Source organism: Rhinolophus sinicus, chromosome X (assembly GCF_036562045.2).
Source record: "Rhinolophus sinicus isolate RSC01 chromosome X, ASM3656204v1, whole genome shotgun sequence".
NCBI lineage: Eukaryota > Metazoa > Chordata > Mammalia > Chiroptera > Rhinolophidae > Rhinolophus > Rhinolophus sinicus.
The window spans coordinates 99,906,525-99,978,613 of record NC_133768.1 but is presented as its reverse complement, the minus strand read 5'-3'; positions in this window follow the sequence as shown (position 1 = coordinate 99,978,613).

Here is a 72,089-nt window from a genome sequence, read left to right as displayed (position 1 = left end):
GGAAACCACAAGCAAAATGAAAAGACATACTACTGAATGGGAGAAGATATTCACCAATGATACATCTGATAAGGGGTTAATATCCAAAATTTATAAAGAGCTTATACAACTCAACACCAAAAAAACAAACAATCCAATTTAAAAATGGGCAGAGGACCTGGATAGACATTTCTCTAAAGAGGACATACAGATGGCCAATAGACATATGAAAAAAATGCTCAATGTCACTAATCATCAGAGAAATACAAATAAAAACCACAATGAGATATCACCTCACACCTGTCAGAATGGCCATTATCAATAAATCAACAAACAAGAGTCGGTGAGGATGCAGAGAAATGGAACCCTCGTGCACTGTTGGTGAGATTTCAAATTGGTGCAGCCACTATGTAAAACAGTCTGAAGTTTCCTCAAAATATTAAAAAATAGAACTACCTTATGACCCAGGAATTCCACTTTTGGGTATTTATCTGAGGAAATCCAAAACACTAATTCAAAAAGATATATGCACCCCTATATCTGCTGCAGTGTTGTGTATAATAGCCAAGATATGGAAGGACCTAAGTGTCCATCAATAGACGATTAGATAAAGAAGATGTAGTACATATATGTGATGGAATATTACTCAGTTATAAAAAAGAATGAAATCTTACCATTTGTGACAACATGGATGGACCTAGAGGGTATTATACTAAGTGAAACAAGTCAGACTGAGAAAGACAAATACCATGTGATCTCACATGTGAAATCTAAAGAATAAAATAAAGAAACAAAACAGAAACAGACTCAGAGATACAAAGAACTGATGGTTGCCAAATGGGAAGGGGTTTGGAGGACTGGGTGAAAAAAGAGAAGGGATTAAGACGTACAAATTGGTAGTTACAAAATAATCATGGGGATGTAAAGTAAAGCATAGGGAATATAGTCAATGATATTGTAATAATTATGCATAGTGTTAGGTGGGTAGCAGACTAGTCAGGGAGATCACTTCTTAAATTATATAAATGTCTAACCACTATGCTGTACACCTAAAACTAATATAAAATAATATAGAATGTCAACTGTAATTGAAAATTTTTAATAAGGGGGAGTAAAGGTAAAGGGGAATAAGAACTTCAAGTTTCCAGCTATAAAATAAATAACTCATGGGGATGTAATGTACAGCATAGAGAATATAGTCAATAATATTGTGACAGCGTGGTACAGTGTCAGGTGGTTACCAAACTTATCATGGCGATCACTTCTTTAAGTGTATAAATATTGAAGAACTATGGTATACACCTGAAACTAATATAATAGTCTACGTTAGCTATATTTTAATTAAAAAAATTTTAAACAAAAGAACTTTGTTAGGTGGGGTATAGAATGGTTTTAATTCTAGGACTATTTTAGTCCTGCTAATAAGGTGTGATATTTTTGGAGGTGATTCACTTGCCTAAGAGTATGCAGGGCTAATACTGAAGTCCAACTATGTCTTCACAAGGACCTGTGCTCCTACCTAATGTGATCTCCAGAGATAAGGCTACTGAAGGTCTTGGTCAATGACATGAGCTATGGTTCCTATTGGAGTTCAGAAGGGCCATCAATTTGATCTCGGATGGTCAGAGAAGACCTTGCTGGAAAGGAGGTACGATCAGGCCCTTGAGCATGGCTAGAATTCAAACAGGCAGATGAGACAGTAGAGTGTTTCCTAGTCAGGGAAGATTCCAGAATCACAGCTGTAGAAATGGCAATGATCAAGGCAGGACTGTTTCTGTGACAGTGAGTTGTTCAGCTGCACCAGGCTGTGTAGAGTAGAAATAAAATAAAAAGGCAGGAATGAGGGCCAATTGTGTCACTCCTCAGTAATGAAAGGTGGGACACGTCCATTTTTGGGAAGCTTTATGCTACTTCACAATCTACCTAGATCCATATTGTACCTCCGCTGGGCAAACTTGAACAATGCAGAGCCACCCAGCCTATTTTCTGAACTGGAGTCACATTGAAGGGGTAATGGGAAACACATAATGTGCCATTTCTAGTCCAGCTTTTTGTAAAGCAATAAATTGCTTTGAAAATACAGTACTTATGCAAATGTGGTATTACTATCAGTTACCACATTTGCATAGCCATCTGGTACATTTTCAGAACTAACCTCAGAAATCTTTCCACTCTAAGACTAGACAAGGCCTTGCTATACCTATTAGGTTATGTACCTTCAACAGGCTTTTAGGATGGCTAGGAATCTATCCTATGACCATTGAATCAAAAACCATCTGAACATAATGATTATTAATAGATTTTTAATGTAGTCTTGAGCCTAGACTTTGCACACCAATTCTACCCAGATGTATGTTGAATATACAGTGTCATAGACTGAGAAGTTCCTCTGGCGCTTCCCATACACTCAGAGCCTAGCAAGGTGGAAAGAGTGATTCACTCATTCATTCATTCGGTCAGTCAACAAACACCAAATATTTACTGAGCATCTATTATATGCCAGACACAGCTCTATTTACTAGAGATATAGATATGAACAAGACAGACAAAAATCACTGTCTTCAAAGATCTTTTTTTCCTGGGGGAAATATAAACAAATTGATCCGAAATATAATGTCAGGTAGAAAAGAAAAATAGGACAGAGGGACAGAGTGTGACTGGAGTGGTACTCCAGATAGACTAGGTGTGGAAGGCCTTTCTGATGAAACGACATTTAAGCAGAGACCTGAAAGAAGTGAGGGAGTGAACCATGCATGTGTCTGGGGGAGAGTGCTCCAGGCAGAAGGAACACTAAGTGAAAACTATCTGAAAAAGAAGATTGCCCAGCATGTTAGAAAAAAAAAAGCAAAGAGGACAGTGTGCCTGAAACATCGTGAGCAAAGAGGAAAGTGATAGGTAAAGTCAAAACAACAGACAACCACCTAGTCATATGGACTGTGGTAAGAAGCTATCTTTTACTCTGAGTGAGAGAAGAAGACACTGGAGTGCTTGAACAATGCAACAAAATGCTACACCAGAGGTTCTGATTAAACTTTTTGGAATAGGGTAGTTTTAAAAGTTCCTCAAGTGATTCTAATATGCATTAATGGGCTGGGTATAATTGCTTAGCGGTATGGTTATATCGGCATTTTGAGAATGGATTTTGGGCAGAGAGAGAGAGCAAGAGTGAAAGCAGGAACACCAGTTAGGAAGCTATTGCAATAATCCAGGCAAAAGTTGATGATGGCTTGGATTAGGGTGGTTTGAAAATGAGAGGAACATGAGTGGATGTGAGTGTCCCTGCCAACACCTTGGCTGCTGCAAGAAAGATGGTGAAGTATCTAGTGCTCTGTCCCTTCAGCCTTTATCTCTCTATATTTCGACCAACTGTCCCCCTTAACCCCTCTTGCAGGCCCAGGGGATCATTCCCAACCAATAAGGGGGACCTTGGGAGTCTTGGTTAAACATTTCAGAGACCTCAGTATGAAATCCTTCTTTAATGCAATGACAAAATTCTAGAAACTGAGCTTCTTTTTCCCTATCACCTTGCCTCCCAACCCAGCTTAAACTAAAGCTCTGTGATCCAACACTGGTCTGCCTAGTATCTAGCTTTTACCCAGTTTCTCCAGCCCTAGGCTCATCCTTACCTGTCCTTCCTACAATGTCTGATTTAACTAATGGGCACTATTTATTGAGCACTGACTCTGGGCTATGCACTGTTCTAAGCACCTTATCTTAACAAATTCAATCCTCACCACAACCCTAGGAGGTGACCGTTGTAATTGTACCTGTTTAACAGATGCTGTAACTAAGAAAGAGTTAAATAATTTGCTCAAAGCCACACTCTTAAGTGTCAGGGCCAGGATTTAAAGCTAGGTCTGTATGACTCCAAAGATTGTACACTTTTAATCACTTAAACATCTCCCATTCTAGAACCCAGCCTTTAGGCAAAACCTGGAACCTGCTGATCAATACCTTGACCTTACTGCCTCCCTGGATCTCTGCCTCATGTCTGTCCTTCCACATGGCACTTTTCCTCAGCTTCGATTGTCCTGAATTCCAAGCCCTGATGTGTTTAGGCTATATTGCTCTAGGCTTCAAAGAAGTGGCTGTATCTATTTCTGGATTTCTGCTTTTTTGAGTGCGATGAATCTGACTACGTCTCCAAGAAGTTTGCCTTCTTCCAGAACAGTGAAGTCTGAGTTTATATCAGGTGGGCATCCTCATTCCTTGTAGTGGCATCTCCTCTTACCCCTCTGGGGAGTTCGGTATGCTCTTACTCGTACGTCTGGGAAGTTGGCAGACCCACCTGGCAGGGACAGTGCCTCTTCCTCTTACTAGCAGTCTAATTTGTACCCCGGAGAATGTGAACTTCTAAAGGCTTTGGTAAAGCCAAAAGTCCATCAGCACCTTCAATCTTTCAGCATCTCTGAAAAATGGAAACAATGTTTTCCCCAAGGTTTAGTCTTTGCCTTTACCTCCCACAGTTTTTAAAATATATATTTATATATCACATATTATATAGCATATATATTCTTGCACCGGACTGTGCACATACATTTTACATACTAACAGTGCATTAAATGGTCGCTTATCAATTTGCAGATGGTAAAATGCATTTGAAAAGGAAGCTTCTTGAAGTTTTCCAAGTGATTAGGTGTAAACAACGATCTTGGGTGGCTCCAGAATTGGCTGAGTGTGTGAGCACAGAGAATGCTGAAGTATGCAAGCTGAGCACCACCAAAGGATTTATTATAAACCACCCTAGAGACAAATTAAAAATTGTCAATATAAAATATGAGCCAAGAAAAGTGATTGGAATATAAACTATTAAGAAAACTGGGAGAGGACCTAATTTGTATCTGATATACAGCATTAAAAATGTGATTTATAAATGAATTTTGTAAAGCCCATAGTTTACTATAACTGGCTGTCAATATCTAGAGAAATAATTCACCTTCTTGTGTTAAAAAAATGAGTACTCAGATAGAAGGGTAACAGTGATGTTTGCTGAAAAAGCTGTTTTTTACTTTTTGTTAACAAGTAATAGTGGGTTTATTTTCTAATATTTTCTGTATTTTCAGTCAAAAATTCATCTATGTGTCATGGGCCTGATAAAAGCCTTTAAGTGTCAAATGGAGTCTGTCAAAGGGCAGTGAGGTGACACTGAAGGAGCCAATACTGGCTTCAGCTGGCTCTTATTACAAGTAACAGGACGTGTGGGGGTGGGTTCAAGGAACAGGGCACCTCTGACGTTCCCTTTGTAGTCAAGGAAACTGAATATATTGGTTAAAGTATTTTCGCTCTTCTGCTCTTCCCTGAAAACATTCCCTAAGTGATCACTTGGCAAGCCTAAGCCTGTAGCTAGGCCAAGTGTAATCATTTTGTCTTTGGCTATTTTCTTTCTATATCATACTTCAAGATTATTTTTCATCATACCTCAATGACACTGGGGATCCTAAAAAAGCATCTACCCTGGCTTGTTAAGCCTCAGGTTTTGCTTTCTTCCTACTTTTCTCCACTTCCTTTCTTCTACATCCAAATTAGCAGTTGCTTTGGGCTTAGCAAATGCAAATTCACTTCAGTATTGACCTGAACTAAACAAAGCTAAAAAGAGCTAGCTAGCTTCTAACTAAAACTATATTTATAGGAGCTATAGAAAGATGACAGTGCGTTACTGGCTATGCTGAGAGGGGGATCATCATGGTATTTTAACAGGTTTGACAATCAGGCAGACCTGGGTTCTCATCGGAACTGTATAACTTTTTTTGCAGTTCTTCTAAGAGGAAAAAAAAAGGAGAGGAGAGAAGAGTAAAGGCAGTGAGTACCACTCACCAGAGAAAATTTCATGGAAGAGGTGGTCATGGACCTGAGCCTTGAAGAATGGTCTCAGGTACTTTGTGGAAGATCGAGGGATAGGTGTTATGAATACAGAGTAAGTAGGATGACTCTAGACTATATCATTATATCATTGTTATTTCCCTATAGTGTCTGGCACATACTAGTTGTATAATCAGTAGTTTTGAATGAATGAAAATAAGTTGTAGGGTTTTGTGAATGGAGGGAAGGGAATTGCAGGATGTGAATGGTTACTTTGGATAGGTACAGTGGTGAGAGGAAGGTATTTCCTCCCGGTTTGACTTTGCATTCCCATGCATACAACTTCATCTCCTCTGCCAAGGCACTCGGGCCCTCTGGGCCTCCCCAACCAGGGCATTCCAAGATATAGCCACTTCTCATGGACTTTCATTCACTTTGACACAGCTCAGGACTCTGACTTCTAGAAATATAGTGGCCTGGATAGTGGTCATCAATGGTTTAAATATCAAAGGTCCTGGGCTTTTCCCTGGCAATATTTTGTAAGGCTCCATCACATGTTCTGAGGGCAAGACTATATCCTTATGCTTAAGCATTTTCTGTTTATGAACAAACAGTGTCATGGACTTCAAATAACCAGGTTTCTTTTCTCTACTAACTGCCAAATCATGACATTTGTCGGCATTGTTGGTTGCTTCTCTTGTGAGAATTGTAGGCCTTCGAAAATGTCCTAGAGATCATTCAGCATTCAACCATATATTCTTCATTTTACAAAGAAAGAAGCTGAGGCTTAAAGAAGTAAAAGGCTTTTTGCCCAAAGTTATATATCAAGTTATGGCAAGACTGGAACTAATACCCATATATTTCCAACCCAATTCTCACCTCCACCATGGGAACATATGCAGGGAATTTCATCCATACTAATATTACTGCAGACTCAAAGGGGTCTGCTTGCCTGAGTGCATTCAAGCCAAAAAAAAACCAAAAAAAACAAACAAACAAAAAAACACACACAAAAACACAAGCAGGAAATTGCAGCAAAGAAAGGTTTATTTAAGGTGTTGGCATCAAGTCTGGAGACACAGGTGAGCTAGTTCTCTAAAAAACCTGGCTCCTCGATGGACTCTAAGGCTACATTATATAAGGGAAAAATCATGAATCATGGTTACTATGGGAGCTGGGGCTGGGGGCTCTTCTGATTGGTTGGGGCTAAGGCAGGGAGGGATTGATCATGGCTTCAGGTTCTGGTGTCAGTCATGGCATTGTTTGGTCCGGTTCCCAGGGGATGTGGTCCACGGGACGGTTTCACTCTCATGAATCTGGAGCTAAAATGTAACTGATGGTAAGGTGTTAGCTTTGTTTTATTAAACCCTTACTCATTGTTTGAGGTTTAGTTGTTATATCCTAGTCATTGTTGACAGACCTGAAGCTTTATTCTTAAATGAATTTGGTGTTGACCAGAACCTAGTGACCTAAGAGCTTAATGATTAGAAGGAGTGGACATATGTATATGTATAGGTAGGAGGATTTAGGGAAAGGATGCAAGCAAGTTATAGTTCTATCTGGATAAACTAAGCTAGCTTGGATTCAAGCAAAATGCATGCTAAAGAAATAAACTTCGTGTACGGTTATAATTCCTCCCTTTCTTTTGATCATTCCTCAATCCTGAAAGAACAGGGCAGTGACGGCTCTGGCTGTTTCCTGCAGGAAAGGGGTGAAGTACGGGATGAGAGAAATGAAACTTTTGACCTGAAGTTGGAAATTATCTTGGGTTCCAGATCAAGGATCTTTGGCTTCTATTAGTATCATGTTGCGGACTTCCGGAAAAATGGCGGAGTGAGGTGAGCCTCTGTAAAGCTCCCCTGGAATTTACAAAGAATCGAACAACAAAAACTCCACAAAGGACTCCCTGCACAGCAGAAAAGCAACACGAAGAGGCCCACTACCGACTGAAATCACCTACAGGTGGGAGATTCACGCGAGTGGAGGGAGGAGGAAAGGGAGAAGCGCGCGGAGACGGAACCACGCGGGCGCAGGACGCAGACCTAGCTCAGTGCGCCGAGCTCGCTGCTTCCCGGAACTACCGCAGCTGCGGGAGATCGGACTGCTAGGGCTCCGCCAGGGCTCCACAGGGCTGAGGGGACAGCATATAACACGGCTGAACCCAACGCTCACGGCAGAGACCTCGGAGAAAAGACTGAGGGAAAAAGGCTGAAAACGGTGGTTTAAGCCCGCACTGCCGAGCAGAGAACGGAGCCTTAGGCACTGAGACTAGCCGCCCCCTCCCTCCCCTCCCAGAGCTCGCCCCGCCCCCACCTGCCCGGTGCTAGAAGCGAAACAGTAGCAGTGTCAGATCAAAACAACAGAAAATTTGCTGTTTTGAGAACTGTGGACCGCAAACACAAATTCACAGCCCAACTAGTTCCAGCAAAGGGGAGAGAGCTGTGGAAGCAGGACCGGCTGTGGTGGTGGTCGCCGCCATTGCTCTGGGCCACCTCTCACAACTCACCCCGCCCCTGACCCCACCTATCTGGGCGGATCCCTGCAGGAGTAAACAGAACTGCTGAAATATACGGGCTCTGAATCAGCAGCTGGAAGAGCTTTCGAACATCAAAAGCTCTCCGCATACCCACCGGGACACTGCGCCCTGTGACCTAAAGAACTATTAACAGAGGAGAAGCCCGTCTCCCAGGGAATCCCCCCATTGCGTGAGAAGTTGGAATAGTGCAGAGAAAACATAGCACTACTGTGTGGGAGAAGAAAAATAAGTTGCAGTTGGAGAAATAATAAAACATTCTACCAACAAGTACTGGCAAACAAAAGAAAGACCGCTTTCTATCAACCTGTTGCAGAAGTCACTCCTGTAGATGTCTAGGAAGAGAAATAGTAAACCAGTAATCGCCATGAATAACCAAGGCAACAAGATAGCTCAGAAAGAAAGTGAAAAATCTCCAGAGAAGGCACTTAAAGATACAGAAATATGTGACTTAAATGACAGAGAATTCAAGATTGCAGTTCTGAAAAACTCAACGAGATACAAGAAAACACAGATAGGCAGTTAAAGGAACTCAGAAACTCAATCAAAGAACAGCATGAGCATTTTACGAAAGAGATTGAAATCTTAAAAAGAACCAAATAGAATTTCTGGAGATTAAGAACTCAATAGAAGAAATTAAGAATGAAATAACCAGCTTAGGTAGTAGAGTTGACCAGATGGAGCAAAGAATCAGTGACATCGAAGATAGAAACCTGGAAATGACACAAATTGAAGAAGAAAGAGACTTGAGACTTAAAAGAAATGAAAGAACTCTACAAGAACTTTCTGACTCCATCAGAAAGAGCAATATAAGAATAATGGGCATACCAGAAGGAGAAGAAAGAGAGAAGGAACAGAGAATATATTCAAACAAATTGTCGATGAGAACTTCCCAAATTTGTGGACAGAACTGGACCCTCGAATCCAAGAAGCAAATAGAACACCTAGTTACCTCAATCCCAACAGACCTTCTCCAAGGCACATTGTATTGAAGCTGTCTAAAATCAACGACAAAGAAAGAATCCTCAAGGCAGCCAGGGAAAAGAAGACGGTAACTTACAAAGGAAAGCCCATTAGATTATCATCAGATTTTTCAGCAGAAACTCTACAAGCCAGGGGGGAGTGGAACCAAATATTCAAACTATTGAAAGAGAGAAACCATGAGCCAAGAATAATATATCCAGCAAAGATATCCTTTAGATATGAAGGAGGAATAAAGACCTTTCCAGACATACAGAAGCTGAGGGAATTTTCTAATACACGACCTGCACTACAAGAAATACTAAAGGAGGCTATTCGACCACCATCAACAGGGACAATTTGTGGCAACCAAAACTCAAAAAGGGGAGAGTAAAGGCCTGAACCGGAATATGGGAATGGAGAAAGTAAGCGTGCTGAAGAAAATGGAATACTCTAAATATCAAACTTTCTTTTACATAAACTTAAGGGTAACCACTCAAAATAAATCCAGAATTGAAATATATACTGAAATAAAAGAAGAAACAGAGGGAAACATCATAGAATACCACCACACAGAAATAATAGACAACAACAAAAAGGCAAAGAAACAATGGAGACACAACCTTACCAGAAAACTAAGGATAGAATGACAGGAAATCCTCACATATCAATAATCACCCTAAATGTAAATGGACTGAACTCACCAATAAAAAGGCACAGAGTAGCAGATTGGATCAAAAAACTAAACCCAACCATATGCTGTCTCCAAGAGACACATCTCAGCTACAAGGACAAGCATAGACTCAAAGTGAAAGGGTGGAAATTGACACTCCAAGCAAATGGTACCCAGAGAAAATCAGGTGTAGCCATAATGATATCAGATGAAACAGACTTCAAGGTGAAAAAGATAACAAGAGACAAAGATGGACATTTCATAATGGTGAAGGGACTGTACAACAAGAAGACATAACAGTCATCAATATTTATGCCCCCAATCAGGGAGCACCGAAATACACCAAGCAACTACTAACAGAACTAAAGGGAGAAATTGACCAAAACACAATTATACTAGGGGACTTAAATACATCATTGACAGCTATGGATAGATCATCCAAACAGAAAATAAATAACGAAATAGTAGCCCTAAATGACACATTAGATGAAATGGACATAATTGACATTTATAGAGCACTTCATCCTAAAACATCAGACTATACATTCTTTTCTAGTGTACATGGAACATTCTCAAGGATAGACCATATATTGGGACATAAAATCAGTCTCAACAAATTTAAGAAGATTGAAATCATACCATGCATATTCTCTGATCACAAGGCTTTGAAATTGGATATCAACTGTAAAAAGAAAGCGGAAAAACACAAATACATGGAGATTAAACAACATACTTTTAAAGAAGGACTGGGTCAAAGAAGAAATTAGAGGAGAGATCAAAAGATACATAGAAACAAATGACAATGAAAATACATCCTACCAAAATTTTTGGGATGCAGCGAAAGCAGTTTTAAGAGGGAAATTTATCTCATTACAGGCCTATCTCAAGAAACAAGAAAACTCCCAAATAAATAACCTCATGTTACACCTTAAAGAACTAGAAAAAGAAGAACAAGTAAAACCCAAGGTCAGCAGAAGAAAGGAAATAACAAAAATTAGAGCAGAACTAAATGAAATAGAGAACAAAAAGACAATAGAAAAAATTAATATGACAAAGAGCTGGTTCTTTGAAAAGATTAACAAAATTGACAAACCCTTGGCTAGACTTACTAAGATAAAAGAGAGAAGACACTGATTAACAAAATCAGAAACGTAAAAGGGAAGTTATCACGGACACCACAGAAATACAAAGGATCATCCAAGAATACTATGAAGGACTATATGCCACCAAATTCAACAACCTAGAAGAAATGGACAAGTTCTTAGAAACATATAGCCTTCCAAGGCTGAACCATGAAGAACTGGAAAATCTAAACAGACCGATCACCAGTAACGAAATTGAATCAGTCATCCAAAACCTTCCCAAAAGCAAAAGTCCAGGACCAGATGGCTTCACTAGTGAATTCTACCAAATCTTCAAAGAGGATCTAATACCAATTCTGCACAAACTCTTCCAAAAAATTGAAGAAGAGACAGTAATCCCTAACTCATTTTATGAGGCCAACATTACCCTGATACCAAAACCTGGTAAGGACAGCACAAAAAAGAAAACTACAGACCAATATCTCTAATGAATACCGATGCAAAAATCCTAAATAAAATTCTAGCAAATCGAATACAACAATGCATTAAAAAGATTATTCATCACGACCAAGTGGGGTTCATCCCCGGGGCACAAGGATGGTCCAACATACCGACATCCATCAATGTGATACATCACATAAACAAAATAAAGGACAAAAATCATATGATTATATCAATTGATGCAGAAAAAGCATTTGACAAGATACAACATCCATTTATGATTAAAACACTTAATAAAATGGGTATAGAAGGAAAATACCTTAACATAATAAAGGCCATATATGACAAGCCCTCTGCTAATCTCATAATTAATGGAGAAAAACTGAAGCCCTTTGCTCTACGTTCAGGAACACGACAGGGATGTCCCCTATCACCTCTGCTTTTCAACATAGTGTTGGAAGTCCTTGCCAGAGCAATCAGGCAAGAGAAAGAAATAAAAGGCATCCAAATTGGGAATGAAGAAGTTAAATTATCACTCTTTGCAGATGACATGATGCTATATATAGAAAACCCTAAAGACTCCACCAAAAAGCTATTAGAAACAATCAACGAATACAGTAAAGTTGCCGGCTACAAAATCAACGCACAAAAGTCCATTGCCTTCCTATATACTAACAATGAAATCTCAGAAAAGAAATAAAAACAATTCCTTTTGCAATTGCAGACAAAACCATAAAATACCTAGGAATAAACTTAACCAAGGATGTGAAAGACCTATATGCTGAAAACTATAAGACATTTTTGAAAGAAATTGAAGAAGACACAAAGAAATGGAAAGACATTCCGTGCTCATGGATTGGAAGAATCAACATAGTTAAAATGGCCATATTACCCAAAGCAATATACAGATTCAATGCAATCCCCATCAAAATCCCAATGGCATATTTTAAAGAAATAGAACAAAAAATCATCAGATTTGTTTGGAACCACAAAAGACCCCGAATAGCCAAAGCAATCTTAAGAAAAAGAACAATAATGGAGGTATCACACTTCCTGACTTTGGCTTGTACTACAGGGCTACAATAATCAAAACAGCATGGTATTGGCAGAAAAACAGACACATAGACCAATGGAATAGAATTGAGAACCCAGAAATAAAACCACATAAATATGGACAGATAATTTTTGACAAAGAAGCTAAAACATACAATGGAGCAAAGACAGCCTCTTCAATAAATGGTGCTGGGAGAATTGGATAGCCACGTGCAAAAGAATGAAACTGGACTGCTATTTGTCACCATGTACCAAAGTTAATTCAAAATGGATCAAAGACTTAAGCATAAGACCTGACACAATAAACTGCATAGAAGAAAACATAGGTACTAAACTTATGGACCTTGGGTTCAAAGAGCATTTTATGAACTTGACTCCAAAGGCAATGGAAGTAAAAGCTAAAATAAACGAATGGGACTATATGAAACTTAAAAGCTTCTGCACAGCAAAAGAAACCATTGACAAAATAAAGAGGCCACCAACTGAATGGGAGAAGATTTTTGCAAACAGTGCCTCCGATAAAGGGCTAGTATCCAGAATATACAAGGAACTCATGCAACTCAACAACAAAAAAACAAACAACCCAATTGAAAAATGGGCAGAGGACTTGAAGAGACATTTCTCCAAAGAGGACATACAAATGGCAAATAGACATATGAAAAAATGCTCAACATCACTAATCATCAGAGAAATGCAAATCAAAACCACAATGAGATATCACCTCACCCCAGTCAGAATGGCTATCATCAACAAGACAAATAATAACAAATGTTGGAGAGGCTGTGGAGAAAAAGGAACCCTCATACACTGTTGGTGGGAATGCAGACTGGTGCAGCCGTTATGGAAGGCAGTGTGGAGGTTCCTCAAAGAATTACGAATAGAATTGCCATATGACCCAGCAATCCCTCTCCTGGGTATCTACCCATAAAATCTGAAAACATTTAGAGATAAAGACACGTGTGCTCCAATGTTCATTGCAGCTTTGTTTACGGTGGCCAAGACATGGAAACAACCAAAATGTCCTTCGATAGATGAATGGATAAAGAAGTTGTGGTATATATACACAATGGAATACTATTCGGCAGTAAGAAAAGATGATATAGGAACATTTGTGACAACATGGATGGATCTTGAGAGTAATGCTGAGCGAAACAAGTCAGACAGAAAAAGCAGAGAACCATGTGATTTCACTGATATGTGGTATATAAACCAAGAACAACAAAAGAACAAGACAAACAAATGAGAAACAGAAACTCATAGACACAGACAATAGTTTAGTGGTTGCCAGTGGGTAACGGGGGCGAGGGGTGGGGGGTCGGAGATGAGGGTAAGGGGGATCGAATATATGGTGATGGAAAGAGAACTGACTCTGGGTGGTGAACACACAATGGGATTTATAGATGATGTAATACAGAATTGTACACCTGAAAGCTATGTAATTTTACTAACAATTGTCACCCCAATAAATTTAATTAAAAAAAAATATATATATCATGTTGCTAGTCTTAGCTGCCCTGAGACAGCAATTAAAGAGACAACAACCTCCAACAAGAATTGCTGTTGCATGTAGTTGCTCCCCAGTGACCAGGAAGTGAAGAGAACCATTGGGTAAAAGCATCCATGTAAGAAATGTCACTTACCTCGTCTATGGCAGTGCTCATATTATCTAATAAATCTGAGATATTAGCATCGTTTTCTGGGATATAGTTACAGCATTCCTGTCTTATTAGTGTACATGTTCCCCCCTGGATGACCGTTAAGATATCAAGGGCGATACAATTTTGGAGAACTACTTTCCGCATTTGTGCTGTTTCCTGATTTCAGAAAAACATACTTTGCCTTGAGTCATTGAGTGCAGTTGCAACAAATTTAGCCAGTGCCCAGATTTCTAGCTTGGCAGAAATCCCAATGTATTGGGGAGAAAGAATAGAGACTGGCCATTCCCACCATGCCATGCTCCTTGACTATCTAGATCTGAAAGCCAGAAAATTATGGGGTCAGTCAGGGAGCATCTTCCAAGGTCTGACAATTAAATTTGCAAACTTGCCACTGTGTGCTTACATTGGCAGCACTGTACAAACAGCTCAGTAAGGTTTCATAACCTTGGTATATCAGTGTCTCACAATTGTGTTTGTCTTGACGTGTGCTGGTGTCTTTGCTGAGTGGCATTCATTATTGTTGTTGCACGTTTTTGTGTGCCATCGGGAGAATGTCTGAGCTTGAGTTAGAGCAACAAACAAACATTCAATTTCTTGTTAAACTTGGCAAGACTGGAAGTGAAATCAGGGACATGTTAGTTCAAGTTTATGGGGATAATGCCAGGAAGAAAACAGCAGTGTACGAATGGATTAAATGTTTTTCTGTGGGGACAGAATGCATCACTGGTGAAAACAGGTCAGGGCAGCCAGTAACGAGCAGAACTGATGAAAACATTGCAAAAGTTCATTGAATTGTGTGTCAAAATCGTTGGCTGACTGTGAGAAACATAGCAATCCAAGTAAACATTGATAGAGAAACAGTTAGGAAAATCTTAACTGAAAATCTTGGCATGAGAAAGGTGTGTGCAAAAAATGGTCCTGAAGGAGCTCACCAATGAACAAAAGTAAAGGAGAGTTGAAGTTTGCCAAGACCTTTTGGAGAGGTAAGACAATTTTTTGGGCCATGTTATCACTTGTGATGAAACATGGTGTACAAAGATGACCCTGAAACAAAGCATCAAACTGCACAATTTCTCCATGACCAAAAAAAGTTCCGTCAGTCCAAATCAAGAGTCAAAATGATGTTGTTTATCTTTTTTATATCAGAGGGAATATTCATTATGAATTTGTACCAACTGGACAAACAGTTAACAAAGTTTACTATTTGGAAGTGCTGAAAAGCCTGCATGAAAAAGTTAGACGAAAACGACCTGAACTTTCTGCCAATAATTCATGGCTCTTGCATCATGACAATGAACCAGCTAACATGGCACTGTCTGTGAGGGAGTTTTTATCCGGTAAACAAATAACTGTATTGAAACACCCTCCATACTCACCTGATCTGGCCCCCAATGACTTCTTTCTTTACCCAAAGATAAAGGAAATATTGAAAGGAAGACATTTTGGTGACATTCAGGACATCAAGGGTAATATGACGACAGCTCTAATGGCCATTCCAGAAAAAGAGTTCCATAATTGCTGTGAAGGGTAAACTAGGCGCTTCCCAAGGGGAGTGCATAGCTTCCCAAGGGGAGTACTTCGAAGGTGACCATAGTGATATTCAGTAATGAGATATGTAGCACTTTTTCTAGGATGAGTTTGTGAATGTAACTTTCTGACCTTGTATAGATTCTTCCAGGTAAGGGTGGAAAATCCTAATGTACAATGACCTACCCACCTGTAAGGGAGATAAGGCCATAGGTTGGACCAACAAATCCACATGCCCTCTTTTGGTGTCGGGTATACTTCGAAAGAGAAGGATGTATTTTCTCTGCCAGTCCATTCAGTGTTCTGGACCTTATGTGTGTAATGACATGCATTTGGAAAGATCCAAGGCCAGATTGATTGGTCTGTTCTATGCAAAAAGGGGCTATGGTATTGAAAAACTCATGTTCTTCAAAAAGCCATCCTAATTCATCCCAGATATGGTCACTAAAAGGGACAATAGAGATATTAGTCTGTTTCTGAATTAGGTCAAAAATATGTTTCTTTGTTTCATCATAGTCAAATGAGGGTTCTCCAGGATGGGAGGCTGGGGAAAGAGGTCCCAACTTAGCTGTGGTTACTTGGTTGAGCCAACATCCCAAATCTGAAAAGCTGAAGGGGTAAATGATGCCTGGAATTCCCTCTGCACTGGACAGAGGGAACAGCCCACAGACAAAGCAGTCTGGTTGTGTACTTCAGCATAGGTAGCAGCCCAGGAAGGGAAGGTGTTGTCTGCAACAAACAGGGCTTGGAAGAAGAGACAGTTAAAGATAGAAGGTGAGTATTCATTATGAGCCCTAATTAGTTGGGCCCTTCATCTGGATGAAGCCTTCCTCTTCTGAAGAGTAGTTTGCAATCCGAGATGGGCTCACAGGAGTACCCCGGTGATTGGGGAGTAGTTCTCAATGATGTTGTAGAAGGAAATTCCGGAGCAGGCTTTCAGAATGATGGATCCATGGCTTAACTGCTAATTTGACAGAATGAGTGGTCAGCAAAACCTGATAGGGCCCTCCCCAACTAGGTTCAAGGTGATTGTCAGGATGTTTATTTTTCCAAAATTTAAAGAGCACCAAATCTCCAGGATTAAAAGGGTGTAGGAGAACATCCGTGGGGTATTTCATCCTGTTGGAGGCAAACTTATGAATAGCAGTTAAGGTCAAACCTAAAGATTTTACATACCTTATAGTTTTTAATTCTTTAATCTTTAAGTCATGAACACCTTTAAGATTTTCTTTAAGAAATAGGAAGGGCCGTCCATATAACATTTCATAAGCACTCAATTGGATCCTGCTTCTAGGGGCTACTCTGATCCTAAGCAAAGCAATAGGCAATAACTTATCCCATTTTAAGTTAGTCTCTTGGCAGATCTTGGCAATTGTTTTCTTTAAAGTATGATTCATTTTCTCCCTTTTCCCAGTAGATTAGGGTCTCCAGGAGGTGTGAAGTTTCCATTATATTCCTAGGAGCTGAGAAACTTCTTGAGTTACTCTGCCGACAAAGGCAATTCCATTATCACTTTGAATGGAAAACGGCAATCCAAACCTAGGGACAATCTTATTTAGTAGGACTTTAACAACTTCTGAGATTTCATACCTACAGGGAAATGCTTCCACCCAGCCTGTGAAAGTGTCCACAAAAGCTAGTAAATATCAGTAATTTCCGGTGGTTTTAGGCAGTACCGTGAAATTGACCTGACAGTCTTCCCTGGGGGTTATTCCCCAGCTTTGGATTTCTTTTGTCTCTGGGGAAGTTCCCGTTTTAGGGTTATTTTGGGCACAAAATTTTGGATTATTCTCTGGACAGTCTTTTGCATATCTGGTCCAATAATGTTATGTTATATCCATTGGAGAGTGGCATCTCGTCCGTAATGTGTACTCTGATGAGTGGAAGTGATTATTTCTTCCATTAAGTGTTTTGGAATTAAAACGATTCCTCTATCATTTCTTATCCATTCATCCAGTTGATGGATAGAATGTCCCCAATCCTTAGCTCTTTTTAGGTCCTCTGGGGAATAATTGAGCTAGACCAGTTTCAAGTTAATTTCAGGAATGAGTGTAGCCACCAGAGGAGTTGAGACTTTAGTCTTTGCTACAAGTTTTGCTGCCTGATCAGCTTTATTGTTTTCCTGAGAAACCAGATTATTCTGTTTCTGGTGACTGAGGCAGTGAACCTACTTCCTTAGGTCCCATAATTGCCTCTAGTAGTCTTAATATCTCAGGGGCATGTTTCTCCCTGAGGTTAACAGTCCTCTTTCTTTCCAAATGGCTCCCTGTACATGTACTACCATAAATGCATATTTTGAATCCACGTAAATGTTGACTCTTTTACCTTTTCCTAGATGTCGGACTTGGGTCAAGCCTATCAGTTTGGCCTTTTGGGCTGAGGTGCCTGATGGTAAGGCTTCCACCTCTACAGTCTCATGGAGAGTCACCACAGCATATCCTGCTTTCCTCTTCCCCATGTGCATGAAGCTACTGCCATCAGTGAACATCTTGAGGTTGGAGTCCCTCAATGGCAAGTCAGTCAAATCTGGGTAGCTGGAATAAACTTGTTCAATTATCTGTAAACAGTCATGATTTGGTGGCGGGGTTTAGAGAGGAAACAGCTTTTAGTGTAACATTAAGATTGTCTAAGAGGATGGCCTGTTATTTTCCTAATTTTCCAGAGGTGAGCCAGTATCCCCCTTTCTGTTCTAGAAGGGGGAGTATACAATGTGAAGTGCATACTATATAGTAGGCTGGTCTAAAGTAAATTTCTCAGCTTCCTAAAGAATATCACATGTAGCCGCTGTGGTTCGCAAGCAAGCTGGCCATCCTCATGCCACTGTATCTAGCCTTTTTGAAAAATAAGCTACTGGACTTTTTATGTTTCTGAGATCTTTAGTTAAAACTCCAGTCCTAATCCTTGTCTTTCATGGACAAACAAGTCAAATGGTTTCCTTAGATCAGGGAGCCCCAAAGCAAGGGCAGTCATTAGTTTCTCTTTGATAGTTAAGAAGACCTTTTGGCAGTCTCCATTCCAGTCCAGGGGCTCTAGGTCTGTCCCCTTTAAGGCTTCATAAAATGATTTTGCAATGAGTCCAAAGTTGGGGATCCATATTCTACAAAAACCAGTCATCCCTAGGAATCTCCTCTTCATTGACAACGGGTTGTAGGTATAACTTCCTGAATGATAGCTTCTTTTCTGTCAGGTAGGAGGTTTATTTGTCCCTGTGAGATTTAAAATCCCAGATATCTTACTTTAGGCCAAAATATCTGGGCCTTTTACATCTCCTTTTGGGAGACTTTATATCCCCTTTCTGCCAGAAAGTTTAGAGTCAAAATGGTTTTCGTTAGAGACCTCCTTGTTAAGACTGGCAATAAGGATGTCATCAACATACTGGAGTAATGTTCCTTCAGTCAATTGAAGTTCCCTCAAATCTTTGGCTAACACTCCACCAAATAATGTGGGGGAGTTTTTAAATCCTTGAGGAAGCACCATCCAACAAAACTGCTGCTTGATATTAGAGGTCAGGTCTTCCCATTCAAAGGCAAAGAGTTCCTATGACTCAGGACTTGGGGGTATACAAAAGAAGGCATCTTTTCAGTCCAACACCGTAAACCAGCAAAACTCACCAGATAAAGTAGTTAGCAAAGTGTAAGTGTTGTAGACCACTGGGTGTATGTCTTCTTGTTGGGTTTATGACCCATGAGCCCTGAACAAACCAGTATTTGTTAGTACCTGGTTTTTATACTGGAAGAATGGGAGTGTTGTATGGAGAGTTTCTGGCTAGCCTTGAAGAAGCAAGCTGGAAATGAATTCTGCCAACAACCACATATAAACTTGTAAGAAGATTCCAAGCCTCAGTGGAGACCACAGCCCAGCCCTGGTGACACCGTGACTATAGCGTGTGAGACTCTGAGCAAAGGATAAAGTTAAGCCATTCCTAGACTCAACCCATAGAACCGTGAGATAATAAATGAGTATTGTTTTTAAACTACTAAGTTTGTGGTCATTTGTTATATATCTTAGGTACTTAGTAAATGACAGTTTCCTTCTACCACTTATTTGGATATCTGATTGCTTGACACTTATTAGGTCTGGATTCCATGTCATGGGTTTCTTGCTCTTACCTCCCATGCTTCCCATCAGATCTAATCTCCCATGACTTAAATGTCCCTGGTGTCCAGGATCCCAACCTTGCCCTGTCTGAACTCTACCTGGAAGTCATAGCATTCCCCCAGCATCTCTGTCCCTGTAGCCACAGCCACTCAAGGAGCTAGTGCTACTTATCCTTGGAAGACTCTTCTCCATATTTCCTGGTTCTTACTTTGGTTGGCAACCTTTGCTGAGACCTCTGAGTCCCTCTGGCTTTCCTAAGCACTAAGCAGCTCCAACTGAATGCCTTGGGGACAAGACGTCCTCCTCTACTCAGTGATTTTCAGCTGCCATTGTTGACAGTTTCATAATGAGCCGCTCATGGAGGAGTGAAAGCTCCTGAGGGTGTTGTCCTATTACTTTAGTGCCTACTCCCTGGTGCCTCACAGGATGTAATTAGTTAATCTTCCAAATGCTCCTCATGTTTGTCTCTATGCCAGGCAGGCATGGGAGCACTCTGCCTGATCTCAGAGCTATAGGCAAAATCTACGGCACATCTGTGGGTGTGCTGGGTCATGGCCTCCCTTGGTGTCTTCAGGGGCTTGAGTGGCCTTGGACCTAAGCTGGCAGTTGGATCTTTTTCATCCAACGCAGGAGGCACCACAGCCTATGGAGAGTACTGTCTCCTCGCCTGACCTCAGAGCTCCCCAAGCAGGCTTATTATTGCAAATGAAGAAACTGAGGCTCTCTGGGATTAATAAACTTGCTCAAGTGATAGAGCCAAGTCAGTCAGACTCCAAACCCCATGTGCTTAACTGTTTAACCATTATAGTGTATAACCTGCTCTCTTGGGTTATGGAAAACTTTGGCTCAGGAATTTGGAGACTGGGTCTCTTGTCCTGACTATGCCATTCATTTAATGTGTGTACGTTTGGCAAGTCCTACTTGTGAATCTTAATTTTTTAATCAACGAAATGGGGGGAAGAGAGGGAACTGTTATATGACATGACTTTCAAGGGCAATTCCAGCTCTGCCCTTCAAAGACTTTATGAAATATACATTAGGACCTCGAGTTTAACTAACTATATTGGAATATCATGCATTGTCACTGTAACTGCTTGGGGACCCAAGGCCACTACTAATTTTAATTGATAGAATATATTAATGAGACAATGAATATTGATAGTTTATGTCAAGTTGTGATGTATCATTTCTTGTTCAATCAATATATATTTGCCTGTTCTGTCCAAAGCAATGGATTATGTGCTGTGGGGAATTCAGAGAAGTAGAAGAAATATCACCTGCTCTTCTGGAATTCAGTATCATTCAAGGATGTGGGAACCAACTGCATATCTGTATTCTAAGACAGAAATATATAAGAATCAGGAGATAAATAATAAAGCAATTAACTGGGGCAGTTGTCAATATCATGGCTTGAGATACCAGAGATCTGGATTCTAGATTCACCTCTGAGTCATCAAATCACTGTGTCACCATTGCAGGACCCTTTTCCTCACTGGGCCCCATTTTTCCTGAAGAGTGAGAAGGTTGAGTTAGAGGATATTTGAGGGAATTTTCAGTGTTGGCATTATGGGATTCTATAAAATGAGAGATTGTTTTAGGTGGAGATGAATGAAAAAGTTTATTGATTTCAGTATTGTATGTCCAGTGTCATTCCTGGGAAGAAGGGTGGATGGAGGGAGTGGGAGTCAAATCAGGCCTCAACAGATGGAAAGAATATTAATAAATGGTAAGAATAAGTGAAGTAATTATATTTCAGTTCAGATAAAGAATATGAGTGGAAGGATGGCAAATAAGCCAGCTGGTTGGAATCAAAGGGTCCTTTGGAGAGAAACAATACAAGGTTTTAAAGGAAGGCCAGGACAACATTGTGGAGAATTTTGACTGGCAGGATAAGTAATTGACTTTTTACTTGTACTGAAGGTTTTGGAAACCACAGAAGGTGTTTGTAGGTACATCGGTAGGTGGTTTGGTTGGTTGGTTAGTTGGTTGGTTTTTAAATAAGGCAGTGGCATGATAAGAGTGGTATTTAGGTAAGAAGCCACTCATGGTTGTACGGAGGGTAGAATTAAGGAGGATGAGATTAGAGGCACAGCAACAGTGATCCATATGAGAGATTATGAGAAGCTGTTCAAGGGCAGGGGCAGTGGGGATAAAGATAAAAGAATGGGATATTTTCAAGAATCTCTGTGAAGGAAGACTTAGCATGGTCTGGTGTATGACTGGATATGGAAAATGAGGAAAAGGAATGAGGCAACAATGATGCCAGAATTCCTATAAGGGGCACCAGGAAAATGAATATTTCACAAAAAGAAAAAAAGAAGTCAGGAGAAAAGACAGACTTGGAGGCATGGGAGAATGTACTTTGAGACTGAGTTTGAGGGCTAGCGAGACATCCACATCCAACATGCAATCCAAAGTGTTCACGTAAACTTTATGAGTGAGGTATGAGCTGGAGCTGAAGATGTGGTGTTTGTTAATAGAGAGCTAGGGATTCAAACTGTGAGGATGGCGAAATAATTGAGTGTGTATAGGTACCAAAAAGAAGATTGAAGACAGAAATGTGGGGAGACTATCAAACTTAAGAGCAGAAAGCGACTGTTTTGCTCCCGCCCAATCTTTAAATTATTCTTCCACATATACCCTATTGTTTTCTCTACTGGCTTTTTATCCTCTGCTGACAAATGTGCTCCAATCATCCCCATTTTTGTGGTAATCTTCTTGAACCCTCCTCCCACTTCCTTTCTCTTTTACCTAGATACCTCTCCTCAGTCTCTTTGTGTGTCATTTACTGCTCGGTCTCCTGCACTATGGACTTCTGATCTAAGCAACTTCTAGAAACAAAATCACTGAGATCCCCTAATGATCGCATGTCACCAAATTTGATACTATTTTTCTCAGTTCCATCTTCCTCAACCTCTGAATAGTTTGATACTATTGATCCTTTACTCTTATTTTAAGTAACTTATTCCCTTGTATCTTTATTTTTTCCCTATTTTTCTTAAGACTAATTCAAAGAATGTGTAAATATTGAGAGAGAAAGAAAGTTGGTAATGAGATATAACCATGTGAGGAAATTGCAGATCTAAGAGAGAACATCAAAACTGGGATATAAAAATGATCCTTATTTTTAATAGTAGCCTTGGAAAATGTGGCAGTAAACTTTGTACTTGACTGCACCTAGTAACATATGGACACATCGTTCACGAACACAATCAATTCCTTTCTGTGTTTTTCCCTAGTAAACCAGAAGCAACTCCTTACCATTTTTTCTTGTCTTTCAACCTGGCAGGCAGAAAGACTTGAAGTCACAGGCAAAAGACAGGAAATCTCTCAAGGGAGAGCAGGTTCCCTCAGAAATGCTTACATTGATTTGTCAGAAGTTTGTGTCCTTTAGTGAGTGTGCCATTTTCTTCCACAGCTTATTTTTATGTTTTCTGAGAAGACATCTAAAGAAAAGCATCATCAAGTACCGTTTTTCTCATAACCAAAAGAAAAAGCGTTAGTTGTCAGTGGGCTGGGCTGTTATTGGGAAGCTCTAGGAGTAATCGCTTATCAAGCTCATTCAGATTATCGACAGCATCCAGCCCTTGATGTTGTAGGGCTGAAGTCCCCATTTTCTTGTTAGCTGTCAGCCTGAGATCATTTTCACCTTCTAGAGGCTGTCTGCATCCCTTGGCTCATAGTTCCCTCCATCTTCAAAGACAGCAAAGGCACATCAGGTCCTTCTCATGCTGCTTCAACTCCTTCTGAATCCCCTGCTCTGCCACATCATCCTGACCACCTCTTATGCTTTCAAGAGTTCATGTGATTACATTGAGCCCAACAGATAATACAGAATATTCTTTATATCTTAAGTTCAGGTGATTAGTAATACATCTTCAAAGATCCTTTTGTCAAGTAACATAACATAGCCACAGGTGTGACACCAGAGTGCAAAGGTCAGGGGCTCCACAGCATATACTCTGAACTGTTAAACTCTGATATAAAAACCAACCCAGATAAGTAAATGATGGTATATCCATACAGTAGAATACTACTCAGCAATCATGATGAACTATTGATAAGTGCAACAACATGGATGAATCTGAGAAAACATTAGGTTGAGAAAAAAAGTACATAAGGGTCAGATACACATTGTATCATCATATTTATATGATGTTCTAGAACAGGACAAAGTAATCTACAGTGCCAGAAAGCAGATCGTTTGTTGACTGCAGCTGGAGGTGGGGGGAATGAAAGCATGAAAAAAATTTGTGATGATGAAATTATGCCATAACTTAAGATTGGTGGTGCTTACATGGATATAGTATGTACACTTAAATTAAGTGCATATTACCTATGATTTATTCTATGTATTTTATTGTTTCACATCTTATATTTATGTCTTTGATCCATTTTGAGTTAATTTTTCTGCATGGTGACAAATAGCAGTCCAGTTTCATTCTTTTGCATGTGGCTTTCCAATTTTCTCAGCACCATTTATTGAAGTGGCTTTCTTTTCTCCATTGTATATTTTTGGCTCCTTTGTCAAAAATTATTTGCCCATATGTATGTAGGTTTATTTCTGGGCTCTCAATTCTGTTCCATTGGTCTGTGTGTCTGTTTTCCTGACTAAAGTTGTGGACCTTGGTAATAGAGAGGATTTTATGAATTTGAACTCAAAGGCAAGGGAAGTAAAAGCAAAAATAAATGAATGGGATGATATGAAACTAAAAAGTTTCTGCACTAAGTGAAATAAGTCAAACTGAGAAAGACAAGTACCATATGATCTCACTTATATGTGGAATCTGAAGAACAAAATACACGCACAAAAAAAAACCCAGAAACAGTCTCATAAATACAGAAAGTAATGGTTGTCAAATGGGAGGGGGTTTTGGGGGGTACGTGAAAGAGGTAAAGGGATTAAGAAATATAAAATGGTAGTTACAAAATAGTCACAGGGATGTAGAGTACAGCATAGGGAATATAGTCAGTAATGTTGCAACAACTATGTATAGTGCCAGGTGGGTACTAGACTAATTGGAGGGATCAGTGCATAAATTATATAAATGTCTAACCACTATGCTATACACCTGAAACTAATATAAAGTAGTATTGAATGTCAACTGCAACTGAAAAAAAATAATAAAAAGTTTCTGCACAGCAAAAGGAACCATCAACAAAATAAAAAGGCCATAAATTGAATGAGAGAATATATTTGCAAAGACCTCCTCTGATAAGGCATTAATATCCAAAATATATAAAGAACTCATACAACTCAACAACAAAAAAACAAACAAACAATCCCATTAAAATATGGGCATAAGACCTTAACAGACACTTCTCCCAAGAAGTCATACAAACAGCCAACAGATATATGAAACTTCACTGGCTATTAGGGAAATGCAAATGAAAACAACAATGAGATACCACCTCACACCTGTTAGAATGGCTATTATCAACAAGACAAGTAATAACAAGTATTGGAGAGGCTGTGGAGGAAAAGGAACCCTCATACACTGTTGGTGGGTATGTAAATTGGTACAGCCACTGTGGAAAACAGTACGGAGGCTCCTCAAAAATTAAGAATAGAATTACCATAGAACCCAGCAATCCCTCTTCTGGGTATCTACCAGAAAAAGTCTGAAAACATTATCTGTAAAGATTTGTGTACCCCTACGTTCACTGTAGCATTATTCACAGTAGCCAAGACATGGAAACAACTGAATTATTCTGCAATAGATGATTGGATAAAAAAAGATGTGGTACATATACCCAATGGAATATTACTTGGCCATAAGAAAAGATGAAATACTGTCCCTTGTGACAACATGGATGGATCTTGAGACTATCATGGTAAGCAAAATATATCAGATGGGAAAAGTCAAGAACCATATGATCTCACTCATATGTGGGATATAAAACTGAAAGCAACAAAAGAACTAACAAGACAAACAAACAAACAAAAATCATAGATGCAGACAACACTATGGTGGTTACCAGAGGGTAAGGGGGGAGGGAAGGTGGTATAAAATGGTAAGGGGGTCAAATATATGGTGATAGAAGGAGATTTTACTTTGGGTGGTGAACACACAATGCAATATACTGATGATGTATTATAGAATTGTACACTTAAAAACTATATAATTTTATTAACCAATATCACCCCAATAAACTTAATAAAATTAAAACAAAACAAGTGCATATTACGGTACCTAAACAATAGTTCAATAAAGTTAATTTTTTAAAAACTCACACCAGGAGGTCCAATAACTGACCAATAAGAATTCCATAATAAGAGAACAGAAAAAATGGAAGGAAATAAATTGTTCCTTAAAATAATAAATGATAATTTCCCAGAGTGGAAGGACATAAGTCTTCAAATGAAAAGAGTCCATCTAGTGCTCAAGAATATAATGGAAAATGACTTGCATTCTCTCTCTCACACTTGAACGAGGTGTGATCAAACAATACAGTGAATGTTTAAGTAAAAAATTATTACAGTAAAAGACACATTGCCATTAATCCCCCTCAAAATACTCCCCCTCACTTTGAACACATCCCATCATTCTTGCCACTTTCAGAAGCAGTTTTGGAAGTCCTCTTTTGTGAGTGTCTTTAGTTGTGCTGTTGTGGCTGCCTTGATGTCTTGAATTGATTCAAAATGTTTTTCTGCCATGGTCGTTTTGACTTTGGAGAAGAGCCAGAAGTGACATGGTGCCAGATCCAGTAAATGAGGTGGATGAGGACACACCAAAATGTTTTTATTTGACAGAAATTGTCATACCAGAAGTGATGTGTGACATGGAACATTGTCATGATGGAGGAAGAAGTAAAGACACTCACGAAAGAGGACTTCCAGAACTGCTTCAGAAAGTGGCAAGAATGATGGGATAAGTATGTTCGAAGCAAGGGGGAGTATTTTGAGGGGGATTAATGGCAATGTGTCTTTTACTGTAACAATTTTTTTATTTAAACATTCGCCATATCTTTTTATCATACCTCGTGTGCATTACTGAAAAATTTCAGAACAACAAGAATAAAGAGAAAATCCTAAAAATTTTCCAGAGATTAAAAAAAAATTAGTCACCTATAAAGGAAAAAGTATCAGATTGCCATCTGACTTCCTGTAAACAACATTGGAAACTAGAATACAATGAAGAAATATATACAAAGTTATAAGAAAAACTAGACTTTTATCTTACTGACACTATTACATAGTCAAACCTCATAGGAGAACAGACTTTTTCCGACATGTAAGGCCTCAGAAAGTTCATCTTCCTAACTCCCTTTCTTAAGGCATTTCCTGCAGACATAATTCAGCAAAATAAAAAACTACATCATAAAAGAAGATGTTGGATCCACCCTAGAAGAGTACTGAAGGACATGGCCTGAAACAGTTTAAAGTATGAGTTAGAGTGGGTAGGTAGAGTGTCCTCAAGAGACCAAAAAATAAACAAGAAACAAAACAAAACAAACAGAAACAATGGCCTCCATAGATGAAATCGTGTAACTGAAAAAGTAGAAAGGACTGTTAAAAGGAATGAGGCAGTGCATTCCCTATGGACTCTTAAAATTGATTGGCCATAGTTTCCATTGAGCCTCACATTGAGGAGAAGTTAATGGCAATGAGCTTAAAATTGAGCAGGAAAGGGACCAGAGACAAAGCAAAGTTCTAGAACAAAGTAGGGGAGAAGAGAAGGTCAGGGAATCTCAGAAATATGGCCACCGAATTTGTGAACACTACACCAAACAACATAAAATCATTTTCCCTTAAAAATGGACAACCAAAGTTTATCAAGGCCAAATCTCATACAAACTTATTATAAGAAGAAAGAGAATAAGAGGCATAACATCCAACAGAAGATGAAAGCATGCCAGAAAGATCTGGCCACAAAACAGACAAATATCAAATTTTTTACTTTAAACAAGCTACAAGATATTAAGAAAATGATACAGTACATGAAAGAACAACATATATCAAAATTTAAAACACTCAGAAGGAAAGTGACAGTACTCAGGACAGAATTATTAATAAAAAAGAATCATTTGAAAAACAAAAGACTAACTAGAAGGAATAAAGGTGTGAAAAATACAACAGTATCTTTTAAAATAGAAGATAAAAATATTTTTAATAACTTGGAAAGAAATGGAGATAAAATGGGTTGAAGAGGAATAATCATAAATATTGACTATAGGCGAAGGATATTAAAAAGTATAGATAACAAAATTTCCTGAAGAAGAAGCCCAAAGGAACAGAAATCTGAAAACTACAATTGAAAAAAACTTCCTTGAATAAAAATCGGTAATCATAAGATTGCCGTGGGGACACGAAAGTCAATTTGGGGAATGTAATCAATAATGTTGTAAAGATTTTGTAGGGTATCCTATGGACACTTGTCTCATTAGGGAGACCACCTCAGGGATGATGTAGTTGCCTGATCACTGCACTGTACATCTGAAGCTGAAGCTGAACAATAATGAATGTCAACTACAAGTTTGTATGTATATAATTAAATATATATATATATATATATATATATATATATATATATATATATATATTTATATATATATATAATTAAATATATATATATATATATATATATATATATATATATATATATATATACACACACACACACACACACACAAGAAGCAGAGTACAGCATTAGGAATAGAGACAGTGGGTAGGACTTCGGGAAAAATGGCAGCGTGAGGTGAGCCTCTGTAAAACTCCCCTGGAATTTACAACGAATCGAACAACAAAAACTCCACAAAGGACTCCCTGCACAGCAGACAGGCAAGACGAAGAGGCCCACTATGGACAGAAATCACCTACAGGTGGGAGATTCGCGCAGGTGGAGGGAGGAGGAAAGGGAGAAGTGTGGAGACGGAGCCGCGCGGGCGCAGGACGCAGACCTAGCTCAGCGCGCCGAGCTCGCTCCTTCCTGGAACCACCGCAGCTGCGGGAGAGGGAAGAACTCGGACTGCTAGGGCTCCGCCAGGGCTCCACAGGGCTGAGGGGACAGCATATAACACGGCTGAACCCAACGCTCACTGCAGAGACCTCGGAGAAAAGACTGAGGGAAAAAGTCTGAAAACGGTGGTTTAAGCCTCACTGCCGAGCAGAGAACGGAGCCTTAGGCACTGAGACTAGCCGCCCCCTCCCTACCCTCCCAGAGCTCGCCCCGCCCCCATCTGCCCGGTGCTAGAAGCGAAACAGTAGCAGTGTCAGATCAAAACAAAAGAAAATTTGCTGTTTTGAGAACTGTGGAGCGCAAACACAAATTCACAGCCCAACTAGTTCCAGCAAAGGGGAGAGAGCTGTGGAAGCAGGACCGGCTGTGGTAGTGGTCGCCGCCATTGCTCTGGGCCACCTCTCACAACTCACCCCGCCCCTGACCCCACCTATCTGGGCAGATCCCTGCAGGAGTAAACAGAACTGCTGAAATATACGGGCTCTGAATCAGGAGCTGGAAGAGCTTTGGAACATCAAAAGCTCTCCGCATACCCACCGGGACACTGCGCCCTGTGACCTAGACGAACTATTAACAGAGGAGAAGCCCGTCTCCCAGGGAATCCCCCCATTGTGTGAGAAGTTGGAATAGTGCAGAAAAAACATAGCACTACCGTGTGGGAGAAGAAAAATAAGTTGCAGTTGGAGAAATAATAAAACATTCTACCAACAAGTACTGGCAAACAAAAGAAAGACCGCTTTCTATCAACCTGTTGCAGAAGTCACTCCTGTAGATGTCTAGGAAGAGAAATAGTAAACCAGTAATCGCCATGAATAACCAAGGCAACAAGATAGCTCAGAAAGAAAGTGAAAAATCTCCAGAGAAGGCACTTAAAGATACAGAAATATGTGACTTAAATGACAGAGAATTCAAGATTGCAGTTCTGAAAAACTCAACGAGATACAAGAAAACACAGATAGGCAGTTAAAGGAACTCAGAAACTCAATCAAAGAACAGCATGAGCATTTTACGAAAGAGATTGAAATCTTAAAAAAGAACCAAATAGAATTTCTGGAGATTAAGAACTCAATAGAAGAAATTAAGAATGAAATAACCAGCTTAGGTAGTAGAGTTGACCAGATGGAGCAAAGAATCAGTGACATCGAAGATAGAAACCTGGAAATGACACAGATAGAAGAAGAAAGAGACTTGAGACTTAAAAGAAATGAAAGAACTCTACAAGAACTTTCTGACTCCATCAGAAAGAGCAATATAAGAATAATGGGCATACCAGAAGGAGAAGAAAGAGAGAAGGGACAGAGAATATATTCAAACAAATCGTCGATGAGAACTTCCCAAATTTGTGGACAGAACTGGACCCTCGAATCCAAGAAGCAAATAGAACACCTAGTTACCTCAATCCCAACAGGCCTTCTCCAAGGCACATTGTATTGAAGCTGTCTAAAATCAACGACAAAGAAAGAATCCTCAAGGCAGCCAGGGAAAAGAAGACGGTAACTTACAAAGGAAAGCCCATTAGAATATCATCAGATTTTTCAGCAGAAACTCTACAAGCCAGGAGGGAGTGGAACCAAATATTCAAACTATTGAAAGAGAGAAACCATGAGCCAAGAATAATATATCCAGCAAAGATATCCTTTAGATATGAAGGAGGAATAAAGACCTTTCCAGACATACAGAAGCTGAGGGAATTTTCTAATACACGACCTGCACTACAAGAAATACTAAAGGAGGCTATTCGACCACCATCAACAGGGACAATTTGTGGCAACCACAACTCAAAAAGGGGGAGAGTAAAGGCCTGAACCGGAATATGGGAATGGAGAAAGTAAGCGTGCTGAAGAAAATGGAATACTCTAAATATCAAACTTTCTTTTACATAAACTTAAGGGTAACCACTCAAAATAAATCCAGAATTGAAATATATACTGAAATAAAAGAAGAAACAGAGGGAAACATCATAGAATACCACCACACAGAAATAATAGACAACAAAAAGGCAAAGAAACAATGGAGACACAGCCTTACCAGAAAACTAAAGATAGAATGACAGGAAATCCTCACATATCAATAATCACCCTAAATGTAAATGGACTGAACTCACCAATAAAAAGGCACAGAGTAGCAGATTGGATCAAAAAACTAAACCCAACCATATGCTGTCTCCAAGAGACACATCTCAGCTACAAGGACAAGCATAGACTCAAAGTGAAAGGGTGGAAATTGACACTCCAAGCAAATGGTACCCAGAGAAAATCAGGTGTAGCCATAATGATATCAGATGAAACAGACTTCAAGGTGAAAAAGATAACAAGAGACAAAGATGGACATTTCATAATGGTGAAGGGACTGTACAACAAGAAGACATAACAGTCATCAATATTTATGCCCCCAATCAGGGAGCACCAAATACACCAAGCAACTACTAACAGAACTAAAGGGAGAAATTGACCAAAACACAATTATACTAGGGGACTTAAATACATCATTGACAGCTATGGATAGATCATCCAAACAGAAAATAAATAACGAAATAGTAGCCCTAAATGACACATTAGATGAAATGGACATAATTGACATTTATAGAGCACTTCATCCTAAAACATCAGACTATACATTCTTTTCTAGTGTACATGGAACATTCTCAAGGATAGACCATATATTGGGACATAAAATCAGTCTCAACAAATTTAAGAAGATTGAAATCATACCATGCATATTCTCTGATCACAAGGCTTTGAAATTGATATCAACTGTAAAAAGAAAGCGGGAAAAACACAAATACATGGAGATTAAACAACATACTTTTAAAGAAGGACTGGGTCAAAGAAGAAATTAGAGGAGAGATCAAAAGATACATAGAAACAAATGACAATGAAAATACATCCTACCAAAATTTTTGGGATGCAGCGAAAGCAGTTTTAAGAGGGAAATTTATCTCATTACAGGCCTATCTCAAGAAACAAGAAAACTCCCAAATAAATAACCTCATGTTACACCTTAAAGAACTAGAAAAGAAGAACAAGTAAAACCCAAGGTCAGCAGAAGAAAGGAAATAACAAAAATTAGAGCAGAACTAAATGAAATAGAGAACAAAAAGACAATAGAAAAATTAATGTGACAAAGAGCTGGTTCTTTGAAAAGATTAACAAAATTGACAAACCCTTGGCTAGACTTACTAAGATAAAAGAGAGAAGACACTGATTAACAAAATCAGAAACGTAAAAGGGAAGTTATCACGACACCACAGAAATACAAAGGATCATCCAAGAATACTATGAAGGACTATATGCCACCAAATTCAACAACCTAGAAGAAATGGACAAGTTCTTAGAAACATATAGCCTTCCAAGGCTGAACCATGAAGAACTGGAAAATCTAAACAGACCGATCACCAGTAACGAAATTGAATCAGTCATCCAAAACCTTCCCAAAAGCAAAAGTCCGGGACCAGATGGCTTCACTAGTGAATTCTACCAAACCTTCAAAGAGGATCTAATACCAATTCTGCACAAACTCTTCCAAAAAATTGAAGAAGAGACAGTACTCCCTAACTCATTTTATGAGGCCAACATTACCCTGATACCAAAACCTGGTAAGGACAGCACAAAAAAAGAAAACAACAGACCAATATCTCTGATGCATACCGATGCAAAAGTCCTAAATAAAATTCTAGCAAATCGAATACAACAATGCATTAAAAAGATTATTCATCACGACCAAGTGGGGTTCATCCCCGGGGCACAAGGATGGTTCAACATCTGCAAATCCATCAATGTGATACATCACATAAACAAAATAAAGGACAAAAATCATATGATTATATCAATTGATGCAAAAAAGCATTTGACAAGATACAACATCCATTTATGATTAAAACACTTAATAAAATGGGTATAGAAGGAAAATACCTTAACATAATAAAGGCCATATATGACAAGCCCTCTGCTAATCTCATAATTAATGGAGAAAAACTGAAGCCCTTTGCTCTACGTTCAGGAACACGACAGGGCTGTCCCCTATCACCTCTGCTTTTCAACATAGTGTTGGAAGTCCTTGCCAGAGCAATCAGGCAAGAGAAAGAAATAAAAGGCATCCAAATTGGGAATGAAGAAGTTAAATTATCACTCTTTGCAGATGACATGATGCTATATATAGAAAACCCTAAAGACTCCACCAAAAAGCTATTAGAAACAATCAACGAATACAGTAAAGTTGCCGGCTACAAAATCAACGCACAAAAGTCCATTGCCTTCCTATATACTAACAATGAAATCTCAGAAAAAGAAATACAAAAACAATTCCTTTTGCAATTGCAGCAAAAAGAATAAAATACCTAGGAATAAACTTAACCAAGGATGTGAAAGACCTATATGCTGAAAACTATAAGACATTTTTGAAAGAAATTGAAGAAGACACAAAGAAATGGAAAGACATTCCGTGCTCATGGATTGGAAGAATCAACATAGTTAAAATGGCCATATTACCCAAAGCAATATACAGATTCAATGCAATCCCCATCAAAATCCCAATGGCATATTTTAAAGAAATAGAACAAAAATCATCAGATTTGTTTGGAACCACAAAAGACCCCGAATAGCCAAAGCAATCTTAAGGAAAAAGAACAATAATGGAGGTATCACACTTCCTGACTTTGGCTTGTACTACAGGGCTACAATAATCAAAACAGCATGGTATTGGCAGAAAAACAGACACATGGACCAATGGAATAGAATTGAGAACCCAGAAATAAAACCACATAAATATGGACAGATAATTTTTGACAAAGAAGCTAAAAACATATAATGGAGCAAAGACAGCCTCTTCAATAAATGGTGCTGGGAGAATTGGATAGCCACGGAGAAAAGAATGAAACTGGACTGCTATTTGTCACCATGTACCAAAGTTAATTCAAAATGGATCAAAGACTTAAGCATAAGACCTGACACAATAAACTGCATAGAAGAAAACATAGGTACTAAACTTATGGACCTTGGGTTCAAAGAGCATTTTATGAACTTGACTCCAAAGGCAATGGAAGTAAAAGCTAAAATAAACGAATGGGACTATATGAAACTTAAAAGCTTCTGCACAGCAAAAGAAACCATTGACAAAATAAAGAGGCCACCAACTGAATGGGAGAAGATTTTTGCAAACAGTGCCTCCGATAAGGGGCTAGTATCCAGAATATACAAGGAACTCATGCAACTCAACAACAAAAAACAAACAACCCAATTGAAAATGGGCAGAGGACTTGAAGAGACATTTCTCCAAAGAGGACATACAAATGGCAAATAGACATATGAAAAAATGCTCAACATCACTAATCATCAGAGAAATGCAAATCAAAACCACAATGAGATATCACCTCACCCCAGTCAGAATGGCTATCATCAACAAGACAAATAATAACAAATGTTGGAGAGGCTGTGGAGAAAAGGGAACCCTCATACACTGTTGGTGGGAATGCAGACTGGTGCAGCCGTTATGGAAGGCAGTGTGGAGGTTCCTCAAAGAATTACGAATAGAATTGCCATATGACCCAGCAATCCTCTCCTGGGTATCTACCCAAAAATCTGAAAACATTTAGAGATAAAGACACGTGTGCTCCAATGTTCATTGCAGCTTTGTTTACGGTGGCCAAGACATGGAAACAACCAAAATGTCCTTCGATAGATGAATGGATAAAGAAGTTGTGGTATATATACACAATGGAATACTATTCGCAGTAAGAAAAGATGATATAGGAACATTTGTGACAACATGGATGGATCTTGAGAGAGTAATGCTGAGCGAAACAAGTCAGACAGAAAAAGCAGAGAACCATGTGATTTCACTGATATGTGGTATATAAACCAAAAACAACAAAAGAACAAGACAAACAAATGAGAAACAGAAACTCATAGACACAGACAATAATTTAGTGGTTGCCAGAGGGTAAGGGGGGCGGGGGGTGGGGGGTGGGAGATGAGGGTAAGGGGGATCGAATATATGGTGATGGAAGGAGAACTGACTCTGGGTGATGAACGCACAATGGGATTTATAGATGATGTAATACAGAATTGTACACCTGAAATCTATGTAATTTTACGAACAATTGTCACCCCAATAAATTTAATCAAATTAAAAAAAAAAAAAATAGAGACAGTGGAAATGTAATGGCTCTGTGCGATGTCAGAGGGGTAGTAGATGGGGGGAGGGGGGTTATCACTGTGTGAGGGATATAAACGATAAATGTCTATTACATTGTTTTGTACATCTGAAACTAATAAAAAAATTTTTTTGAAACTATGCATTGAAAGTGCACACTGCATATCTTAAAATATTGACCCAAACTAACAAAACCAAGGCAAATTCTAGTAAAACTAATAGACGTCAACAAAAAAGAAAGATCCTTTGGACATCTAGAAAAAAAGAGCATTTTATTGATAAAGGAAAGAAAATTAGATTATCATCAGACTTCATGCCAAAAGAAAGTGGAATAATATATTTAAGACATCTAGGAAAGACAAGTGGGAGTTTACAACTCTATATCCAACAAAATTAGTTTTCAAGTATAAAGGGCCACAAATTGTTATCAACATGCAAAAAATCATGAGCCCTTCCTGAGGAATCCGCTAGAGAATAAGTTTTAGACAACCAAGATAACTAGAGAAACATCAACTAGACTGGTTTGTAAACAAAATAATTAACAAATGTTAAACCTTATTTTGAAATTAAAAAATAAATAAAATAAATCAATCTATAGAAAATCATAGAAAACTTAAGTATGGTTATATAGTAGAACAAAGCATACCTCTTGTCAACCTTGACAGCAGAAAAAGTAAAGGAACAAGGTGATAAAAGCTGGAGAATGGTGGTGAGGCAGTATAAAGGGAAAGGTGCAACTCCATCTCTCTAGTTACTAAGTAGGAAGTGAAGAGATTTGTTTGTTGTTAATGGGTCAGTAAATGGCATAGTTTTATCATACTATTTAAAGTTGCAGAGGTGATCAGGTGACTTCCCACTATGGAAGTCAAAAGGGTTCCTGGAGGCTTCTTCTGCCTAACCCTTGTTTCAAATTCAAGAGGACAGTGGGTGACCTAAATAGAGACAACTGGGCTCTAAACCCAGTACTTTCAATCTTAAGTAGATTGATGCAAGGACAAAATATACATGATCTGGGTCCATCCATGCAAGCAGCAGCACTGTAAATGCAAATTGTTTCTGTCCTTGTTCCTTTCTCTTTCTTAGCCTTGTGCTTAGCCTCCCATTGCATCTACAAGCTTTCCAATATCCTGTCAATAAAGCCCTTTGTTGCTGTTGTTTAAATTACTGCAATATTGTGATTTGTAAGAGATATATATTGGGTCACTTAGATGACCAAAATATGTTTCTCATGTATATTTTGGTCTTTGTCCATGGTTCCTGGCTTATAGTTCCCCAAACCTGTGGAATTCCAAACCTGTGGAATTTCCTGAGCAATAAAAGCAATCAGTGACTTAGTAAGTAACATGTTTCTCTGAGTTCTGTGAGCCACTCTAGCAAATTAATCAAACCCAAAGAGGATGTCATTGGCACCTCCAATCTGTAGCCAGTTGGTCAGAAGCACAGGTGATAACTTGGAACAGACCTTTGAAGGGTGGAGGGTAGTCTTGTAGTACTGAACGCTTAACCTGTGGAATATGACCATATTTGTGGGTAGATAATGTCAAAATTGAGTTGAACTGTAGCTGGTGTTTGAGAATTGCTTGGTGGTGTGGGTAACCCACACCTCCAACACACACACACACACACACACACACACACACGCACACACACACACACTTTACAATATATGGTTACCAAATTCCAATAAAATTTACCAACCAATTTTATGTTGAAACCATGCTTTGATTAGGGAAGAAACACAGGTGCAGTGTCTAGCCCTCTCTCCTTCCTCGATCCCCACATTGGAATTGGGCATAGAACCTCTTAATTACCTAAAGAGTTTTTTGGTGTTGGCTGTAGTTGTGGGGGTGGGGATGAAGACAATAAAAAAATACAAATCCAGTGGTTTCCACAGTTTCTCCTTTAGATTACTCAATTAACAGAGAAGATTGAGACAAAGAGGAGGAAGGAGACTTTCCCAAGTCATGCTTTGAATTTGCAGTGGACATGTCAGCTTAATAAATGAACCAAAGAAGGTTGAATGGGAAGAGATAATGACAGGAAAATGTTTTGGGGCTTTCTGCATAGAGGGTGCTGAGTGTTAGACCACTCCTATTGTATGAAATTCAACATGCTGGGAGTTCTCTCTGTTTCCTAAGTTATTTCCTTTCAGCCTACTGAGGGGCCTGAACTCCCAACAGACCAAGGCTTTGGAGTGCTGCCAATCCCTGGCCCAGGACACTCAACCCACCTGCTGGAACACACTGATGAAAAGAAGATGCTAATTACTGGAGATTTGTTTTCATATGGAACATGAAACTTTCTCATTATCAGAGGATTTGCATCAGTTCAATTATACAGATTCTCAATGATGACAGAACATGCTCATTTGATTGGGTTGTACAAATACTGCATGGATGCCTTACCTCCTAATTGGCAGCAAAACAAAGACTAGAGTGAAGCAGTAAAAACCTGAAGGGAGGTCAGGAGGAATTCTGGAATTTCCTGGTTACATGAAGACAATAAAGAAATAGAAACCAAAGCTAGGCAAAAACAGGAGTATAAGTCCTAAGAAGGGTACTGCTTTCAGGCTGTCCTTAGGACCAGACGAGGGACTGTCGTGCGGGAGACCCTGCTCGCTCCGCCATTTGTTGTGCGGGGTGGCCTGCGGGGTCTCTGGCCCGCTCCCCACATAAGAACGCAGGACATGATGAGGCCATAAAGGAACACCCACAGAGCCATAGATAGGGGAGTCATACCACTATATTCTCGCTGGCAGCTGGGTTGGAGACACAGGTGGCAGGAGCCACACTATCTGCAACCTGCCGTCCGCTTCTCTGCCAACCAACCTCACGTGCTAACTGCAATCCGCGCTTGCTAGCTTAGCCACCATCTACTTGCTAGCCCCCATTTTTGCTGTTAGCGTAGCCACAGCAGTTATATTAGTGGCCAATAGCTCACTGGTTACAGCTGACGGCCAAGTAGTCACAGCTGATGGCCATCCAATTGAGCTGATGGCCATTTACTACCTGAGCCAACACCTTTCCATGTGAGGCCGAGAGCCTGGAAACTGCACTCCTGGTTCTGTGCCCACACTCCACCCCTACAAGGTCTCGCCTCACAATCTACGCGACAAGTGTATTCCGCGAGGGGCCCTGTGCGAGGAGCCTGGAGGTGAATACAATATCTTGGACACAGCCAGTCTCTCTGGGCACAGCCCGGGTTTCTCAGGGCACCACCAGTCCTTCTGGGCACAGCCAGACTTCCTGGACTTCTTAGGGTACCACCAGTCTCCTCCTGTCCTCCTGGCAGGTGGTACTGTCGCACTGTAACCATGTGCCAGGGCTGTGGCAACACTTGAGGAGGGTGGTGAGCATGCCCGCGTGTCACCGCTTTCACCACCCGGATCTGGATTTCACCACCCGGATCTGGAGACGGAACTCTCCTACCGATGTCTGTAAGCTGAGGCCATGTAACACATCCACCCCTAGAATATACTCCGGAACGAGGGAGACATAAACCTTGTAGATATGAGGGGGAAGCCTTCCTATACCCAGTAGTAAGGAAACAGCTTTTACAGTCACAGTCTTTCCCCCATCAATGCAGACTGCTGGTCCGGGGAACAGTTCTGGGTTCCCATAAACAAGACTGCAGTCAGCACCAGTGTCAACTAAGGATAACACCCTCTGCACATTAGAAGGGGACCAATATATGGACAGTTCTATGTGGGGCCTCCAGTCCCTGCTCGTCCCCTCTGACCGGGTACCTTGGCCCCACCCCTAATCAAGCTGAAAGGAGTCGGCCTCAAGTGGCTGCATGAAGTCCTGGAGGGACACGGGTCGCGCTTTCCCAGACTTCTCTTTTAGGCTTTGCCGGAATTGCTGTTCCGGACGCAACTGTTTCCAAAGTTCCAACAAGAGTGCATTGGGTGTTCATCACCCAGAGTCACAATGGGATTTATAGATGATGTAATACAGAATTGTACACCTGAAATCTATGTAATTTTACTAACAATTGTCACCCCAATAAATTTAATAAAATAAAATTAAAAAAAAAAAGAGTGCATTGGGTTGTTGGTCTATTTTTTCCCAATCGACCCCTCCTGCCACGAGATTACGCCACATCTGTGCATGTCTTGCTCTCTGAGGCCCGCGACCTCGCCCCTTTACTTTTGATTTGGGCTTCCAGGTCTCAACTGCATGGATCTCCTGTCTTAACTTCCTTGGCTTTCAACATCCCCTAGGGTGGCCATGGCAACGTAACTTCATGGATCCGCCGCCCCACATAGGGTGTAAGAATAGCAACCAAGGATCCAAAAGCACTCGCAGGTGCAGTATCCAAAACCAGATCTCTCATGCTGGCTGTAAAAAGCTCGTCATCTGGCCCCTGCATATTAGGGTTAAAAATAGCATGTCTCATACCCATTTCACGGATTATTTGCGTAAGTTCTGTATATGACTGCCATTGACTTACAGTGTCTGGCAGCTCGCCAGCCTGTCCCCATACTGTGTGTAACGCAGCAGTGAGCCACTCCATTAGAGAATGGTTGCCCTGGTCGTGGGCCAACCTATGGCAGTTCTGTAACCTTTGTCACAGGGACGGATGCACTGTCACGAAGGCTAACTTTTCAATCTCGCCTGGGTAGCAGAGAATGCTGTCTGCTCCCTCATCCCATAAACGTAATAGCCAAGCTGAGACTGGCTCTCCAGGGCGCTGTCGGCACCACCTCCCCAGTTCCTGCAACTCAGTGGGAGTGTAAGGGGTGTAGGTCCTGAACTCAGTCATAGCTGGTTGCCGGCAGCAATGCCCCCGGGGCCCAAAGGTTGCTCAGGTTTTACCCTTTGCTTCAAGATTGGCCGGGCTTGGGGGTTGGGAGCTACATTGTCTCCACTTGCTTCCTCCCCCTCTGCCTCAGAGTCTCCACTATGGGGCCCCTCTTCCAACAGGCGGACCCGAGCTTCCAGCGCTTCCAACTGGGACACCTGGTCTGGCACCTGGGCTATTTCATTAAGCGCATTTTCCGTGTTGAGACTCAAGGCTGTGAGGAACATCCAGCCCACGCAGCTGGCTGTAGCCTTCTGCTCCTCTGGCAACCACTCAGCCAGAGCCCTCTCCACGCTGGCCGGAGAGCCGTCCATGTCCTCCCACCCCTCCTTGGGGGTGCAACTCCTGAGAACAGTGGCCACCGGACACCACACACTGTGTGGGGGCCACCTGTCCTGCCCAGAGTCAGACGCCATTCCTACCTGGCCAGAATCCTGCTCGCCGTGCCAGGTGTCTGAGTGGGTGGAGGCCTCCGTGTAAGATGTCCACAACCCTCGAAGCCGAAGGCCGCAGCAGATTAACAAAAGGAAGGCAATGTCTTTCATGGCCAAGAAGGTGGTGTGCCATTGGAGGCTTGAGTCTCCCAGGCAGACCGTGCCTCCCGCTCCTGGTGTCGCTCCTCACGGGCCTCCAGAAGCTGAACTTTTACATGCAGAAACTGTTCCACCATCCTTCGGTAGGTTTTGGCCGGCACCATACCCTGCTCGCTGCGCCATTTGTCATGCGGGGTGACAGGCGGGGTCTCTTCTGGTCCCGCTCCCCACGTAAGAATGCAGGACACGGTGAGGCCAAAAAGGAACACCCACGGAGCCATAGATAGGGGAGTCATACCACTATAGTCTCGCTGGCAGCTGGGTTGGAGATACAGGAAGCAGGAGCCACACTATCTGCAACCTGCCATCCACTTCTCTGCCAGCCACGTCGCGTGCTAACTGCAATCCGCACTTGCTAGCTCAGCCACCATCTTCTTGCTAGCCCCCATTAGCTGCTAGCGTAGCCACGGCAGTTATATTAGTGGCCCATGGCTCACTGGTTACAGCTGACGGCCAACTAGCCACAGCTGATGGCCATCTAATCACAGCTGATGACCATCTACTACCTGAGCCAGCACCTTTCCACGTGAGGCCGAGAGCCTGGAAACTGCACTCCTGGCTCTGTCCCCATAGGGACATAAAGGAGATGGACAACTATTAATTGAATGCCTATTATGTGTCAGATCCCTCATATGCATATACGTGGTCTCATTTGAGTCTCACCATAACACTATGGGGAGGGGGATAAGTCTCAAAATGAATAAATTGAGATTCATATAGTTGAAGTGACTTCTTAAGGTCAACAGCAGGTTAGTGCCATGCCCAACTCCAAAGCCAACATTATTTCTAATATACTATTTCTGAACATAGTAGATGCATAATACAAGGAATGTGTATGTATGTGGGGTATCCCACTATGGACTTTAAAGCCCAAGGCTAATTTTCATCCCAGTCTCTGCCTGGTCTGCAGAGCAAAGGAAGTGCAGAATAAGGCCATGCTTTTCATACTCGTTTTAATCTAAAATGTTTGACAGGCATTAGATTCTGTGGAGGATAAAAAGCCACGGCAGGCTCTTTGAAAAATGTGTCTGTATTATCTACTTAGTTGGAGACTCTCTGAACATCAGAATTGTATTTCATTGAATATGGTAGGGGAGAAAAAGGAAGTGCAGACTTTCTGTCTAAATTGTTCCTAGGCCTTTAATATTCAGAGAAGATTGTTTGTTCTTGTGTTGGGCTAGGGAAGACGGATGGCCATCACTGCTCTCTCTGGCTGCCTTGTTTCCTGGCTGAGGAGATTGCATGTCTGAATAGAGTGTCTATCTTATTTTTTCCTCAAAACATTAGGCTTTGTATAATTTAAAATACAGTAATGTGTCCCCAGTCACAGGGTTACGTTCCTGAGAGAGGAGTGAATTCAGAATAGACAAAGAAAGACAGTACATTGTTGCAAAAGAGACCAACTCAAGGAGATTTGGGGTGGGGGGCTACAGGGTTCTTTCCCCACTCTGGTGATTTTGAGGGCAGGTGTAATGCTCTGGTAGATTGTGAGCCCCATCAGGGCTGGGAATCTGTAACACATTCATTTGCTCACCACTCTATGCCCAGCACTTAGCAGGTGGGCCTGGCACCTAGTTGGCAGTTGATATGTATTTGTTCCACAGATGAAAAGAATTCCCTGTCATCTTGTGAGATATACTAGATTATTAGCTCTTTGAAGGCAGAGACAGTGTCATATTTGTCTTTGGATTTCCCATATCTGGCACAGCATTGGTTCTTAATAAATGTTGGGCGACAAAACCTTTTGCCAGAAAATCCAAGGCCAGCCCACACTTCAGCTAAATCTATCCTTGTCTACCATCTGATTCTCTCTCCCTGATCTTCCAGACTTCACTTTGCTGTCCAGTGTCCTGTGATGCCCCTTTTCCTTAGTAGTTTCATAAGGGGACAAACTTTATCCAGGACATTCAGCCCCTTCATAAAAAATGAGAGTTTTCCAACTTGGGACAAAAATTGAATTTGTTGGAGGTCTGTCTTTGTTATCCAGAGCAGGCTTTCAGATTGGAGAAATGCATACTGGATAAGTAAGCAGCTTTGTGAACACCGAAGAACACCCCCAACTTGATAGCTCTATTTGCATTTGATAGGCTGATTTGTATGTCTGTGTGTGCTGTGCAATGTCCTTCAAAGGGTGTTAGAGATTAAGGCTAGATGTGGCTACAGCCATTTGTAACAGTCGTATCACTGGTAACATTTGTAAGCCACTGGTAACATTTAGCTCTGTGCAAATGGGGAGTTAAAACAGGGATCTTGAATCAGCCTGGGGAAAGGGAAATGCATGAATTAACTCTGCAGTCTTAGGCACGTTACTTAGCCTCTCTGTGCCTTGATGTTTTGTCTGTTATCTGCATAATAATATTTAATTCTCACAGCTCTTTTTAAAGAATTAAATGAAATAAACCACGTGACTATATTACTCAGGGGTCTGCAGAGAAACAGAACCAACAGATGTGTGTGTGTGTGTGTGTGTGTGTAGTTTGTGCATGTGTGTGAGTTTAATTACCAGCTTTCTCTAAGGTGCAGGTGTACTAGCTAGCTTTAGTAAAACAAAGCAGCAGATATCAATAGCAGTTGTGGGACTGGTTTTCCAGAGTTGGCGGAGCAAATTCAGTGCAAGACTTCCAGAAAAATCATTCCCTTTTTGTCTCCTTATGGGAATAGGATGTCAGAAACTCTAGAACTTTTGCATTAGAACAATACCTCCCTGCTGTCTATAGCACCCACTGCTTTAAAAAGAGGGAAATAAATAAATATATGCTCTTTTATTTTCCAAACACTTGGATGACAGCACAGTTTCTGTCATCCAAGTGTTTGGAAAAGAAGAGAGTATCTATATATATTTTTAAATGACCAATCCATGCATTGGTCATTTAATCACCATGCCTAAGAGGTAGGTTATAAAATTGTTCCCATTTTACAGATGAGATTTTTAAAAACATTTTTTTATAGATGGGGCTCATAGAAATTTGTGACTTGCTCAAAGTCACAAACAACTAGGAAGTGGTAGAACCTGAAAATGAAGTCAGATCCATCTAACTCCATAGTTCCCCTACTCTGCGCTCCCACAACACCCCTGTGCCTCTTTCCATCACAATACTTGTTGCATGCTACTGTAATTTTCCATCTCTATCTCTATCTTACTCTGCTGTAAACCCTTTGAGGGTAAGGACACTGCTCTGTTCACCAATGACTGTCCAGAATTCTTTATATATGCTTGTTGAATAAATAAATGGATCCGGGCAATCTATAAGCTGAAGTTGAATGTTTCCAACCTGAAAGATTCTGGGCTTGTGTTAGGGCTTCTGGACTATAGCTGTGTATGATTCTGATTGATAGTTCATACTTTTAGCCCCCAATTGCATACTAGCTGTAAAAAGCTCCTACTGAATACCTGCTCATTCCTTGCCTGCTTTTCATTGCTCTCTGCCATAACAACCATAACAAATCCCTATCAAATTCCAAGGATCCTTTTTATTAGAGAAGTTTCCTTGAACCAAGCTGAGCCCATTTTCCTTTTATCAGCCTTGTCTCCTTCTATCTTTCCCTCTTGTAATTTTTATGTGTCTTCTGGAACTTATTTAAATAATTAGTCTCCATGCTGGTGGTTAGCTGTTTATGTTTGGTATGCTGGCTTGATCCGGGTTTGCTCTGCAAAATATTTCATATTGATTTTAAAATGTAGAACTGGTGTTTGCCACATTTATCAACTCTGTCAGGTACAAAAATGCTTTCTTCCTGTCAGGACAGATTAATAACTATCAAGCTTTCCAACAGGTGTAAAATGGGTCCTACCTCACTGACAATGCATTGTCCTTTGGCCTTTGTTTTGACTTATTTTTTTTACTCTCAATACATTCATTATTTGTAATTAAATCTTCACATCTAACCATTGAATGATGGACATATGCATTCTTTGGCATTTTCTCTTAGCAGAAACTGGTGTCCTGGGCTCAGGAACTGTAAACACTACTTTAATGCTGATTGTTCCTTTGGGAAGGAGAGTATGGGGCGGGGGGCGGGGGAACACACTGTTCATTTCTAAGAAACATAATAGGAGATATATGTTGAAAATGTAATATTTAAATTTTATTTATACTGCCCCCACATCTTATATTTCATGAATCTGGGCAAAACAAACTCAGAAAGATTGCTTTCTATAGAAGAGGGGGTACATCCTACATTGGGACACTAGCGTATGTTTGGCAATTATCTTCTTCCCTTCATTTTCTTGAGAGGACTTGAAATCCCTGAAACTCCCCGAGGAAACTGTAGCCAACATGTTTTGCATTATTTAGTAGGGTAATTACTGATGGCCTGTCGGCCTGAAGGTCATCCAGAACACCAGGTAATAAATCTTCAAAGCTTCCCTGGAACACAATTCTTGCATCTTTCACATGATGAATAAAAGCACTCTGTCTGACACTTTTTTCCAAGCTCAAAGAACCACCCTTTTCTCCACCAAACTAACCAAAGGTGAACTTTATGTCTTAGCCTTTTGGCTTTAAACACTGATGGAGGCCTTTAACTCTGGGTTGTTGGATGGGAGAGCAAAGCACTCCATGAGCCAACAGAAAGATGTCATCAATTCAGTCTGGGTGTGTTATATATACAATATGTTAGCTGCAGGCTCCATCCACTCTTCTGGGATGGAGGAGACAGCTGCTGGAGTTGTGTGAGGAGACAGGCTGCAGAGGCAATGTTTAGACCAAGCAGCTATTGGAGCATGGAGCCTAAGCTTCCAGCACTGTCAGGGCAGCTGCTTGAGAAGACAGATGCTGGGTGGGCAGCATAACAGGCTCAGGCTGTCTCCTCTCATTTGTTAGAGAAGTAAACACTACAGTCTTGAAAAGTCAGCTGCTCCCTCTGAGACCCCTTTTCTCCATCAGCGCCAATGTTTGTGCCAGCCCTCTACCCCTGCTCAGCATCTGGCAGGGAGCCCACAAAGGGCCTTGAGCTCAGTGTTGAGGCTTCAGTGAGGACAGGCCTGCCATCACACAAGTGGTGTGGCTCTGAATGGGAGGTGCAAATGATCTCTTTATACTCTGTGAGTGCTAGCTGATCAAGTACAGCTCCACCACTTAGAGCACCAGAACCCTGGTTCTCAAACGGATTGCACTTCAGAATCATTGAGGATGTAATACAGATCCCAATGTCCCCACCTTCATAAATTCTGATTTAGCAGGTCTTGATGGGGTGTGGGAATCTAGGTTCTTAACAAACTGCTTCCTAGGTAGTCCTTGGACCATACTTCTGAAAGAACAAGGCCCAGAATGTTAAATTGGAAGAGTTCTTAATGACCATCCTGGCAAAACCACTATTTTACAGATGAGGTAACCGAGGTCCAGAGAGGAAGGCTTGTCTGAGGTCACTCACTAATGTGCTGCTGGAACTACAACTAGGACTGAGATCTCCAATCTCACAACCCTCATGATTTCTCCTGGAGATCGGTTAAGCCATGACTCTGTATTCTTCTGGATTTTTCCAGGTGGACACAGCCTAGTATAGCCTGCAGTGGTTTTCAATGGGATATGTTGGCATTTTCAAATGTGGGATTGTCTAACGCATGGCAGGTCCCTGAGTATTAATACCAGTAGCACCCGTACCCTGAATCTTTCTGACAATCCAAAATGTCTGCACACATTCCCAAATGACTCTTGGTGGTGGTAGGGAGACGTGCTGCCTCCAGTTGATAATCACTGGCAAGGGAAGGAGCTATAGTTGATTATTCATCCAAGAAAGTCTGATTTTGAGTTTTAATTTTGCCATTTATTTACTGTGACTTGAGGCATGTTCCTGACCCAACTGCTGAGGCCCTGCACCCCTGTTTCTTCAACTGCACAATTGTGAGGGGAGGGTCAGAAAGATCTCTTTGGATCCTCTCGGATGACTTTCTAAATCTGAGAAAAAGAATTGTCTTGTGGCTCATGAGGCACTGGTGGAGTACACAGACAGGGTGCGAACATTCATGTTCTTTCTACTGTACTGCTGCAGTCAGCACAGATCATAGATAATACTGTCACAAAATGGGTCCATTAAAGGAGACCAACACAGGGTCACTTCAGGGGCTTAAGTCCAACGTCGGAACCACTCATCAAACACTTTAAGGTCTCCCACCCCACACAGTTGGCTTCACACTGTCTAACCCTTTGCCTTTGAGAGAACATAACTTGGTTGTGCTCACTGTGAAAGCTCGGGGTTGATAGTAACAGAGATTCAGTGTCCAGAAGTGATGTGGACTTCACAATTCTAGCAGAGGTGATGAGTTCCTACAATCCCTAGCCAGCTGCAGAGGTTTTAGCTACCTCAGCTTCTTTCTTTATGAAATTGGAAAGGCTGTGCTTGCTGTTTGAGAAGCAGCCCCAGTTCCCTGATGCATTATCGGGGCACTCCATTTTATTCAGGGGGAGGGGAAAGAGCACTCAGGGATAGTGTGTGTGGGGAGGGTGGGGAGGCTCCAGGGCCCTCACGTAACTCTCAGTATGGGAACCTTTGATTACCTTTATCCCAGCCTGCAACCACATTCTGTTAGCAGGGCCCCCAAGCCAGCACTCTTGGGCTAAACTAAGGCCAATTAGTGTTCTCTCAAAAGAGCATAGAGCTCTTTACCTCTCAGAATTGCAATTTGGCTCCTTAGGCTAGCTCCTTCGGGAGAAAGGCATCAGATTAATTTTTAGGATAAGAACATGATTAATGAAAATAATAAGCTCTTTTAATTATCTCTTCATCTAACAGCTACTGCCTTTTCAAAGAGCTCTGCAGCAAAGCTGTTGACCAGAGTAGTTATTTACTCTCAGTTCATTTCATACAGTGTTTCCCCCAAAATAAGACCTAGCCAGACCATCAGCTCTAATGTGTCTTTTGGAGCAAAAATTAATATAAGACCCAGTATTATATTATATAAGACTGGGTCTTATATTAATTAATTAATTAATTAATTTATTAGTTTCAGGTGCACAAGACAAAGCAACACTTAGACGTTTATCATTTATATCCCGCACATTGTGTGATCCCCCCTCCCCCCATCCACTATCCCTCTGACATCGCACAGAACCATTACATTTCCACTGTCTCTATTCCTAATGCTGTACTCGCTTCTTGTAACTGTATACATATATATATATATATATATATATATATATATATATATATATATAATTGTAGTTAGCATTCATTATTGTTCAGCTTCAGGTGTACAGTGCAGAGATCAGGCATCTACATCACCCCTGAGGTGGTCTCCCAAATGGGACACGTGTCCATCGGATACCCTACAAAATCTTTACATTATTGATTACGTTCCCCAAATTAATTTTCAAAACCCCATGGCCATCTTGTGGTTACCAACTATTTTCTAAACCCCTCACGCTCCCCCTTATCCCCACCCCCTCCCACCCATCTAGCCTTATATTAATTTTTGCTCCAAAAGACGCATTAGAGCTGATGGTCTGGCTAGGTCTTATTTTCAGGGAAACATGGTGGTAGTTCAGAGTAGTTACATCACAGTGGTTTGATTCCTGGTTCATTTTCCTAGAACAACAGAGCTGAAAGGGACAGAGCTCATTAAGTTCAACTTCCTTATTTTATAGCTGGGGAAACTGAGATTTATTAAAGGGAAGGGACTTGCTAAGTGTCACACAGCTACTTAATGACAGAGATAAAACTGAAATAGAGGTCTTCTGACTCCCAACCCTTCTATACTTGACTCCCTTTATGAAGGTTACATTTGTACAAAATTCTCCATTTAAATTCTGTTACTAAAACTTCTAGACCAAAACATGCCAACAAAGCTCCCCTGCCCCCCACATAAATACATACCAAGTATTGTGCTATGGCCAAATAGTTTCAACTAACAAAATCCCAAACTTATGTCCCTAAGGAAACCATCAAGAAAAAAATTCCAGATGGAAGCACTTTTTTCTCTGGCAATGTGCTCCTTTTTCATCTTGCTACCTAAGATAATGTTTGCGGTTGTGACTCCATTCTGCCTGAACTTCATTGTCATAATGGTGCTGCTGAAAAGGAGCCTCTAAGAGAGTGACAATCTCAAAATTTCAAGGAGTCACAGATGAGGTAGGGCTTTGAAGATGAAAGGCAAAACCTACCCCCATATCTGTGAGTTGAGCTACATACAGAACTGACATTAGGTGAAATATTCCCCAAGTAGGTTTTCTCTTTTATCCCTTTAGTAACCTCAGGACATTACTCAAACATTGGAATTCCTGAAGACAGAGGGACTACACACTACTTACTGCACACACACCTGGTTTAACTTGCATTGTATCAGACCACAGACCATTCTCAGTTTCTACTCACACTTCAAAAAGACCCAAATTCTTTTTTTCCCCTAGGATATGACATACAAACAGACATCCTGGGGCAGAAATGAATCTAGAAACAGAAAGATTGGCACTACAGTCAACTCCTTTGGCCACCTCTGGAGCATCACAGGAAGTCATGTCTTACCAGGCTCCCAATCCTTATTCAGCAGTCTCTGTACTTAGTTCAAACTCCTGGGTTCCTCCTCTCAGTGAACGGCATCACCATCTACTAGTTGCCCAAGTCAGAGGGCTGAAGATCATCCTTGATTCTTCCCTCTGCCTTTACATCTAATCCATCACCAAACGTGGTCTAGTCTTCCTCCTTAACAGCTCTTTGATTCCTCCACTTCATTCTTTCTCTGAGCCACCATCACCCCTTGTCTGGTTTACAACCTCTTGTACCAGGTTATGTACTAAACTAGGAAAACAGCAGTGAATGAAGCAGACTAGGACACTCTTTTCAATGAGGTTAGATGTGTATTCTGATCAGCCATTCATTCATTTGCTTCCTTCAGTGGACCATGAGCTCACTGAGAACATGGACCAAGTCTAATCAACCTCTGTATTTGCAGAATCTAGCAAAGTACCTGGTGCATATTAGGCGCTCAGCCAGTAAATATCAATGGATGAATATTCAATTTTCACAACTGTGTAGTAGCTCCAGCATGGCCCTGCTTGTCTATTATGAGCCCAGAAAACTGTGCCCCAGTCTTTCCTTCTCCCCATCCCTTACCTATTCCTCCTAGTCAACCTGGCCCTTTGGGCACTTCTGTGCTATCCCACCTATTTATATCACATCCCATGCTTTCTGGAGCTCTGGGCTGTGTCCTTTTCTCTGGAGAGCCTGCTCAAGCTGCTTTCTCCTCTCTCCAGGCAAAATGCAACCAGTCCTGCCCCTAGTAGCCCAGCTGAAATGTACAGCCAGTTGGGCTCGAGGCCTCTTGTGAAGTTACAGGGTTAACCACAGACAAGGTCTAAAAGATAGTCAACTCTTGCCCCAAACTGGAAACTCTGGCTTCCAATAATCTTTAAGTCAAAAACATCTTCCACACGCACACACAAACTCTATGTTCACTACCACAACAAAATCTGTTTCTAGGTCAGGTCAATATTGTCTTAAGACTTGGGTAAAAATTGTACTATTTAAAAGGATAGGCTAAAATAGTAATTGAACAATGATAGTATAAAAGCCCTTCTGTTTCTCTGATTCAAGGGAGGGAGGAGAGACATTGTCTCTACTCCATGGGATACAAGAGGTGAAGGATTTGAGTCTCTTTGCCTATTGTACTCCCAGTGCCTAGCTCATGGTAGCATCTCAATAAATGTGTCCTGAACAAACGAACAATGAGCACCATAGTCATTACATTCTTAATTCATAGAAAGTGGGCAGGAAAAGGAGTCTTAGAGTACATCATATTAAATCTCTTCATTTACAAATGAGAAGACACAGGTCAAGAGTGACTGAACTTAGCAAAAATTGCACAGCAATTTCGTCAGAGTCTGGATTCAAATCACACCTCCTGATCCCACTGCTCTTTCCCCTGCACCAAATCTTAAACCCAAATGACAGTTCCCTATAGGGATTTATGAAAGTCTGGCCTCTTAGTCCACATATTAGATTCCATATGTTTTGATGCATTTTTAAAAAGCACTGACATTTAGACTTGTCAGTCAGAGAGTTGCTCCCTTTCACTCCCATCAATGTTCCCCTATGCAGCTAATTTTTTTCTTTTTGCAACAAAATCAAACTTTTAAAGGGCTTTGTGTTTTTAACACATAGAAATGAAGCCTGTCAAAGCCAGATGTAATAGATAACCATAGATAAATAAATCACTTGCTTTAGTGTCAGACAATTCGGACTGTTTGATACTGACTTAATGGATTTGGGAAAATAAACAAGGGAATTCAGTAATGAGCACCTGCTCTTTCCAATAAACTGACTGGGAAATAACCCAAAGTGAAAGGAATCAATTTAGATACAAATGACACGACAACCAGCCAGTCTAACTACCCCAGCTTTGTGTGCAGCCCTTTGCCCTCTCCTGTCCTGGCCTCTCTATATCACAAGGGTTCAGCATTCTAGTTCAGTTATAATATTCCCATCTATGCAGAAAAGCATCCCTCTCATCTTTCTGGCTTCTTTGGAGAAATAAATCTGTGAGAATTTAACTTTTTACATAATGCTTTCATGCCTCTTATCTTTGGCCTTTTTAGTTTATTCTCATGACAATCCCATAAAGTAAGTAGGAAAAGAGTTGTCATACCACAGAGATGAAATGACTTGTGAGGGGTCACTGAGCTTGTCAGGGGCAGAGACAGCGACAAAAATCCAGGGCTCCAGACACAGTTTAGTCTCCTTCTGTCAATGCCATTTCATCACTGAAGAAGACCTTCTGTAAGGCAATTTATTTCTTCTTTATCATAAAAATTATGAGCTGATATATTCTAGGGGAAGCAATTAAAGGGTGAAAGGTTGATATCGTTTTAGTTCAGTGTTGGCAATATGGAGCCCTAAAAGGAATAATGAGATTGATTTATTCATTTCTCTCTTCCATTTCATCAAAAGAATGTGGGCCCTGAGATGACAATTCCCAGGAAAGATCTGGACCCCAAAGCTTTGGAAATAGGAACATTGTATCCATAGGCAGCAAAGTTCTAGTCTTTTTATGCTACACACCAGAGGCCAGTAAATTCTGGCCTACAGGCCAAATCTGGCCACTGCCTATTTTTTAAATAAAGTTTTATTGGCATACAGCCGCAGCCATTCATTCATGTATGGTCTATGGCCCCTTCAACACAAAAAGAGCATGACTGAGTAGTTGCAACAGAGATGGCCCTCAAAGCCTAAATTATTTACCAACTGGTCTTTTACAGAAAAAGTTTGCTGATCCCTGTGTTAGAGAAATCAAACACTAACTCTGCTCATGAGGAAAGCTTTTGTCATGACGTAAGTTCTGTTCAGAACAGAAATTGTTGGGGCTTGGAAGGAGACTACACATTGCTGAAAATCCCTGAGTAGTTTTGTGACTATGGGTATTTGGCCTGGATAAGGCATAAACATTTTTCTTGTCATTCTTTATTGAAATCAGTCATGAACCCTCATTATTTTTACTGTGAAAAGATCCATTATAGTGACATCCAACCATTTAACAATTCCCGGCAGGATTCTCTCTTCATTACCAGTAATATAATATCAATCCAGTGCCAGAGGGTTAAAGGACAGTGGAATCAATATCTGCAGCAGACACTGCAGAGATCAGGGATATGTCCTCCCCTTAAGTGTCCTCTTTCCAACTTATTCTATCAAGTAGGGCCACCAACATATGATGTTTGAGAGATTTAGCTTTGTGGGATTTTCTCAAGTTTATGCACGTAAAAATACCTGCAATAGGTCAGGGCAACATTGGTCTTGGAGAGGCCACAGAGTCTGTGAAGTATCTGAGGATCCTTTGTAAGGGACTATGGTCTCTAAGGGGCTATTCCCTGCACTATGATCCATTTTGTGGGCTTGGATAGCAACATTAACAAGGAAAATCAAGAAGCTCATTTTCCTCTCCTAGGAAATCTCTGGTGCCTTCAGAAAGGATTGACAGGCTCTTAGAAGAAGGAAGCTATGTCTTCAGAATGCCAGACTGGGTTGTGGGTGAAGGGAGAAGAGGCTAGGATGGAATACCAGAAAGAATGCCCACCAGGAGCTGTAAGGTTTTTAGTTCTCTTCCCCAGCTCTTTCCATGCCTATTCCTACTATATTAATTTGCTAGGGCATAACAAAATACCACAAATTGGGTGGCTTAAACAACAGATATTTATCGCTTCAGTTCTGGAGGCTGGGAGTCTGAGATCAATGTATCAGCAGGGTTGGTACCTTCTGAGGGCTGTAAGGGAAGGATCTGTTCTATGCCTCCCTCCTAGCTTGTGGTGGTGTGCTGGCAATTACTCCAATCTCTGCCTTCACCTTCATATGGTGTGATCTGTGTATATGTGTGCATCTCCAAATTGTCCCTTTTTATAAAGACAGCAGTCATATTGGAGGTAGATTCCATCTTACTCCAGTATGACTTCATCATAAGTGATTACACTTACAAGGACCCTATTTATACATAAGGTCACATTCTGAAGTCCTAGAGTTAGAAATTCAACATATGAATTTGTTGGAGGCAGGGAACAATTCAACCCATGACACCTACCGACCAACTTTCTCATCCAACCTTCCTCCACTACCTCTTCAGGATTCTACTTCTTTGTCTCAAATTCTGGGCATCTCCCAACACCACTGGAGGTTGTCGTAAGACTAAAGCCAGTGAGCATAAGGTATGCAGTCAACCCTTACTGGAAGGCAGTCATGTCTTAAGTATGTGAACCTGGACAAGTTATATAATGTCTTTAGGGCTCAGTTACTACATTTGTAAGCTGGGAAGAATAACATTCTTGACTTCATGGGATGGTTATGTGCACTATATTACACAGTCTGGCCCACAGCAAGGCTCAATAAACAGTAGCTATTATAATTATCTGCAGCAGCTAACTATGGCTTCAGGACTGGAGACAGCCTTGGTATTATTAAAACAAAGGAGAAAGCTGGAGAGAGTAGGTCTGGCAAATATTCTTTTGTTCAAATGAATATTTACTGAGCTAGGCACTCGTATGGGGCTTGGGGATTTAGTGTGAAGACAACAAAGTTCCTGCTATTAAGAAGCTGATAAATCCAGTGGGCGAGATGGACAAGATACAAAAATAGTAAATACTGTGTTTCCCTGAAAATGAGACCTAGCCAGACCATCAGCTCTAATGTGTCTTTTGGAGCAAAAATTAATATAAGACCCAGTCTTGTTTTACTATAATATAAGACTGGGTGTTATATAATATAATGTTATCTAATACAATACAATACAATACAATACAATACAATACAATACAATACAATACAATACAATACAATATAATATAATATAATAATACCAGGTCTTATATTAATTTTTGCTCCAAAAGACTCATTAGAGCTGATGATCCGGTTAGGTCTTATTTTCGGGGAAACATAGTATATATGATCAAGTCAGATAGCGGTAAATGCTCTGAAGACAAAATGACGAGGTAAGAGGATAAATACTGAAAATGGCTGAGTAGGAAAAAGCCCTGGGAGGGAATTAGGAATTGCTGAGAAGCACAGGGGACTGACTACATGACCTTTGCCCCCATGCCTACAGGCTTGGCTGACTCTGGCTTTGGTGAACATCCAGACAACTCTGCTGCATGCTTTAGGAGTGAATAGTCTCATCAATTGGCTTAGATATGAATATTGATTCCAACTCACCTCTTTTCTGTCTGAACTGTTATATCTCTTCAAATAAGTACCATACCACTGAGCACTGAATTATGTACTGCCCAGCATTCCTTATTGTTACTTTCTTCCAAGCTATTCTCTTCCACTGGACTGTTGGCACCTTGGAGGCAGTGCTCTTATCTCATACTTCTTTTGTGATGATCTCACTCTTACTACAGTGCTGAAACAGGTGATAGTTTCTCCATAATACTTAGGGATTAAATGATTTACAGAGAAAAACAAAGCTCCCCTATTTTCATAGCAGACAAAGAGTGACTAGAGCAGAATTCTAATATGCTGATGTTAACTGCAAATGGTAATCTCTGCCTACTAGGATAACCATAGTCTGATAGGCTAGCATCATCTGGATAGCATTTTGGAGGACACAATATTCCCTTTGACACATTCTGATTACTATAATAGCACTGGCCACTGTGTACTCAGTCAGCACTTAACATGTGCGGGGTTGTTCTAAATGCACTTTACATACATAAACTCACTTAATCCTAGTCACCACCTATGAGGTAGGTAATGTTATCCCCATTTTGTAGGTGAAGACATTGAGGCCCAGAGATTTGAAGTAACTTGCCCAAGGTCTCATTCTCTAATGTCTGAGCCAGATTGAGGTGTTGGGATCTGTATATAATTCAGTTGATAAGAACAAATGGCATAAGAGACAGTGTAGCAATTGGCCAAGAGATTAGCTTTGGGGGTCAAATCAATCAAATCCAGCTCTGCAATTTAAGAGATGTGTGACATTGAACAAGAAGTTTTCCTTTCCAAATCTCAGCATCCTAATCATACAATTAAGAAAAAAAGTAGTAACAACCTAATAGAATTTTATGACAGTAAAATGAAGTAATACATGTAAAGCACATAGCATAGTGCCTGGCATACAATAAAGCACAAATAAATGTGTTTTTTGGGGGAGTAGTTTGTTTTTGTTTTTTTAAAATTAAAGTTTATTGGGGTGACAATTGTTAGTAAAGTTACATAGATTTCAGGTGTACAATTCTGTGATGTATCATCTATAAATCCCATTGTGTGTTCACCACCCAGAGTCAGTTCTCCTTCCATCACCATATATTTGACCCCGTTTACCCTCTTCTAGAACCCCCCTCCCCACTTACCCTTGGGTAACCACTAAACTATTGTCTGTGTCTATGAGTTTTTGTTTCTTCATTTGTTTGTCTTCTTCTTCAGTTGTTTTCAGTTTTATATCCCACATATCAGTGAAATCATATAGTTCTCTACTTTTTCTGTCTGATTTATTTCACTTAGCATTATAATCTCAAGATTCATCCATATTGTCGCAAATAGTACTATTTCATCTTTTCTTATGGATAAATAGTATTCCGTTGTGTATATATACCACAACTTCTTTATCCATTCATCTATCAAAGGACACGTGGGTTGTTTCCAGGTCTTCGCCACCATAAATAAAACTGCGATGAACATTGGAGCACATGTGACTTTATGGATAAATGTTTTCAGGTTTTATGGGTAGCTATCCAGGACAGGGATTGCTGGGTCATAACCATCTGGCCATTATATTCTTAACTTTTTGAGGAACCTCCACACTGCCTTCCATAGAGGCTGCACCAGTCTGCATTCCCACCAACACTGTATGAGGGTTCCTATTTCTCCACAGCCTCTCCAACACTTGTTACTATTTGTCTTGTTGATGATAGCCATTCTGATTGGGGTGAGGTGATATCTCATTGTGGTTTTGATTTGCATTTCTCTGATGATTAGTGATGTTGAGCATTTTTTCATATGTCTATTTGCCATTTGTAAGTCCTCTTTGGAGAAATGTCTCTTCAAGTCCTCTGCCCATTTTTCAATTGGGTTGTTTGTTTTTTTGTTGTTGAGTTGCATGAGTTCCTTGTATATTCTGGATACTAGCCCCTTATCGGAGGCACTGTTTGCAAAAATCTTCTCCCATTTAGTTGGTGGCCTCTTTATTTTGTTGATGGTTTCTTTTGCTGTGCAGAAGCTTTTAAGTTTCATATAGTCCCATTCATTTATTTTAGCTTTTACTTCCATTGCCTTTGGAGTCAACTTCATAAAATGCTCTTTGAACCCAAGGTCCATAAGTTTAGTACCTATGTTTTCTTCTATGCAGTTTATTGTGTCAGGTCTTATGCTTAAGTCTTTGATCCATTTTGAATTAACTTTGGTACATGGTGACAAATAGCAGTCCAGTTTCATTCTTTTGCACGTGGCTATCCAATTCTCCCAGCACCATTTATTCAAGAGGCTGTCTTTGCTCCATTGTGTGTTTTTAGCTTCTTTGTCAAAAATTGTCTGTCCATATTTATGTGGTTTTATTTCTGGGTTCTCAATTCTATTCCATTGGTCTATGTGTGTTTTTCTGCCAATACCATGCTGTTTTGATTATTGTAGCCCTGTAGTACAAGCCAAAGTCAGGAAGTATGATACCTCCATTATTGTTCTTTTTCTTAAGATTGCTGTGGCTATTCGGGGTCTTTTGTGGTTCCAAACAAATCTGATGATTTTTTGTTCTATTTCTTTAAAATACGCCATTGGGATTTTGATGGGGATTGCATTGAATCTGTATATTGCTTTGGGTAATATGGCCATTTTAACTATGTTGATTCTTCCAATCCATGAGCACGGAATGTCTTTCCATTTCTTTGTGTCTTCTTCAATTTCTTTCAAAAATGTCTTATAGTTTTCAGCATATAGGTCTTTCACATCCTTGGTTAAGTTTATTCCTAGGTATTTTATTCTTTTTGCTGCAAAAGGAATTGTTTTTTGTATTTCTTTTTCTGAGATTTCATTGTTAGTATACAGAAAAGCAATGGACTTTTGTACATTGATTTTGTAGCCACCAAATATACTGTATTCGTTGATTGTTTCTGATAGCTTTTTGATGGAGTCTTTAGGGTTTCCTATATATAGCATCATGTCATCTGCAAAGAGTGATAATTTAACTTCTTCATTACCAATTTGGATGCCTTTTATTTCTTTCTCTTGCCTGATTGCTCTGGCAAGGACTTCCAACACTATGTTGAAAAGCAGAGGTGATAGGGGACAGCCATGTCGTGTTCCTGAACGTAGAGCAAAGGGCTTCAGTTTTTCTCCATTAATTATGAGATTAGCAGAGGGCTTGTCATATATGGCCTTTATTATATTAAGGTATTTTCCTTCTATACCTATTTTATTAAGTGTTTTAATCATAAATGGATGTTGTATCATGACAAATGCTTTTCTACATCAATTGATGTAATCATATGATTTTTGTCCTTTATTTTGTTTATGTGATGTATCACATTGATGGATTTGCGGATGTTGAACCATCCTTGTGCCCCGGGGATGAACCCCACTTGGTCGTGATGAATAATCTTTTTAATGCATTGTTGTATTCGATTTGCTAGAATTTTATTTAGGATTTTTGCATCGGTATTCATCAGAGATATTGGTCTGTAGTTTTATTTTTTTGTGCTGTCCTTACCAGGTTTTGGTATCAGGGTAATGTTGGCCTCATAAAATGAGTTAGGAGTACTGTCTCTTCTTCAATTTCTTGGAAGAGTTTGAGCAGGATTGGTATTAGATCCTCTTTGAAGGTTTGGTAGAATTCACTAGTGAAGCCATCTGGTCCCGGACTTTTGCTTTTGGGAAGGTTTTGGATGACTGATTCAATTTCGTTACTGGTGATCGGTCTGTTTAGATTTTCCAGTTCTTCATGGTTCAGCCTTGAAGGCTATATGTTTCTAAGAACTTGTCCATTTCTTCTAGGTTGTTGAATTTGGTGGCATATAGTCCTTCATAGTATTCTTGGATGATCCTTTGTATTTCTGTGGTGTCCGTGATAACTTCCCTTTTTCATTTCTGATTTTGTTAATCAGTGTCTTCTCTTTTTATCTTAGTAAGTCTAGCCAAGGGTTTGTCAATTTTGTTAATCTTTTCAAAGAACCAGCTCTTTGTCACATTAATTTTTTCTATTGTCTTTTGTTCTCTATTTCATTTAGTTCTGCTCTAATTTTTGTTATTTCCTTTCTTCTGCTGACCTTGGGTTTTACTTGTTCTTCTTTTTCTAGTTCTTTAAGGTGTAACATGAGGTTATTTATTTGGGAGTTTTCTTGTTTCTTGTGATAGGCCTGTAATGAGATAAATTTCCCTCTTAAAACTGCTTTCGCTGCATCCCAAAAATTTTGGTAGGATGTATTTTCATTGTCATTTGTTTCTATGTATCTTTTGATCTCTCCTCTAATTTCTTCTTTGACCCAGTCCTTCTTTAAAAGTATGTTGTTTAATCTCCATGTATTTGTGTTTTTCCGCTTTCTTTTTGCAGTTGATATCCAATTTCAAAGCCTTGTGATCAGAGAATATGCATGGTATGATTTCAATCTTCTTAAATTTGTTGAGACTGATTTTATGTCCCAATATACGGTCTATCCTTGAGAATGTTCCATGTACACTAGAAAAGAATGTATAGTCTGATGTTTTAGGATGAAGTGCTCTATAAATGTCAATTATGTCCATTTCATCTAATGTGTCATTTAGGGCTACTATTTCGTGATTTATTTTCTGTTTGGATGATCTATCCATAGCTGTCAATGATGTATTTAAGTCCCCTTGTATAATTGTGTTTTGGTCAATTTCTCCCTTTAGTTCTGTTAGTAGTTGCTTGGTGTATTTCGGTGCTCCCTGATTGGGGGCATAAATATTGATGACTGTTATGTCTTCTTGTTGTACAGTCCCCTTCACCATTATGAAATGTCCATCTTTGTCTCTTGTTATCTTTTTCACCTTGAAGTCTGTTTCATCTGATATCATTATGGCTACACCTGATTTTCTCTGGGTACCATTTGCTTGGAGTGTCAATTTCCACCCTTTCACTTTGAGTCTATGCTTGTCCTTGTAGCTGAGATGTGTCTCTTGGAGACAGCATATGGTTGGGTTTAGTTTTTTGATCCAATCTGCTACTCTGTGCCTTTTTATTGGTGAGTTCAGTCCATTTCCATTTAGGGTGATTATTGATATGTGAGGATTTCCTGTCATTCTATCTTTAGTTTTCTGGTAAGGCTGTGTCTCCATTGTTTCTTTGCCTTTGTGTTGTTGTCTATTATTTCTGTGTGGTGGTATTCTATGATGTTTCCCTCTGTTTCTTCTTTTATTTCAGTATATATTTCAATTCTGGATTTATTTTGAGTGGTTACCCTTAAGTTTATGTAAAAGAAAGTTTGATATTTAGAGTATTCCATTTTCTTCAGCACGCTTACTTTCTCCATTCCCGTATTCCGGTTCAGCCCTTTATTCTCCCCCTTTTTGAGTTTTGGTTGCCACAAATTGTCCCTGTTGATGGTGGTCGAATAGCCTCCTTTAGTATTTCTTGTTGTGCAGGTCGTGTTTAGAAAATTCCCTCAGCTTCTGTATGTCAGCTTCTTTATTCCTCCATCATATCTAAAGGATATCTTTGCTGGATATATTATTCTTGGCTCATGATTTCTCTGTTTCTTTTTCTTTTTTTAATTTTATTTTATTAAATTTATGGGGTGACAATTATTAGTAAAATTACTTAGATTTCAGGTGTACAATTCTGTATTACATCATCTATAAATCCCATTGTGTTCATCACCCAGAGTCAGCTATGTTGATTCTTCCAATCCATGAGCATGGAATGGCTTTCGATTTATTTGTGTCTTTGTCAATTTATTTTAAAAATGCCTTATAATTTTCAGTACATCTTTCACATACTTGGTTAAGTGTATTCCTTGGTATTTTATTTTTTTTACTGCAATTGCAAATGGAAACTTTTTTTATTTCTTTTCTAATATTTCATTTTTAGTATATAGTAATGCAATGAAATTTTGTAGCCAGCAACTTGACTATATTTGTTTATTATTTCTAATAGCTTTTTGGAGGAGTCTTTAGGGTTTTCTGTATATAGCATCATGTCATCTGCAAAAAGTGACAATTTAACTTCTTCATTCCCAATTTGGATGCCTTTTATTTCCTTCTCTTGCCCGATTCCTCTGGCTAGGACTTCCAATACTATGTTGAAAAGCAGAGGTGATAGAGGAGAGCCCCATCGTGTTCCGGAACGTAGAGCAAAGGGCTTCAGGTTTTCACTGTTAATTATGACATTAGCTGAGGGTTACTCACATATGGCCTTTATTATGCTAAAGTATTTTCCTTCTATACCTATTTTATTAAGTGCTTTAATCATAAATGGATGTTGTATCTTGTCAAATGCTTTTTCTGCATATACTGATATAATCATATGATTTGTGTCCTTTAGTTTGTTTATGTGGTATATCATATTGATAGATTTGCAAATGTTGAACTATCCTTGTGCCTTTGGGATGAACGCCATTTGGCCATGATGTATCTTTTTTTAATGCATTGTGGCATTCGATTTGATAGAATTTTGCTTAGGATTTTTACATCTGTATTCATCAGAGATATTGGTCTGTAGTTTTCTTTTTTTTGTTACTCTTACAAGGCTTTAGTATCAGGGTAATTTGGCCTCATAAAATGAGTTACGGAAAAGATGTCATCAAAATGGTGGCGTGAAGTGAGCCTCTGGAAATCTCCCCTGGAATTTACAATAAATAGAAAAATTGTAACTCCACAAAGGACTCCCTGCAGAGCAGACAGGCAAGACGAAGAATCTCACTACTGAATTCACCTATAGGTGGGCAAATTGCACAAGCAGGGGAGGAGGAAATGGAGAAGTGCGGAGACGGAACTGCACGAGGCAGGACTGCGCTAGCTCAGTGCTCTGAGCTCACTGCATCCCGGAAGTACTAAAGCTGCAGGAGAGGGAAGAACTCGGACTGCAAGGGCTCTGTTTATGGGCCACAGGGCTGAAGGGAGAGCAAATAACATGGCTGAACCCAACAGTCACGGCAGACACGTTGGAGCAAAGACTGAGGGAAGAAGGCTGAAAACGGTGGTGTAAGTCCTTACTGCCACAGAGAACTGAAGCCTTAGTCACTAAGACTAGCCGCCCCTTCCCTACACTCCCAGAGTGCACCCTGCACCCACCTGCCCAGTGTTAGAAGCGGAACAGTAGCAGTGTCAGATCAAAAGAACGGAATATTTGCTGTTCTGAGAACTGTGGACCACAGACACAGATTCGTAGCCCAACTAGTTCCAGCAAAGGGGAGGGAACTGTGGAAGCAGGACCGGCTGTAGTGGTAGTCCCTGCCATTGCTCTGGGCCAATTTTCACAACTTACCCCACCTATGGCCCCACCTATCTGGGCGGGTCCCTGCAGGAGTAAACAGAAATGCTGAAACACATGGGCTCTGGATCTGGTGCAAGAAGAGCGTTGGAACTTCAAAAGATCTCCACGTCCCCACAGGGATGCGGTGCCCTATGACCCCGGCGAACTATTAACAGAGGAGAAGCCCGCCTTCCAGAGAATCTCCCCAATGTGTGAGAAGCTGGAATAGTGCAAAGAAAACATAACACTACAATGTGAGAAAGAAAAAAAGGCTGTAGATGGAGAGAAAATAAAACATTCTACAAACACTGGAAAACAAAACAAAGACCTACTCCTGTCAACCTGTTGCAGAAGCCACTCCTGTGGTTGTCTAGGAAGAGAAATAATAAATCAGTAATTGCCATGAATAACCAAGGCAACAAGATAGCTCAGAAAGAAAGGGATAAGTCTCCAGAAAATGAACTTAAAGATATGGAAATATGTAACTTAAATGACAGAGAATTCAATATTGCAGTTCTGAAAAAAACTCAACGAGTTGCAAGAAAACACAAAAAAGCAGTTTAATGAACTCAGAAACACAATCAAAGAACAACATGAACATTTTACGAAAGAGATTGAAAATTTTAAAAATAAACACATAGAATTTCTGGAGATTAAGAACTCAATACAAGAAATGAAGAATGAAATAGCCAGCTTAGGTAGTAGAGTTCACCAGATGGAGGAAAGAATCAGTGACATTGAAGATAGAAACCTGGAAATTACAAATGGAAGAAGAAAGAGACTTGAGACTTAAAAGAAATGAAATAAATCTACAAGAACTTTCTTACTCCATCACAAAGAGCAATGTAAGAATAATGGGCATTCCAGAGGGGAAGAAAGGGAGAAGGGAACAGAGAGTATATTCAAACAGATAGTTGGTGAGAACTTCCCAAACTTGTGGAAAGAACTGCATCCTCGAATCCAAGAGGCAAATAGAACACCTAATTACCTCAATCCCAACAGGCCTTCTCCAAGGCACATTGTATTGAAGCTGTCAAAAATTAAAGACAAAGAAAGAATCCTCAAGGCAGCCAGGGAAAAGAAGATGTTACTCTACACAGGAAAGCCCATTAGATTATCATCAGATTTTTCAGCAGAAACTCTACAATCCAGGAGGGTGTGGAAACAAATATTCAAACTATTGAAAGAGAGAAATTATGAGCGAAGAATAATATATCCAGAAAAGTTATCCTTTAGATATGAAGGAGGAATAAAGACCTTTCCAGACATACAGAAGCTGAGAGAATTTTCTAACACACGACCTGCACTACAAGAAATACTAAAGGAGGCTATTCGACCACCATCAACAGTGACAATTTGTGGCAACCAAAACATAGAAAGGGAGAGAGTAAAGTCCTGAACCAGAATATGGGAATGGAGAAAGTAAGCATGGTGAAGAAAATGGAATACTCTAAACGTCAAACTTTCTTTCACATAAACGTAAGGGTAACCACTCAAAAAAATAATAATTCAGAACTGAAATATATACTGTAATAAAAGAACGAATGGAAGGAAACATCATAGAATACCACCACACAGAAATAATAAACAACAATAAAAAGCAAAGAAACAATGGAGACACAGCCTTACGAGAAAACTAAAGATAGAATGACAGGAAATCCTCACATATCAATAATCACCCTAAATGTAAATGGACTGACCTCACCAATTAAAAGTCACAGAGTAGCAGATTAGATCAAAACACTAAATCCAACCATATGCTGTCTCGAAGAGACACATCTCAGCTACAAGGACAAGCATAGACTCAAAGTGAAAGGGTGGAAATTGACACTCCAAGCAAATGGTACCCAGAGAAAATCAGGTGTAGCCATAATGCTATCAGATGAAACAGACTTCAGGGTGAAAAGATAACAAGAGACAAAGATGGACATTTCATAATGGTAAAGGGGACTATACAACAAGAAGACATAACAGTCATCAATATTTATGCCCCCAATCAGGGAGCACCGAAATATACCAAGCAACTACTAACAGAACTAAAGGGAGAAATTGACCAAAACACAATTATACTAGGGGACTTAAATACATCATTGACAGCTATGGATAGATCATCCAAACAGAAAATAAATAATGAGATAGCAGCCCTAAATGATACATTAGATGAAATGGACATAATTGACATATATAGAACATTTCATTCTAAAACATCAGACTATACATTCTTTTCTAGTGTACATGGAGCATTCTCAAGGATACACCATATATTCAGACATAAAATCAGCTTCAGCAAATTTAAGAAGATTGAAATCATACCAAGCATATTCTCTGATCACAAGGCTTTGAAACTGGATATCAACTGCAAAAAGAAAGCAGGAAAAAACACGAATACATGGAGACTAAACAACATACTTTTAAAGAATGACTGGGTCAAAGAAGAAATTGGAGGAGAGATCAAAAGATACATAGAAACAAATGACAATGAAAATACATCCTACCAAAATATTTGGGATGCAGCAAAAGCAGTTTTAAGAGGGAAATTTATATCACTATATGCCTATCTCAACAAACAAGAAAAATCCCAAATAAATAACCTCATGTTACACCTTAAAGAACTAGAAAAAGAAGAAAAATGTAACCTAAAGTGAGCAGAAGAAAGGAAATAATACAAATCAGAGCAGAACTAAATGAAATAGAGAACAAAAAGACAATAGAAAAAATTAATGTGACAAAGAGCTGGTTCTTTGAAAAGATTTAAAAAATTGACAAAGCCTTGGCTTGGCTGACTAAGATAAAGAGAGAAGATACTAGTAAACAAAATCAGAAATGAAAAAGGGGAAGTTATCACGGATGCAACAGAAATACAAAGGATCATCCAAGAACACTACGAATGACTATATGCCACCAAATTCAATAACCTAGAAGAAATGGACAAGTTCTTAGAAACACATAGCCTTCCAAGGCTGAACCACAAAGAACTGGAAAATCTAAACAGACGGATCACCAGTAAGGAAATTGAATCAGTTATCCAAAACCTTCCCAAAAGCAAAATTCCTGGACCAGTTGGCTTCACTAGTGAGTGAATTCTACCAAACCTTCAAAGAGGATGTAATACCAGTCCTGCTCAAACTCTTCCAAAAAATTGAAGAAGAGACAGTACTCCCTAACTCATTTTATGAGGCCAACATTACCCTGATACCTAAACCTGGTAAGGACAGCACAAAAAAAGAGAACATACTACAGACCAATACTCTGATGAACACAGATGCAAAACTTGTAAAGAAAATTCTAGCAAATCAAATGCAACAATGCATTTAAAAGATTATTCATCACGACCAAGTGGGGTTCATCCCCAGGGCACAAGGATGTTTCAACATCTGCAAATCCATCAATGTGATACATCACATAAACAAACTAAAGGACAAAAATCATATGATTATATCAATTGATGCAGAAAAAGCATTTGACAAGATACAACATCCATTTATGATTAAGACACTTAATAAAATACGTATAGAAGGAAAATACCTTAACATAATAAGGGCCATATATGAGAAGCCCTCAGCTAATCTCATAATTAATGGTGAAAAACTGAAGCCCTTTGCTTTACGTTCAGGAACACGACATGGCTGTCCCCTATCACCTCTGCTTTTCAACATAGTGTTGGAAGTCCTTGCCAGAGCAATCAGGCAAGAGAAAGAAATAAAAGGCATCCAAATTGGGAATGAAGAAGTTAAATTATCACTCTTTGCAGATGACATGATGCTATATATAGAAAACCCTAAAGACTCCACCAAAAAGCTATTAGAAACAATCAACGAATACAGTAAACTTCCTGGCTACAAAATCAATACACAAAAGTCCATTGCATTCCTGTATACTAACAATGAAATCTCAGAAAAAGAAATACAAAAAACAATTCCTTTATGCAATTTCAGCAAAAAGAATAAAATACCTAGGAATAAACTTAACCAAGGATGTGAAGGACCTATATGCTGAAAACTATAAGACATTTTTGAAAGAAATTGAAGAAGACACAAAGAAATGGAAAGACATTCCGTGCTCATGGATTGGAAGAATCAACATAGTTAAAATGGCCATATTACCCAAAGCAATATACAGATTTAATGCAATCCCCATCAAAATCCCAATGGCATTTTTTAAAGAAATAGAACAAAAATCATCAGATTTGTTTGGAACCACAAAAGACCCCGAATAGCCAAAGCAATCTTAAGAAAAAAGAACAATAGTGGAGGTATCACACTTCCTGACTTTGGCTTGTACTACAGGGCTACAATAATCAAAACAGCATGGTATTGGCAGAAAAACAGACACATAGACCAATGGAATAGAATTGAGAACCCAGAAATAAAACCACATAAATATGGACAGATAATTTTTGACAAAGAAGCTAAAAGCATACAATGGAGCAAAGACAGCCTCTTCAATAAATGGTGCTGGCAGAATTGGATAGCCACGTGCAAAAGAATGAAACTGGACTGCTATTTGTCACCATGTACCAAAGTTAATTCAAAATGGATCAAAGACTTAAGCATAAGACCTGACACAATAAACTGCATAGAAGAAAACATAGGTATTAAACTTATGGACCTTAGGTTCAAAGAGCATTTTATGAATTAGACTCCCAAGGCAATGGAAGTAAAAGCTAAAATAAACGAATGGGACTATATGAAACTTGAAAGCTTCTGCACAGCAAAAGAAACCATTGACAAAATAAAGATGCAACCAACTGAATGGGAGAAGATTTTTGCAAACAGTGCCTAGGATAGGGGGCTAATATCCAAAATATACCAGGAACACATGGAACTCGACAACAAAAAAACAAACAACCCAATTGAAAATGGGCAGAGGACCTGAACAGACATTTCTCCAAAGAGGACATACAAACAGCAAATAGATATATGAAAAAATGCTCAACATCACTAATCATCAGAGAAATGCAAATAAAACCACAATGAGATATCACCTTACCCCAGTCAGAATGGCTATCATCAACAAGACAAATAGTAACAAGTGTGGAGAGGCTGTGGAGAAAAAGGAACCCTTGTACACTGTTGGTGGGAATGCAGACTGGTGCAGCCGCTATGGAAGGCATTGTGGAGGTTCCTCAAAAAATTACGAATAGAATTGCCATATGACCCAGCAATCCCTCTCCTGTGTATCTACCCAAAAATCTGAAAACATTTAGAGATAAAGACACGTGTGCTCCAATGTTCATTGCAGGTTTGTTTACCACGGCCAAGACATGGAAACAACCAAAATGTCCTTCGATAGATGAATGGATAAAGAAGTTGTGGTATATATACACAATGGAATACTATTCGGCAGTAAGAAAAGATGATATAGGAACATTTGTGACAACATGGATGGATCTTGAGAGTATAATGCTAAGCGAAATAAGTCAGACAGAAAAAGCAGAGAACCATATGATTTCACTGATATGTGGTATGTAAAACAAAAAGTACAAAAGAAGAAGACAAACAAATGGGAAACAAAAACTCATAGACACAGACAATAGTTTAGTGGTTACCAGAGGTTAATGGGGGTAGGGGGTGGGAGATGAGGGTAAGGGGGGTCAAATATATGGTAATGGAAGGAGAACTGACGCTGGGTCGTGAACACACAATGGGATTTATAGATGATGTAATACAGAATTGTACACCTGAAATCTATGTAATTTTACTAACAATTTTCACCCCAATAAATTAAAAAAAACAACACAGAAAACAAACTGACTCTGGGTGATGAACACACAATGGGATTTATAGATGATGTAATACAGAATTGTACACCTGAAATCTATGTAATTTTACTAACAATTGTCACCCCAATAAATTTAATAAAAAAAAAAAAAAAAAAAAAAAGAAACCACAATGAGATATCACCTCACCCCAGTCAGAATGGCTATCATCAACAAGACAAATAGTAACTAATGTTGGAGAGGCTGTGGAGAAAAAGGAACCCTCATACACTGTTGGTGGGAATGCAGGCTTGTGCAGCCGCTATGAAAGGCAGTGAGGAGGTTCCTCAAAAATTTACGAATAGAATTACCATATGACCCATGTCGTGCGGGAGACCCTGCTCGCTGCGCCATTTGTCGTGCGGAGCGGCCTGCGGGGTCTCTGCTCCCACTCCCCACACAAGAACGCAGGATATGGTGAGGCCAAAAAGGAACACCCATGGAGCCATAGGTAGGGGAGTCATACCACTATGGTCTTACTGGAGGCTGGGCCCACTGGACGTGCGACCTGCCGTCCGCCTTTCTGCCAACCGACCGACCGACGACTCTCCTCCACTCTCTCGACTCTGTTCCTCTCCTCTCTCCGCTCTCCTCGGCTCTCCTCTTCTGCTCTCCTCAGCTCTCCTTGGCTCTGCTCGGCTCCTCGGCAATCCTCGGCAGTCCTCGGCTCTCCTCCATAGCCGCAGTAGTTATACCAGCGGCCAATTGGCTAACCGGCCACAGCCGAGCCAGCACCTTTCCATGTGAGGCCGAGAGCCTGTAAACTACTTTCTGGGGCTCTGTCCCCACAACCCAGCAATCCCTATCCTGGGTATCTACCCAAATAATCTGGAAGCATTTATCCCTAAAGGCTAGTTTTATGTCCCAATATATGGTCTATCCTTGAGAATGTTCTATGTATACTAGAAAAGAATGTATAGTCTGATGTTCTAGGATGACGTGCTCTATAAATGTGAATTATGTCCATTTCATCTAATGTTTCATTTAGGGTTTCTATTTCTTTATTTGTTTTCTGTTTGGATTATCTATCCATAGATGTCAAGGATGTATTTAGGTCCCCTAGTATAATTGTGTTTTGGTGAATTTCTCCCTTTCTGTAAGTAGTTGCTTGGTATATTTTGGTGCTCCCTGATTGGGGGCATACATATTGATGACTGTTATGTCTTCTTGTTGTCTAATCCCCTTTATCATTATGAAATGTCCATCTTTGTCTCTTGTTACCTTTTATATCCTGAAGTCTGTTTCATCTGATATCAGATTGGCTATACCTGATTTTCTCTGGATACCATTTGCTTGGAGTGTCAATTTCCACTCTTTCACTTTGGAGTCCATATTTTTCCTTGTAGCTGAGTGTGTCTCTTGGAGGCAGCATATGGTTGGGTTTAGTTTTTTGATCCAATCTGCTACTGTGTGCCTTTTTATTGGTGAGTTCAGTCCATTTAAATTTAGGGTGATTATTAATATTTGAGGATTTCCTATCATTCTATCTTTGGTTTTCTGGTAAGACTGTGTCTCCATTGTTTCTTTGCCTTTTTGTTGCTGTCTATTATTTCAGTGTGGTGGTATTCTATGATTTTCTCCTCTGTTTCTTCTTTTCTTATGTTATGTATTTTAGTTTTGGATTTTTTTTCAGTGGTTACCATTAAGTTTGTGTAAAAAGAAGTTTCATATTTAGAGTATTCCGTTTTCTTCAGCATGCTTAGTTTCTCCATTCCTGTATTCTGTCATGCCTTTACTCTCCCCCTTTTATGTTTTTGTTGTCACAAATTATCCCCATATGCACTGGTCGAATAGCCTCCTTTAGTATTTCTTGTAGTGCAGGTCATGTGTTAGAAAATTCCCTCAGCTTCTGTATGTCTGGAAAGGTCTTTATTCCTCCTTCATATCTAAAGGATAACTTTGCTGGATATATTATTCTTGGCTCATAATTTCTCTCTTTCAATAGTTTGAATATTTCACTCCACTCCCTCCTGGCTTGTAGAGTTTCTGCTGAAAAATCTGATGATATTCTAATGGGCTTTCCTTTGTAGATTACCATCTTCTTTTCCCTGGATGCCTTCAGGATTCTTTCTTTGTCATTAATTTTTGACAGCTTTAATACAATGTGCCTTGGAGAAGGTCTATTGGGATTGAGGTAATTAAGAGTTCTATTAGCTTCTTGGATTCGAGGATCCAGTTCTTTCTACAAGTTTGGGAAGTTCTCACCAACTATCTGTTTGAATATACTCTCTGTTCCCTTCTCCCTTTCGTCTCCTTCTCGTATGCCCATTATTCTTATATTGCTCTTTCTGATAGAGTCAGAAATTTCTTGTAGAGTTATTTCATTTCTTTTAAGTCCCAAGTCTCTTTCTTCTTCCATCCATGTCATTTCCAGGTTTCTATCTTCGATGTCACTGATTTTTTCCTGCGTCTGGTCAACTCTACTACCTAAGTTGGCTATTTCATTCTTCATTTCTTCTATTGAGTTCTTAATCTCCAGAAATTCTATTTGGTACTTTTTAAAAAAATTTTCAATCTCTTTGGTAAAATGTTCATTTTGTTCTTTGATTGTGTTTCTGAGTTCACTAAACTGCTTATCTGTGTTTTCTTGCATCTCATTGAGTTTTCTCAGAACTGCAATCTTGAATTCTCTGTCATTCAAGTCACTCATTTCCATGTCTGTAAGTTCATTTTCTGGAGACTTTTCATTTTCTTTCTGAGCTGTCTTGTTGCCTTGGTTACTCATGGCAATTAATGCATTATTATTTCTCTTCCTAGGCATCTGCAGGACTGCGTTCTGCAACAGGTTGATAGAAAGAATTTTTTTTGTTTGTTTTGTTTTCCTGTAGGTATTAGAGGATGTTTTATTTTGTCTCACACTGCAGCCTTTTATTCTCTCACAATGTAGTGTTATATTTCTCTGCACTCTTTTGGCTTCCAACACAATGGGGGGATTCCCTGGAAGGTGGACTTCTCCCCTTTGAACGGTTCGCCTGGGTCACAAGGTACCAGCTCTGTGGGGGGATGTGGAGAGCTTCTGAAGATCCAAAGCTCTTCCTGCATCAGATTCAGAGCCAATGTGTTTCAGCAGCTCTGTTTACTCCTGCAGGGATCCACCCAGAGAAGTGGGGACAGGGAGGGGCGGTGTGGATTGTGAGAGGTGGCACAGAGCAATGGTGGTGACCACCACCACAGCCAGACCTGCACCCAAGGCTCCCTCCCCTTCACCGGAACTATTTGCACTCTGAATCCGTGGCTGTGGGCCACAGTTCTCAGAACTGCTAATATTCTATTCTTTTAATCTGACACTTCTACCATTCTACTTCTAGCACTGCGGGGGTGGGAGTGGGGTGAGCTCTGGGAGGGTAGGAATGGGGCGGTTAGTCTCAGTGTCTAAGGCTTCTGTTCTCTGCTTGGCAGTGAGGGCTTAAACTGCTGTTTTCACCGTTCTTCCCTCAGTCTTTGCTCTGAGGTCTCTGCCATGAGCATTGGGTTCAGCTGTGGTATATGCTGATCCCTCAGGCGGGACTGTGTGACCTAAGCAGAGCAGTAGCAGTCCGAATTCTTCCCTCTCCTGCAGCTGCAGTAGCTCCGGAATACAGTGAGCTCGGAGCTCCAAGCTCAGGTCTGAGTCCTGGGCCGCACAGCCCCCCTCTCTGCACTTCCCACTTCCCTCCTCCCCCACTTGCCCAATTTGCCCAACTTTAGATGATTTCGGTCACTTGCCTCTTTTTCTTGCCTGTCTGTTGCACAGGGAGTCCTTTGTGAAATTACAGTTGTTCAATTTATTGTAAATTCCAGGGGAGATTTCAAGAGGCTCACCTCACGCCTCCATTTTTATGACGTCTCACCAAAAAATGCTAGCATGAATTATCAAAAGTGCTTAACAGGCAACTGGTTGAAGGATTTAATCACTGGCTCTGGGAACTACACAGGCTGGATGTTAGGAAGTGGTTCAGCCAACTGGGCAAGGTGGTACATGTCTTGGGTTTTGTTTTGTTTTTATGGGAGGGAGTGGAGAGTGGAGATGGGGAAGGTGAAGGGATTAGAAAGTACAAAGTGGTAGTCACAACATAGTCACAGGGATATAAAACACAGTATGGGGAATATAATCAGTAATGTTGTAAAGACTATGTAGGGTGCCAGATGGGTATTGGACTTAGGGAGATCACTTCATAGACCTCTTGAGTTTTTTTAAAAAAAAATGCTGTCAAAGTTTGGGTGGCAAGTGGTTTGTTGTGATAGTGGTGGTGGTGACAGTGATTGGAGTGTGGTGTGGGGATTGACAATGTTCTAAACTTTATTCCTTTTATGATAGGTTTTGAAAACAGATAATCCCTAACCATGCTAAAGGATGAATTCACCTGCTGAAACCTCACTTTAAGTATGTGGTCCCTATGCAGTTCAACTATTGATCCAGAGCTGGTTTCTGATTATGCTGGGGTAAAGAGGAGAGACATGATAATTATTTTCTAGGTCCCCATAGGACTTATCAAAATGTATAAGGTTGGGCATAAACACAACTGCTAATGTTTCTCACAAGTAGAGGAGGAGCAGCCCATGTGTCAATTAGCATATTATTGGGCCACATTTTTATTTCTCTGTGCCTCTACGTCTTACGCATACAGTGATGTGAGGGGACCAATGCTCACAATATACACTGAAGCATCTGAAGCAAAAAAAGCCATTCCCAGATACTGCTTCTGTCTGTGTGGTGCCTCAAAAAGGCACAACAGCCTGTGCCATACTGGCCTGCTGGACCACATCCTGCACACAGATGGCTGGCAATCTAACGGGTCTCTTCAGGACACCATGGCAACCAGCCAGTCAACAGCATTTGTTTAAAAGATAACTTGCTAATTTTATTTTAATCTTATTTTTCTTCTGGGAAACGTATTTTAGTCATTTTTATATAGATTTTTGAAACAAACTCAAACTTAGTGAAAAGTTTCAAATACAGTAAATACAGTCCAATGAGTCTTTTTCTCCCCTGAATCATTTGAGAGCAAGTTGCCATTCTGATGCCTGTTGCCCTCAAATACTTTAGCGAATGTGTCCTACAAACAAGGGCTTTTTCCAATATAACCATAATGTGACCATCAAAATCAGGAAATTAATACTGTTGCATAAATGTAATCTAATCCCTAGATCCCATTCAAGCTTCATCAATTGTCCCCATAATGTCTCTTATAGTAAAAGGATCTAGTTCA